The sequence below is a fragment of the Homalodisca vitripennis genome, chromosome 2, assembly GCF_021130785.1.
Source record: "Homalodisca vitripennis isolate AUS2020 chromosome 2, UT_GWSS_2.1, whole genome shotgun sequence".
NCBI classification, from domain to species: domain Eukaryota; kingdom Metazoa; phylum Arthropoda; class Insecta; order Hemiptera; family Cicadellidae; genus Homalodisca; species Homalodisca vitripennis.
Window position 1 is genome coordinate 108540209 of NC_060208.1, and position 57842 is coordinate 108598050.

General features: G+C 32.7%; 1 protein-coding gene across 1 annotated transcript; it reads left to right on the top strand.

Moving 5' to 3' along the window:
• Positions 1-347: 347 nt before the first annotated feature.
• On the top strand, positions 348-49269 carry LOC124354553 (monocyte to macrophage differentiation factor). Its single transcript, XM_046805100.1, has 6 exons — positions 348-845; positions 3589-3678; positions 5935-6092; positions 32134-32269; positions 37247-37372; positions 40401-49269. The coding sequence occupies exons 2-6, from the start codon at positions 3595-3597 to the stop codon at positions 40584-40586; spliced, it is 690 nt and encodes a 229-aa protein (XP_046661056.1). The 5' UTR covers positions 348-845; positions 3589-3594; the 3' UTR covers positions 40587-49269.
• The last annotated feature ends 8573 nt before the right edge of the window (positions 49270-57842 follow it).

Consider the following 57842-nt stretch of genomic DNA (forward strand, 5'->3'; position numbering starts at 1 on the left):
CTCTCCCTTATTTTGACGGTCCTTCAGCTCTCTTCGCAGATCTGGTGTAATACCTCGCACTCATTACAACAGGTGTAATGCCTGTAATATATTAAATGCAATATCAGCGTTTCTTTTTATTCGTTCGTTACAACAAAGTTTTAAGTCACGAAATATATTTGTATTGGATGAAATATATTCGCTTCATATATAACAAACATACTCAAATATAGTATATTGAAATCATTATTTATAACAAAGTTACTCATCCAAAGACAGCTACAGCCACAGTGTAGCCAGTGTCTTCATTAATGATACTTTCCGGGGTCTGTTTAGTTCTGTTATATGACGTTTAGATTCAAGCCTTTCAGATACGTCGTCTGCATTGTTTCGTCTGTTCCCTCCCTAGTTAGTTACTGTTAGTAGGCAGTAGCTAAAGGTGTGAAGTAACATCGTCCCAATGGTAATTTGATTCACTAAAACCTATTTATTTAAAATCTTAATTTAACAGTAAATTAGTCTAACGTTTTGTTGTGTCGGGTTTTGATTCTAACAACTTACGATGGATTCGGTTCCCATTGATTAATACACTTCCTGGGCCGAGCTTGTTCAGTAACCTTGAATCAATGAAGTAGTCCATATCCTCCATTGAGAGGTTTCACTCACAATGCTAAATCGAATAAGTCGGTGAATAGCTTAACGTAACGTCTGGTTGTTAAAGTGATTACGTGATGGAGCGATCGATTCCTTATTTAAAATAGAGTTCAGGCTTTTTCTTCTGCCAAAGAGAGGATGACAATCTTCAACCTGCTTCCATCCTGGACCTCAGAACCATTCAAGCATCTAGGCTGGCTGTGGCCTAAAGGGTAGGTAATTTATAAAATAAGAACATATCTGTTGGGAAATTTACATCTCAATCATACCAAGATTTTTACCAGATTAGTCCTGTTTCAGTTATCAGATTTAAGTGGGCTATAGTGTTGATTAATTTGAAGACAAAGTTTGTAATTTGGTGTGGGCTGCAATATAATAAGGCGAAAACCACCACAATTGAATCATCAATATCTATGATTGGTATCAATTTACAAAATCGTGACCATGGAAAGGTATGTTAATTTTTTTTTCCTGAAAACTACAATTTTTCCTGAAAACAATAGTGAAGAAAAAATTCGTCGGCAACGAAAATCAAAGGAGTTACAATTTTTTGAAATCCTCTGAAAACTCTGTTTTTGACAGTACCTCTGGCAATTTTACTGAAATGATGACGTTAATCCTGTCAACGATGCCTGCCCGCTGCGCAGTGCTTCGCACTGCTTGCTCTTTTAGAAAAAAAAATTAACTCGAGCTTGCAAAAGTCGAATCCCAGATCACGTGATGCCCCTGATCCTTAACCCTCCAAGTGTTGTTCGACAAAATTTTGTCGGTTATTTACCATCCTTAATGCAATAATGGCCGAAAGGCATCAATATAATACAATGATATACTTTCCCCCCAGTTTATATGCACCTGTGATAATAATACTTGGCTATAAATGCCCAACCCATGAAAAAAAGTCCATTTTTCATGGTCACGGTATTGTAAATAAATACCCTATGATTATCTAAACTACCAGAAACAAAATGTTGGAGCAAAATTACGTATTCGGGATTTCAAATATTAATATAGTTCAGACGTTTTAAATCTAAATAATAGCCTAGTTTAATGATGAATAAAAAACTATCCTATCCTTCGTGCATTTGTTAAATATAATAAAATAACTTATCAATTAGTTACTTTTTACTATTTTGAAACATGTCTGACAGCTTGTGTGGCACAAATAACACATGTTCATTGCCATTGTACTTGTGGCCAACACTCAACTACCAAGCTGCAGTATAATAAGCGGCCACCACTACAGTCCAATGAGGGAACCTCATTATGGATAAGAAATATATAAATTAGCGAGTAGAAAAAGATTATAATTATAGTTATTTACAATTTTAATTATTACCATGGCTTTTTAATGTAGGATGTTGAGTAACAATATTGTCAAAAAATAATTTAAAGTAAAATCATTTGTATGGTATGGTCACAAGTATGATTGCTGTGAATATGCTTTATTTGTTTCACTAGCTGACAGACATATTTAGTTTTCAAAATAGTAAACATTAACTAAATGTTACAGTGCGTTTTTTATTATATTTAATCCAAATACATAGCCTAATTAGTTTTTATTCATCATTAAATTATTTCTTTTTAGAATAGATATGAAAACAGCAGAACTATACTGGGTTATTGTGAACTTAACGGCCGGAGCGACAAAATACGAGTTTCGCCTTATTAACCTATTGCTATCATCCTGAACAAAACAATACAATGTTTCAATTGGTGGAAATGACAAATAACAGAACATTAAAAGTGGAACTACATCTTTAGCGAAGTAATATTTCATTGTTTTGTGGGAATCACATAGTCTCATTATGATTGTAAGTCAAAATCCTATTGGTTGCTGCTGACATCAGCTGTTACACTATCTTTGGATATGTAAAATAACAATAATGCTGAAATCAGGGGAATTTGTCCAAAATAAAAAAACATTTTTGTTAATTTAGACCTTTGAAAATAAAAGTTTATATCAGCCTGATACAAGTACCTCTGGCCATCAGCACAGGGCAGTACTGATGGCGGTATACGGAAAAAAATCCCTCAAGTGCCTATCAGTACAAAATAAAATTTTAAATGGTCTGATAATGAATGCCTCTGGCCATTACTGCTTTATAGGAAACGCAACTTGAAAAATGAATAAATATTGTAAATTTACCTAACCGCAACTTCCTACTATCTAGCAAGAAAAGTAGTTCCACTTTAAATGTTCTAAAATTCATTATTTGTCATTTTTATACTTTAAAATCTAATATTTGTTAGTTCAGAAAGACAATAGCAATTTGTAATAACATGAATCTCGTTTCCGGTAGTAATTCTTTTACTCTTGTTATATGATATACAGGGTGACAATTAAGTCTGGAACCTCTTTTTTAATTTTTGAACCACAATAGAAAGAAATACCAAAGTTCACACGTGCTTACTGGTGATAGTAAAGCACACATCTGCCCAATTACCGACCAGATAATCCCTTTGGGGGACGGTCCACAAGGAGTCAGACAAAATTCTTAATTAGCAGCATAGGTCAAGTTTGGAATCAAATTAAAGGTCTTACTTAGCAGAGTACAATGCCGCAAACCAGAATTCAAAAGGTGGATTCATTCAGTAGTTATAGCTATTTGAATTTTAAAACAATTGAACAATGTAAATTATTAAGTATTACAAGTAAACACCAATTTTTAAGTACCGGTGATCAAAGTAAGTGTTTGATCACACCAGTAAGCACGTGTGAACTTTGGTATTTCTTTCTATTGTAGTTCAAAAATTAAAAAAGAGGTTCCAGACTTAATTGTCACCCTGTATAGTTGTATGTAGCAAGACATAAAGTTGAAAGTTGCAGTCACATTTCATTTGAGAATCAACATCTTTGTGTTGTTCCAGCTCTGCACAGTCCTAGAATACCCAAAAGAGCTTGGTCAATGTAGTTTTGATTATTGCATTATACTGATGTGTGATTGGATGTTTCAGAGTGAAATGGAAAAAAACGAGCGAGCCAGCCCAAACAGGGCTTATGTGCCCACAACAGTGGAGCATATTGCCAACATCATCACTCATGGCGTGAGTTTACATTAGACTTTACGTAACTTTTATTTACCTCTGATTTCTGAAAATGAGAAATAGACAAACTGAAATGATATTATATTTAAACGAACTTGATTAACTGAAATGATTGGAACTGTTAGTGGCATGTCAAAAACCTTAAAAATCTTAATATTGATGTTAACCCTCCAAGTGATACTATCGCACTGTGCAATATGTTCGAACCACTTTAAAGTGCTACTATTGCACTGTGCGATATATTAATTTTTGTTAAAAAGCCGTAAAATGGTTTATTTAATTATTCCGTGATTTTCATAGTACAATGTAGGAGAGATTTCTCAACATACTGGCTCTACTTTGTAAGCCTTTGAGTAGGATGAAAAATAACAGTCAGCTAATTTTGTCAGTTGTTGCCGCGCTCACCGTGCAGTACTTTGTTGTAGTTTTCGTCTAGGTTAGTTATCGTTTGGCCGTGACGTATTGTTTTTATTTGTGTTATTATTCACTGTGCGATAGATTCTTGCTTCTTGTGTGTGTATTTTCTATTTTATTATGAGTTGCTATAGCGCTTTAGAGCACTTCAGGAGGCCCATAGGGGGAGGCAGAAGAAAGAGTGTAGCGCAGCAATCAGAATCTGACTCTGAATAAGTTTCTTTAGTCAAATGTATATAATAATATAAATATATATATATAAACAAAAGGACCATAATAGGATTTATTTTACTATTTATAATTATTATAACAGACATTTAGCTTTTATGAGGTTATATGCATATCCAAACCAATATTGTTTGAGAAGTGTTTACTTTTAAAGTGTCCATTGTGCAAATTTTGGTGTGAGGAACATTTTTTTAGTTTTTATATATTGTGTATGTAGTTTTTGTTCAAAAGGCTTTGAAGTAACATTGTTATTGAAACAATTAGTATATTATGAAATATTTATAACCATGTTTTAAAATACATTTACAACCTCACCATCTAAAAAAACAAAAAGAAATTTTTTTTACTATTCATCAAGACTTTTTTTAGAGAAAAGTGGTAATTGTTTTGAATTATCTTTATTTCCTTAAGCATGTTTTTCTGAAAAGAATGATATATAACACATGATCTTTGAATGTATATTTGTATCTAAAAAGTGGCTTTTAAGAAAATATGTATTTTGCTTCAAAACAGCCCAGCACTTTAAAGTGATTTCATTACCACTTGGAGGGTTAAGGATTGCTTTAATTTTTGTGTTTTTTTTTGTGAATTGATAAAGTTAAAAATTGGATTCACATAGAAAATGTATAAGAAAGTTTAATTTGTCTAAATCCTTGTCTCTTTGAGTCATGACAATTTTTATAACATTTCATCAGCGAATTACAACAAATTTGATATACTTGTAAGTTACATTCCATTAGGATAACCTGAAATAAAATATATGTGAGATGTATCTTATAACAGTTGGCCATGAGATTGTGTGTTACATACAACTGGGACCACCTAGAATCACATATAGAGAGTTGTGTATTTTTATAGTCGGGCACACCATTGCATGTCATGTAAGATTGGAACCACATAGAATCATATGCAAATAGGTGAGTATAATCAGTACTCGGTTTGAGGTGAAACGATGTTCTAATACCACTTTCTCTGTAAAAGTTTGCACTTTTTGTGTTGTAACTTTTACTATACCTCAGACATGTACAAATACACAGCTTTTAGTCATATTTTAAATATTTTTCGATTACCACTATTTCTGGGAGGTATTCAAGCACTAGAGACTCCTGGGAGGTTTCAGTTCTGGCACTTCAAATTCTAGAAATTGAGCACTGTGTATGTTTATAGTCGGCAATGGCATTGTGTATCATGGAAAATTGGGACCATGTAGAATCGTATACAGACAGATGAGTGTATCGTTGCAGTAGGCTATGACATTGTGTGTCACATAACATTGAGACCACGTAGAATCACATCCAAAAAGGTGTTACTGTTAGCCTTGAGATAGTGTGTCACATATCATTGGAACTCCTTAGAATTACGTAGAGAGAAGTGTAAATAATTACTGATAGCCACAAAGTTGTGTAAATATTATTGGGAGAATCAGCACTATATTTGCTAAGAAATAGTTGATCTTGGCTAGCTACGATTTGAGGCGGAACGTCCCATTTTCTTCCTCTGGTTTTAATCTTTGGTCTGTATTTACCTATCTGGTATCTCAAGTTGATTATTTGCTACATAAATTCATTAATATTAAAAATATAATATTATTAAGACCTCAGAATTTGCTTTTAGATCTGGATACCTCCCAGTGTGTATGCCGGGACAGTCCTGCTACATCGCTCCACCACGAGGCTGCAGTACTGTTCCGCTGTTGTTTACGGCAGTGCACTTGTCCTCTGCTTCACTGTTTCTACCGTCTTCCATTCCATCTTCTATTGTGGCCACAACCAGTGAGTTAAAAATTTCTAATATAATAAGATAATGTAATAAACTTAATTGTAAACTAAGAATACAGCCAAACTCTGCATCACCATTAGCTATGACAGTTTAACATTTAGTGGAATTAACATATTTTTGTGTGATCATCACTGCTATTCCATTATGATTTGATTGCTTAAAAAGTATCAGGTTCTGATTTTGTTTTCACCATTATCATTTGGATTAAAAATATTGTGAGTATCTAGATTTACTGTACTTTATTTAATTTTATGAACAGCGATTGTTGGTTACATTTGATGTCTAAAATGTTACATGAACTTATATCACACATTTTTTATTATTTGATATATTTAATAGAAAAGACATTTAACAATAATACATTTTTAAGTTTATATTTGTGTAACAATGATTTTAAAATAAATCTACCTCTTTAAGGTAATTTCATACAAATCACAACTTCAAATTAAACTTGATCTGTGGATAATATAGTATTTTTCTTTTGGATTAAATTGATTTGTCAGTTTTAGCATTAATCCTGCTAAAATTGGGTTTAAATAATTCCTATAAAACACAGGAAAAAGATTATTTTTGTACATTACACATTAAAAAGTGTAATTATTTTCTTAAAGCAGTAATATAATTTTGTTTATACGAGGTCCAATCAAAAAGTATCCGACCTTGGCGGCTTCTGCTGCCAATAATGAGATAAGATTTGTTGCGACAATAGTTCCTACTATGATAAGGAAAGGTACAAAGTCTTATCTTGATCCCCCGACTGGTTCGCCGGAGACGGGTCAGTATGTATTGATAAGTCAAGTGCGCGTATCAGTTTTCTCTAACTGTGAAGATGACGGAAAAAGTGGAACAACGTTATTGCATTAAATTTTGCGTGAAACTCGGAGAAAAACAAAGTGAGACCATTCGGAAAATTCAGCTAGCATTCGAAAATGAGGCAATGAGTGTTACGCAGATTAAAGAGTGGTATAACCGTTTCAAAAGTGGTCGAACCTCGGCAGAAAGTGACGCGCGTTCGGGCCGACCAAAAACAAGTCGAACTCCGGAAATCATCGAGAAAGCAAAAGTTTTGATCTGTGAAAATCGTCGAATGACTGTGGAGGAAGTAAGTACTGAGTTAGATGTCAGTTTCGGATCAGCTGAAGCAATTTTAACGGATGACTTGGGATTGCGCCGGGTAGCTGCAAAATTTGTGCCAAAATTGCTGACAGACGAGCAGAAGCAACGGCGATTGGATGTTGCCGAGGACATGCTGCAATGTTGTGAGGATGATGCGGACTTTTTGACATCGATAATAACTGGAGACGAAAGTTGGGTCTATGGATATGACCCTGAGACCAAATTTCAGTCATCACAATGGCAGTCTCCCCAGGATCCTCGGCCAAAAAAAGCAAGGCAAGTTCGAAGCAATGTCAAAGTGATGCTTACTGTTTTTTTCGACCACCGTGGAGTTGTGCACCATGAATATGCCCCTGAGGGTCAAACTGTGAATGCACAGTACTATTTAAGTGTCCAACGTCGTCTCCGAGATGCGATTCGCCGCAAAAGACCTGACTTGTGGGCGTCTCAAAATTGGCGGCTACACCACGACAATGCGCCAGCTCATTCAAACTTTTTTGGCGAAACACAGCACTCCGCAAGTTCCTCAGCCTCCGTACTCTCCAGATATGGCTCCATGCGATTTTTGGCTCTTCCCCCACCTCAAAAAACCATTGAAAGGCACCAGATTTGAAAGTCGAGAAGCAATTATGAAAAAAACGACGGCTGATCTCATGGCGATGCCGAAAAGTGATTTTCAAGACTGCTTCCAGAAGTGGAAACGTTGCTGGAATCGTTGTGTTGCTTCTCAGGGTGCTTATTTTGAAGAAAATTAACGCCAGCTTTTTTCAGGTAACTTCAGTTTTACATTGCACCAAAAGGTAGGATACTTTTTGATTGGACCTCGTATGTAAAAGGTGTAAAATGTTTTAGACATTTAAAGTAGTTAAAAACAGTTTAAAAAATAAGTTGTAGTTTGTTATATTCTCAGCGTAATGTTTAATTTGTAAAACAATGGAAATATTCTTAACCCTATAAGTGGCAAGCGCCATCTGAGATGTATGATTCACGCCGCCGCAAAGTGGCAAGCGCCGTCACAGCCATCGCTTCACATTTTAGGCTGTTGCTCCGCAACCGTCCATTATTTTTAGGCCTAGTTTGAACTATCGTATTCTCCATGAAATTTCCTATATATATATCATATAGTATAGTGTTTATTCATGTTACTAATGTTTGCTGGCTTAAATGAACAGTTTTCGTTTGACCTGGCGGCAGACGAGAGAACAGCTGTCTACTTGTCTCGTCACTGTTTTGTTTGGCGACTTTGCGTACTGTTATTGTCAGTATATTATTGTTTATCGCGTTGTTTGTGTTAACGGTAAATGTTTAGGTTATTCATTCGTCATGAAAAATGTTGGGGTACTTTGGGATTATACCGACCACACCAGTATGAGGAACACAAACATGTAAATTTATAGAAAAAACATTATAGAACGACAAAGCAACTCTTCAATTACAAAATGACGATTATTAATTGTTTATGGGTTTCCTGTAACGCCCAGAATGCAACAATATTAAGGACTAGTGAGTGTAGTGGATTTCCGCCTTCAGCCGCAACTGCTGACCGCCACGCATATTTCAGGCAACTAGTCATGATCTTGTAAAAAACGAATGGCCCCCTCTTCACTCCTGGGTAAATCCCAAATTCTCATAATGTCACCCATCACTAATCTATTACACACACAGTAAAACACGGAAGTACTACAAAACGACGCACTCTACAGACACTTCGGCACGAAAGTACAAGAATGTGGCGCACCAGCTGAACGGGCGGCGAGATTCTGTAGTCACGTTATCTACTAGATCGCTCGACTTTGACTTCTGTCTGAGGATGGGGAGGGGTTTTCGATAAGACAATTCCTGTTTTATATTTACGAAATATACTGTGCTATGACAAACTAAGCCACTATTATAGGCCCTACACTACTGGGAGGAAAAGACAAGCCCCTTCTAGTGACTCGGAGTAAAAAAAAACCAGTTTGTACATAGATTTAGTTTTTCCCATCTAACTTTTTTGTTCTTGTAAATTGAAAAAAATGTATAGGAAGTAATTTGTTTAGAATAAAATTGTGTATATTCTGTGAATTTGACATTATTTTGTAGCTCCAGTAGTTTCAAAGTGACGGACAGTAGAACTTAAAAATTATTTTTTCTAAAAGAAAATCTTTACACATCACAATGATATTCATCTGAAAATAAATGTAAGGAACCAAATATTATATTTATTCTTATTCTATAGTTCATAAGGAAAACAAAAATGTATAATGTTGCTAGGTTATCACTTAGACAATATTTTCTAAAAATAAGTTTAACGATGACACAAATGACCGCCACTTATAGGGTTAATATTCTAAAACAATATAATTATATAATTACTAAACATTTTTAATTCGGTCTGTAATAACTTCAGATGTCCATCTTCACATTTTACCTTTAATGACTTCAATTGACAAATTGAAATGAAAAATGCTTTTCAGTAGCACTAATTGGTGATATTACTAACAAAAATTGGTTTATTAACCATTTGATTGTAAGTTGTTTTTCATAATAATTATTTACTTGTCTTTACTTTTGTTTTTGTCTAAAATATCAATTTACATTGTTTTCACAGCTGTTATTTTGAGTGAACCTTATCTGCAGTGGTTCTTGTTTGTGAAACAATTGGGTATTTTGTTGTCACAATTGAAATGAAATGAAATGAAATGAAATGAAATGAAATGAAATGAAATGAAATGAAATGAAATGAAATGAAATGAAATGAAATATGTTTATTGTCCTTAATCAACAGTAGTTGCAATAGACATAGTCAAATGTACACAGCCTTAGTGTAATCTTAGATATTAAAGGTTACATGTCAAATTATATAGGTCAAATAGAATAGATTTGTAGTCAACAAAAGTGAATAAGATATGGTAAATCTACATTTAAAATGTATAACAATACGTGTAATAAGTTAAAAACATATAAATGAATAAAACCTATAAATAAATTAAACACACAAATAAATACAAAGATTCAAGTAAAAAACACATATTTACATAATATCTTGGATTACAATTTTATGGAATAGAAATTCCCATTTTCAAATTCAGCTGCACTATAAAATACTTGACTAATCAGCCAATTTTTTCGGGTCAAATAAAATACATCTAGTCGACAAAAAGTGAATAAGATAAGGTAAATCTGCATTTAAAATGTATAACATTAAGTGTTAATAAGTTAAAAACATATAAATGAATAAAACCTATAAATAAATTAAAAAACACACAAATAAATACAAAGATTCAAGTAAAAAACACATATTTACATAATATCTTGGATTAAAATTTTATAGAATAGAAATTCCCATTTTCAAATTCAGCTACACTATAAAATGCTTGACTAATCAGCCAATTTTTAATTTTTGTTTTTAAAAGCGTTAATTGGAAGATTTTCTAATGTTCAAGGGCAATTTATTAAAAAGTTTTATACAAATAAAGCTAAAAGACTTTTGGGTTTTACTCAGTCTAGCATATCTTACATCCAATAGATCTTGACCTCTGGTATTGTAATAGTGGATTGAACCTCTTGAAACAAAACTATTTAAGTTTTCCTTGACATGGGTGAGGACTGTAGAAGATAAATAGACTAGGTAATGTGAGTATTTTAAGCTCAGGAAATATAGTTCGACATGAATCTCTATCCCCCAGACCTTTTTATACACCTGACCACTTTTTTTTTTGCCACATGAAAACTTCTTGAGCTCCACTGGAATTACCCCAAAGAGTAATACCATAAAGTAAACGTGAATGAAAAAAATGCATAATAAAGCTTGGGTCACTAAATCTAAATGAGTACACATTTTTAATTTACGGATCAGAAATAAAACTCTAGAAAGGCAAGTACATAAATGCTTTGTATGAATGTCCCACATCAATTTAGAATCCAAATTAATTCCAAGAAGTTTAAACTGTCTTATGATGAGTAGATTTACTTAAACTAAAGATGATTTCTTCAGTTTTATCATTATTTAAGATAAGATTATTGGATGAAAACCAAAGATCACAACGCTCCTTCATGTAATCAATGACCAATTCATTACGTTCTCGATCAGGACTAGATGTATAAAGTGTGGTGTCATCAGCATAAAGAAGGCACTTTTCTGCGAAGAAAATTAGGTAAGTCATTTACAAAAATTATGAAAAGAAAGGGACCAAGGACAGAGCCCTGTGGAACCCCCCTCGTCACCATCCTCAGGTCCGATCTTTGGTCTCCAAGTTTTACAAATTGTGACCTGTATACCAAATAAGATTTCATAAAAGATAATTCAACATTCTCCAAGCCATAGAAATTAAGCTTTTCTAGAAGTTCTTTATGTGGAACAAGGTCAAAAGCTTTACTAAGGTCTAAAAGTAATGTTCTAGTTTCTTCGTTGTGTTCAAAACCCTCCATAACATTGAAAACCAGATTTTCAACCGCCTTAATGGTAGATAATCCTCTTCTAAATCCAAACTGAGCAGAAGTAAGAAAATGGTTTGTTTCAAAGTAGGTTTCTAACTGATCCTTAACAATGGACTCTATCAGCTTGGATATTACTGGCAACAAGAGCAATCGGACGGTAATTATTTTACACTGAGCCTATCACCTTTTTTGAAAATGGGACTTACAGCTGTTACCTTTAAACAGTTGGGGAAAACTCCCTCTGAAAAACTCCAGTTGATTAGAATCGTTAAAGGACATGAGCAAAACTAAACCTAACTTCTTGAGAAACATAATTTGAAAGCCCATAAACATCTTCTGCCTTTGAATTACTTAGACTACTTATACATTTATTCACAGTAACACAATCTACAAAGTTAAATTTAAAATACAGTTTAGGATCCTTTACAGGTTTAACAGACTGTAAAATTTCAAGTGGGGTTGCAATTTTATCAATAGGAAAAACCTTGTTGGTTGTTATTACCAACATTAACAAAATAATTGTTAAACTCAGTAGCACTAATGGGTAAATTTGGAGTGCTTTGTTTAATTAAACGACCAGTTTCCTTATTGATTATCTTCCAGGGCTGCTTTACATTTATTTTGAGATTTCAGAATGAAATCTGCATTAGATTGTTTCTTGGCTTTTACTATTTCTGATCTGTACAATTTTTTTAGCCTAGAATAATATTCCTTATATTTAGAACATGGTCTAGCTTTGTATTTTTCATGACATATTACAAGAAAAAGATTTAATTTTTCCTAAGTACGGAGTGTACCAGTTTTTTTGGGCTACTGAGGGTTTTTTTCCTTATTTTTACAATTTTTTTTCCTTAAAGGACAACAGTTATTAAACCTGACCACTAAAATCGTTAATAAAAAGTTTCAAATGCTTCATTTGGTATTCTTACAGTATGAGAAAAATGTTTCCCAATCAGAACTACCCAGACCATTAAATAGGGCAGATACAGCTTTTTCATTGAGCACCCTATAAGTATAGCTAATATCTGATGTGGTAGCATCAGTAAAATTTGGAAGGTCAGTAATTAAAGACAATTTGTTTAAGTCAACATTTAAAATAAGACCAGAGTGGTCAGACAAATGGTGGTGATCAACCTGACAAACTACTGCATTATTTCCAATATTAGAGATAAAATTATCTATACAAGAGCTAAATCTAGTTGCTCTAAATTTAAACAGTAACAGTCATATGACCTAAGCATGTTTAAAAAATTGACAGTCTTACGGTCAGAGTGTCTAGGATCAAGATTCAGATCACTAGAAATTATTATCTTGCAATTCACCATTTTAGACAAACTAGAGATACTATCCAACACCTGAGACATTTTATCAGTGAAAACATCTATTGAAGAGTCAGGGGTCCGGTAAATTGATAGTAAAACTAAATTTAAACTTAGAAAATTTGATTGCAGACACCTCAAATTGTTTTTCTTCACAAAATCTACTAATATCCAATTATTTCAAAATTGAACTTAGCATTTTTATTTATGTAAATAGACACACCACCATGAGAAAAACAATTTCCTACAATAAACCAATTGCTAATAAGAAACCACTTGGCACATAAAGGTCGAGTTCCTCGTGAGCACACCAGTGTTCATTAAGACACAGTATATCAAAGTAATTCGTATTGTACCAGATTTCTTTTCATTATATATGTTTCACCACTTACATATAAGGTGCACTTTCAATTAAAAATCATAAAAAATTACGATTTAAGTTACCTTAATGAAAAATTAGATGTAATTATATTTTATTATTTTTAAATATTAAAAAATAAATATTAATTCAGGCAATTATATTTCCATTTTTGTACTTTCCCATATTGTAATAATACAAGTAAAAAGTTGGCTTGAAACCTTATAGCATAATATTTATTTCTGTATTCATTACAAAATTTTTTATAATTGGGCTATTTTGTATTTGAATGAATTCACACATATCTGTAAGTGACAATCAGTTGACAAAATATATATTTACAGTGAAAAGTCCCCACAAAGACTATATGATCTGTGAGTAGGGTTGAGTACCTTCATCAGTCGGATGGTATCTTAATTATCCACGAATAACTAATTGTAAAGTAGTATTACACAAATAACAACTTAATCTATTACAAACTTATTTGGTAATTTGATTAACGGTAGTCAATGTGAATGGATTACTACATTGTTTCACTTTCTAATTAATTGTTTAAAGTAGTCAGCTTCTTTATAATTGTCATTAATATGGTTGGTTTAATCCATAATACTAAATCAAATTATAAACTAACTATTTAACGATTTTTATTTTTATTGACTATTTTCTCTGGTTAAATAATTAATTATTTATACTAATAAACTGATGATTCTGATACCTTTCTTATATAAAATTTTAGAATCTCAAACCTATAAAGAATGCAAGTGATTGTAGTAGCATCAGCAGAATAATATATTTAAAATGTCTATAAGAGCCAGTATTTAAGAAAGATAATTGAGTTTAAGAAAATATAATAGAGGTTTGGAGGGTTAACCCATTGTCAAACTATGAATGATGATAGTGAATTGTTGGTAAAAGCAGGGGCCATAATCGTACAGTGATGAGATTTAACGGCATTTAACTTTGACTACATTGTTATACTACTAATCTATTATATAGTACCACAAACAGGCTGTGAACTCTTCCTAACCTTGTCCATCATATATTTTATGTTTTAAATTGACTTAGCTATAAAAAATATTACGTCTTTTTGTATCCAGCTGGCATTTGTTGTTGTGGTGATCATAGGTGTGACGCTGGATATATTTAGTGTGGTGAAAAGTGGCAGTAGGCCCTCTTGTAAATGATAATAACTTTTTCTTGAATGACAACAGTGATTACAATAAACCTGATATTGGTGATGTGAATATTAGTGATGAATTACTAGAAAATGACAGGAGAGGTTTTCTGAGGATGTTCAGATTGTGGAACGGAAAGGCATCTGAACATCCTAAACAGTTTATGTTCAGTCATTCACATGTTTGTTACAAGAAAAAGACCATTTTAAGTAAGCTAATCTGCTCAGACCCTCGGCGTTAAAATAACATATATTTAAAAGAGAGCCAATATTTAAAAAATCAGTATTTGTTTCTCTAAACTGGCTCAGTAATTTGGATTTAGCTTTGTGACGGGAGATTTTAATATTATTTTTAATTTATGACTCAAGAACTTTGTTCTTACGTACTTTTTAATAATTGTAATTTTTAATTTATTTATTTATGGATAGCTGCCTTTGTCCCCCATACGATATATATATATATATATATATATATATAGTAAGCTAATTTTGCACGAGAGATCCTAAAAATACAGTTGGGGGAGGTGGGACTAAGCTTTGTTTGTATAAACAAAGAACATGATTGTGTTATCCATTGTTAACTTATAATTGACATGATTATTTAGAACTGTGAAAGTATAGCCTAAGTGGAAATCAGAAACAATGATGAATTATATTCAAGTAAAATAACTTTAAAACTAAACTTAATTCTTTTCTATGTTTTATTTTCTAATAAAAATATTAATGGATTATGAAAAGTATCATTTGTAACTTGAACATAAGCCTAAGTGGAAATCAGAAACAATGATGAATTATATTCAAGTAAAATAACTTTAAAACTAAACTTAATTCTTTTCTATGTTTTATTTTCTAATAAAAATATTAATGGATCATGAAAAGTATCATTTGTAACTTGAACATAAGGTTTCTCTTTAGTGTTTAATCAGATTTATGGCTTAGGCTTTTTGTTAGCCATTAAACATTGTCACAGTTTGGTCCTAGTAACAACCACTATTAACAATACTGTTTAGTTTTATAACTCTATTTAATCAAAGTTCAAAAGGACAGTTACAAAAATTGGCATTTTTAATTGTATTTAAACATACCCGATTTAAGGATAGGGGATATTTTACTTAATTATAATTCTTTAAAACAAGCTAGTGTGAAGCAAATTTGTAAACGATTAAAGTTTTATTTAATTTTTTTTTCAAGAAATTATTTCAATTTTGCAGGTACTTATTTGTATTTTATATTAAAGATTGAAACAGTATCAAGTTGATAAATTGTATATACTTTCGTTTGGTGCTTTAAACTTCTGTAAGAGATTTTATTACTAAAAACGGAACTGTTTGGTTTTCCCACCAGTGGATAGATTATTACAATGAACCGATCGGAAACAATGGGATGACCTCAGAGCTCAATTGACCTCCGCACAGTTCAAGTCAATAGGCAGAGACAAACATCAACTTCACTTGATATCTAAACTAGACTATTTTTGTTTATTTTTAGTTCTTGTCTTCTTTCCTAGCAATGGGTTTTTATGAATAAATAAATTAGTTTATTTTCATAATAACAAAATTTGTTATGCATAAGTAAAATAAAAATAAAATACAAAAGGTTATTTATACTTGGGCATTAACTGTGTTTTATAGAAAATAAGATCCACAAATTTAAAGCTGCTTTAAAAAGTCCTTAAAACATATAGAAGAAACAGGAAAACACTGATAAATTAAGAGTTAACAAAAATAAAAAGAAACACAGCAGTGACATTAAAACATAAAATGACAAAAACTTTTTATAAATGAGGGATTGACAAGCTCTGCAAGGTTTTTGATGATAGCTTGGAAACTACATCAAAAACCTTTGTAAATTAAGATGTAAATTAAGATAACTCTGTCTTATAAGTACTGTTACAGTATATAACTACTGTTACAGAGTTAGAACACATCTGTGTAATTCTAAAGTGGAAAGGAGTGCGGGTTGGGCTTTGTGAAGTGTACAGACCTTCTTATTGTGAGATCCTCCAGCCTTGAGGAACTATTTCACTCGCTGTTTGTGGGAACTGGCAGTACAAGTCAACACTGTGATTTATTTAGGAGACACAAACATTGACCTTCTCTCTGCCACAAGCAACGATGCACAAGTATCTCCGCCGTCTCCTGAAGGACTCAAATGCAGTTCAGATGGTTAACGAGCCTACAAGAGTTTACAGGGACTTCAACCACATTAATCGACCATTTTATCGTGGACAAGTCGACTGAAGTCAAGAGAACCGGTTGTATGTAGTAGACACTGCAAGCATTAAAGATCATCGTGGGCAGGTTATGACAGATCACAAACTTTGTTTTTTTGTGAGATTTTTGTGCCCTAAAGTAAGGCCAAGCTCAAAACTGATCACATACCGAGATTACTCCAAAATTTGACCCCGAAAAGGCAGTAGAAACTACTTCAAATGTTAATTGGAATATTGCTCTAGGCATGGAAGGAGTGAATGAAATTGAGCAGTTTATTACTAGTAATATTAAGAAAATATTTGATGAACATGCACCAGTTGTCTGCAAACGGGTAACAAAGAAGAAAGCCCTTGGAGAAGTGATCAACTCAAAGAACTCACTAAGGACTAAGAATAAACTTAGAAATCAATATTGGAGAATAGAACCAGACAGAGAAGTGACTGGAAATCAATACAGAAATTGTTAGAAACAGGTTAAAACCAGTTAATTTGGAAAGCTAAAAAAAAGACTATTTCTCTGATAACCTTACTTGTACTAAGTCTTCTAAGGAATTCTGGAGATGCCTTCGAAAGTGTGTGATATTGTTCCTGATAAAACGAATAAAACTCTTCAAAACAGCTTAGAGGTTAATGAAATGAATAAATATTTTGTTGAGATGGGCTCAGGGTTGGAGGTAGATAAGGATTTAGTTAGATTCTTGGAAGCTAATAGAAGGGGTAATGGAAGAGAAACATTTAAATTCAAGACTATTACCGATGATAACGTCAGATGGGCTATTGACGCAATAAAATCTCACGCTACTGGAACGGACGAGATCTCCATCAAAATGATAAAAGCTGTTAGCCCATATGCAATTAAAGCAATCACCCATCTTTTGAATGAAAGCTTTTAGATCAGGTACTTTTCCCAATGCTTGGAAATTTAGTGTTATTCAACCATTGCCCAAAAATACCAACCCCTACATCTGTACAACACGTGAGGCCAATTTCTATCTTGCCAGCAATGTCAAAGGTGTTAGAAAAAATAGTTATCGCTCAAATGAATGAATACATTGCAGATAATAAGTTGCTTCCTAAAATTGCAGTCAGGGTTTCGCAAAAACTACAGTACCTGTTCAGCGCTGACAAATTTGTTCAGTGACATGTTTCAAGCCAAAGATCGTGGACTGCAAAACTCACTTGTACTTCCTAGACTACTCCCAGGCCTTTGACTCGATCAACCATGAGATGATGCTGGCCAAAATGTGCTATATGGGCTTCGACGATAATACTGTGAGATGGGTCAAATCATACTTGGGTAGTAGGCAACAAGTCACTTAAGCTGGGAGAGTGACACTTCTTCGCCACTCTTCAAGCAGCGAGGTGTCCCTCAAGGATCCTGTCTGGGTCCACTTCTCTTCAATCTGTACACTTCCGATATGACAGACAGTATACAAAGCTGCACGGCTTCATTTATATGCAGATGACTGTCAACTGCACTTGGCTTACGAACCAGCAGGATATATTTAGCTGTCAACAACATAAACACTGACCTTCAGCAAATCTCCGTATGGTCAGCGAAAAAAAATGGGTTGAAGCTGAACGTAGGCAAGTGTAATGTCCTGCATTGTGGGCACCACAAACTGTTACTGACATGATGGATGACCAAGGTTTAGTTGTCAGGCTTAACGGAGAAAGCCTGGCTGTATGTAACACTGTAAAGACCCTGGGTGTTGTGCTAGGACAGTGAGCTCACCTTTAACCATCATGTCACTTACGCCATTCAACGAGCGCTTGGTCGTTTAAGAGGTTTATATAGGTTCAGAGATCTTTTACCTGAGCCTACAAAACTTCGTCTCATGCAGTCGTTGGTTTTGTCAGTATTTCAGTACTGCTAATCCTGCATACGGTAATAGTATTTCAAGGGAAAAATGTCACTAGAATACAAAAGATGCAAAACACTGCAATCCGCTTCATTTTCCAACTGAAAGCGTCGTGATCAACGTGACCCCTTTCAGAACTGCTATTAACATGCTCCCCATGGAGGACGTGTGCGGGATACTCACCGGCTGCATGATACACAAAACTCTGAAGCTCAAAGAACCGGAGTACCTCTGCGAAAAGCTCAGTTTACCGGGATGAGGTCTCTCAGCGTGCAAACTCGACAAAACAGGACCCTCCACCTGCCTAGGGTTGAGGCTTGAAGTAGGGAGGAGAGGATATTTTCGTACTTCGGTACCGAAGTTGTACAATGGTCTCCCCGGTAACGTCAATGCTTTAAAACTCAGTTACCAGTTTTTTAAAAAACGACTAAAGAGCTCTTTCTGTGATTTGTAAATTCATGTTTTTTTTTTTTTTTGTAAATTATGTTCTATGTGCACGTAAGTTATTGTCAGTATAAGTTATCTATTTAATTAGCTTAGGACATATTTATTGTACTTGACTTGAGTTGTACTGAAAAACAGTGTAAACTGAGTATCGCTTGTAATAAAGGCATTTTTATTTATTTATTTATTTATTTATACATAGTGTCTATAATGGAGGAATTTAGTTTTTAATTGTGTTCATGCTGTACTATAGGTTAGAACCATGTATAATTTTGACTCAATAAATAATCTTTCATTTCATCTAAGTATTCTGTTTTATCTTTTCTGACTAGCTAAGGATAATAAGGGGTTATGATTACCATTACTTCAAAGTTCATTAAAGACTTTGAACTGAAGTTCACAAATAAAGTTTTTTTTATAACTGAGAGGAGTGTAATAGACTCTCAACTCTTTTTAGTTTCCTCATTTTACTAACTTGTTAACTTTAGAACTAGCAATGGTATCACTCTGTACTGGAGGCTCTATTTCAACAGCCACACAGATGTTTTTTATAATGTAACCCATTTCATAACTGTCAGTCCAAATGTAAAGAAATATGTGTTAATTTATTCACAGGTATTTAGAAAATATAACAATAACTTATTGTTAGTTTCTATCTAAATAATTTTGTAAAATTAAAAACATTTCTTTAAATATTCCGCTGTGCAACTGTTGATCAATAAGTTCTACATCTAAACTGTGTAAATGTATAACTTATTCTAAATTTTATACTAATTCCAAAAACATCCTAACTTTTATGTCAAAACGTATTTGTTACATAGCTTTGTATAAAAAAGCACGCAGTTACTGTTTTTTTTTTTTTTTTGGAAATAGGTTAATCTCTAAAGAAATAATATCTGTCATGGGTAAACATAATCTTTTGATTGCATTTACTGTATACTTATGTAAGTATGACAGTTAAAACAAAAGTAATAAAATGAAATACTAAATTTGAATCCTTCCTTATTTACATAATATGTACAATATATACCAAGTCTCATGTTTCACTCAGAGTCACTGGATCCCACTCTGCGTTTTCAGTCTCCGTGTCGAACTTGTCTGGTACAGTGTTCAAGATGGTAGGACTTACGATGAACTCCACAATTACATTCAGGGCAAAAGAAATTGGTTTTCTTTTTCAACTTTTTACACTCACATACAGCACATAAGCGACAGTTCGTGCTGGGGAGTTTGGTGAGTTTAAGGAGGACATCACCAGGTGCATAAGAACTTCTTTATCTGATTCACACAATTGTGAGAGAACACTTACTAGGAAATTGTCTACTACGTGTTCTGTTAGAATAAACTTCGTCCAATAAAATAAAAATAGGATGATCCAAAACGAGCTCACTGAGATCACATAAATTCTAAATTCTAGTCTAATTGTTTCACCTATAATGAACAACGAAAACTATAACCTAAGAAAACTAAACCAAAGTAATAACAACACTAAAACACTGTAAAATAAATTTTGTCACAAATACTATTGGATTCGTAACTCCAAACACAAAATTCGGCACTTGTTTACAGTTTTACAACAATAACATGGCTGATGCAACAACATAGCTGACGCATATTACGTTTATGTCAACTGTTCATTGAGAACGATGTTCAATGTTGTACAATAATTGAAGTAAGAACAATAAATCGGTACTATTGTTGATGCTCTGCCAGAATATATCAAATATATAAATAATTTGTATGATCTTAAATGCCTAAAATGTTAATAACTGTACATGTCTAATTTGGCGATGAGTATTCGTTGGTGACAAATCAGACGGACCTTTGGCGATGAAAATTCTTTTCATACCAGCTCCAGGGTTAAAAAAATAGTCGTTATATACCAAATCTGTCATACCTTAGAGGTGGAACGTAAAAAATCTATACTATTGAATAGAAATCTAATGGTGTCTCTGTGTGTTTTTGTGTGTGTTACTCAGTCACGTAAACACTACTGGACTGATGGTATTAAAATTTACAAGGACATTCTTAAGGTCCCCAGTTAACATATAGGCCTATTTCTATTTCAATAGTCTCTCCGAGGAACGTCCCACTGGTCTTGAAAATTTCATTTTGGCTTAATCAGCAGTAGTAATTGTGTTTTTAATCTTTACTTTTGCTCCCTTTACTTAGGATCCCCTTAGGATTTCTCCACACTGGCCTAAAATAGTACAATTGTTACTGAAATTGTTATATGAGCTATTAAAAAAAAATAATCATAACATTTTGCAGTGAAATTCGAGAAATTTCAGAGGAGTGTCATTCTCCGACTTCAGTGAACTATTTTTAAACTTCCATCTAAAATCGATCACTAAATTGTAGTATCTTTGTGATTATCATGTATCTCAGGATTGTCTGGAATGCCATTTAAAAAGAATAAACCATTTTAACACCATTTTGTCATCATGATGTTCCTGTTTTTCAAACTATAATGTAACTCTAAATATTGTAGTATCTTTGTGATTATCATGTATCTCAGGATTGTCTGGAATGCCATTTAAAAAGAATAAACCATTTTAACACCATTTTGTCATCATGATGTTCCTGTTTTTCAAACTGAAATGGCATGTGCAGTAGAGGGTAACTGCTAGTGTTTATTAAATTTAATTAATGTTTTCTTACTTTTTCTCGAGATAATGTACAGTAGTTAAATTAATTCCTCTTTTTAAAAGTTCAAAAATTAAAGTTAGATAAAATATATACTTTATTTTGAGTATTTCCCTTTTAAATGTGTAAGTATCATTATTTTAGAAATTAAAAGGCAATAAGCCAACCCAGCAAATGATGCCTCAGGCCAATGCTGTAAAGGTTTATCACAGGTTTACAGTGTGGACCTATTTTTGTAACTTAATTTGATTTGGTCAAAGACATTTCTTTCTTGTTATTCATTACCAGGGAGACTAATTTTAAATATTGAATCATTCTTCCTTACAAACTTCTAAAATATACAAGGTAGCAATACACCATACCACTTGTTGTGAATAGGCTTTGTTGAGGTTGTATGCAGAATTCTAAGTCTGTTGGTTATTTCATTTTCAAAATATCCTATGGACAGATAAACAAACAAGACTATTATACAGAAAAAGAAATTTCACTTTTGTACAAAATATGAATTGTATCAGCCAGGGCGATAGGCTTCAATGATGCTCAGCCAAATTCCTTGGTTGAACATGCACCATCATTGAACTTCAAATTCAAATTCAAATTCAAAATTCCTTTATTCTTTTTATACATAATGTACATGAATTGTACCTTTACTACAATATAAAACATAAGACTCAGGTTAGAGTATTCATACTTTATATTTAATACAGTATAATAATACATATAATATTTTAAATATTTATGTCCATAGTGTTAATATGTTTTGTAATGGTAGGCAAATACAAACAAAATTACTTTCAAGTCACAGTGTAAAAAACTCTTCAAGAGAGTAGAATGAATGATCTGTACAAAATTGTTTCAACATTTTCTTAAAATTATTAAAAGAATTCTCATTCTTAATACAGCCTGGAAGGTCATTTATAAATTTTATTCCTATGTATGTCGGACACTGTTTATATTTTTCTTTATTATGTTTCTTTACTACAAAATTTTCTCTATTTCTTGTATTATAATTATGATAATCTTGTTGCCTTGGTATAGACTCTGCATTTGTCTTGACATGTAATATAGTTTTATAAATATATAAACTATATACTGTCATTATTCTTAGGTTAATAAAGTGGTCTTTACAACTATCATTATTTTTAAGGTGTAGAATATGTCTTATTGCCACTTTTTGTAAATGTAATATTTTGTTTAAGTTATTTGCACTGGTTCCACCATAAATTTCAATGCCATATGAAATGTGTGGATGTATCAAGGCATAGTAAACAGATTTCAGTGCATTTATTTCTAGGAAGAAGGATAACCGCCTGATTGCAAATATTCCAGAACTCATTTTATGACAAATTTGTTCTACTTGTTTTGTCCAACTTAATGTATTACTTAGAGCCAGACCCAAGAATTTTGTATCTTTTACAAATTTATTTCCAATTGTATTTATCTCATTTGATTGTTTACATTTAAATTTAATTAGAATTGTTTTATCAGAATTTAGTAATAAATTTCTATCATTCAAGTAACATTTTAGTTGTGACATTGAATATTCTGTTGTATTTATTACACTTTGTAAATCTTTTCCAGAAACTGACATACTTATATCATCTGCAAACAAACATAAATGATTTTTATTTGATAAATTTGTTAAAATCTGTGGCATACCTCCCAAGTAGCATAAGAACAAAAATGGGCCCAATACTGAACCTTGTGGTACAGAATATTGTATTTTTTCTATTCTTGAATTAATATTTCTTATTTCATTATTACCTAGATATTTAATACTAACATACTGCTGTCGCCCTTCCAGATATGACTGATGCCAGCTTAATTCTTTATCCTCAATACCATATGATTCTAATTTTTCTAGCAAGGTTTTATGGCAGACACTATCAAATGCCTTTGTCAGATCCAGAAAGGCTCCAACAGTATGATTCCCTTCATCCAAATTTTCTAGCACATTCTCAATATAATCAATTAATGCTGTTACCGTTGATCTATTTTTTCTATAGCCATGCTGCTCCAAATCCAGCAATTTACCCTTCTCAAAATAGTCTACTAATTGAATCATCATAGTCTTTTCAAATATTTTTGATAAAGCAGGTTGTATTGCCAATGGTCTATAATTTAGAGGATTTTTGCTGTCTCCTTTTTTTAACACAGGAACAACTTTTGATATTTTTAATTGAGTTGGGAAGTTTCCTGTTATTATAGAAACATTCACCACATGTGAAAGAGGATTTAAAAGTGCATGTTTTGCCTCTTTAATAATCTTTATAGGTATGTCATCATACCCTGCCGACCATTTTGGCTTAATAGAATCAATTATTTTAATTAGTTGATCACAGTCAATAGTGTTGCATTTAAATTTACTTTTATAATTTGAATTTCGATTAATAGAAATTGACTTTTTGTTTAAATTTGGAGCAACATGCTTTTTTACCATTTCGACAAAACTTAAGTTTAATAAATCAGCTACACAAACAGGGTCACAGATTATTTTACCACCATCGTTAAGCTCTATATTTTTAAATGACATTTCCTTACTGTTTCTAATTTCATTATTTACCACTTGCCATATAGTTTTATTGATATTTGTTGTATTCACCACTTTATTATTAATGTAATCTCTTTTCTTTTTTTGAATCAATTTTTTATATTTATTTTTTTGTTCCTTCAAAGAAAGTTTTATTTGTTTGTTATTTTTACTCTTCCTATATAAATTATGTTTATTTATAAGTTCTTTTTGTTTGCAAGTTACTTCATAATCTATCCATTGGTTTTTATTGTGTTTAATAAAGAAGCGTTTTAAGGGAAAATTTATATCAAAATAATATTTTAGAATGTTGTAAAAATATGTAAACTTATCATCTACTGGTGCCATATAAAGTTTAGTCCAGTCTTCCTTAGATATGTCTTTCTTAAAGTTTTCTATATTTCTTTCACTAAAAATTCTTCCAATTCTACTTATTTTTAATTTAACATTTTTATTTTTCTTTATTTTGAACATTTGAGCATCATGATCAGAGAGTGATGTTATTATACATTCTACATCAAATAAAGTAGCTTTCATGTTGGTGAGAAAATTATCTATTGCAGTTTCACTGTTGTCTGTTACCCTGGTTGGAATTTTAACTGTATAATAAAAACCATGCATATTCAATGTATTGACAAAGTCTTTTTTTTTCTATCCTCCCTCAAAACATCAACATTAATATCACCACCAATAACAATGTTATCACAAATTTTGGATAAAATCTCTAAAAACATGTCTAGTTTTTGTAAAAAACTTGCAGTATTTTCAGATGGACTCCTGTAAATCCCTCCAACTAAGAATTTTACTGAATTGATTTTAATCTGAATAACACAAGATTCAAATATTTTGTCTTCATTCAGTAGATCCAAATTAACATCAACAATTGTTTTGTAATTTATTAAATGCTCCGATACCAATATTAATACCCCACCTCCCTCATAATTTTTTATGACATACCCTTTTGCTAATACAAAACTCGTTCTTGTTGATGCAAAAATCAAGTTTCTTGCAAAATTTAAAGTCTTCAAATGAAATTTTTCAAAAGATATCTTGCCACATGATGAATTCACATTTTTTCCATTGATTTAGGTTTTATAACTGTGTTTAGATTACCTAAACACAGATCCTGTGATGTAGGGAGAGTATTACAAAGCAAGTGCACTAAAACCATATTTTGGTACTGACTTTTGACATTGATTTAGGTTTTATAACTGTGTTTAGATTACCTAAACACAGATCCTGTGATGTAGGGAGAGTATTACAAAGCAAGTGCACTAAAACCATATTTTGGTACTGACTTTTGACATTGATTTCCTCTCTATTTTTAATTTGTACTTTATGTATAATCTATATGTGTTAATATGTCACATTTAAAAGTCTCATATGTTTGTATTCAGCTTGTTTACAAATTTATTTATTCCTCTATTTTCTCGTTGCCAGTATGGTTAACCTTAAGAACAAAAGAAAAATATTTGCATCTGGTCAACCAAATCCCATGGAATGAGATGCACCACCATCAAACTCCAAGTTGCCTATTTAGAAATGAATCTTCATGTAAAATTTGATCTATATAGGTCAGTTTGTCTTCAAGATGTCATACAAATAGACAGACAGACAAAAGTGAAAATTTTCCAGCCCCTTGAGTGATTGGCTTAGTTAATGCCCAGCCAACAAAGCAGGAATTATTGTTAAAATGTCTATTTAACACCTTCACTGCTGGTCTATACTGAGTGTTGATAACTATTCTCATAAGGCAGCGAGCATGTGTTGTGTGTATCAAGATTGTATAGTGTTCATGTATAGATATGCCTAGAGAACAATTGGGCCAAAATAACTAATCAGGAGCTCACTAATTTGACCTCTCCTTGACTCTGGTGGCTGATTGTGTTGTACAAGCTGTTTTACATCTGGTCGAGTGACCAATGTTTTCTGGAGCCGACATCAATACAATGGATGGCATTTGATTAGCCACTAATGAATCAATATGGATGCTCTAATTGTCTTAACTTTGGTTTTATAATGCTTTGTTTCACACGTGGAGTATCTGATCAATGGCCCTTGTAAAGTTTTCATCGTATATGTGTGTCTAGCAGAGAATATAAAAAATCCAACTTGGGAAAATTAGCCTGAATTAAAATTTATATTTAACTCTAGGCACAAAATTTCAACAGTCGTTGAAAATTATTTACTTTTAAGGTATTGAGTAAAAGAATTAGGAAAGGATTAAATTTCTTCTTAAATTCAAATAAAATAGAATTAAACTTCTACACAAATTTTTAAAAATTTCAATAAAATATAAAAATCTCCTCTCAGACATGTAAGTTAGATTTTCAACTTTGCTTGAAAAAAATTAAAAAAAAAGAATATATATATATATATATATATATATATATATTCAATATATACATATATCATATTGGGCATGAAAAATTCATCAAACAGTATTAAAATTGAAATATATGGTTAGAATCAAACTTTTTAATATGAGGAATAGAAATAATATAACAGTGGAGCATTATAATTTTTTGTAAAAAAACCAAAGTATATGGGTTTAAATGTTTTAACATGCTGTCAAATCATAAAATCATTTAAAAAGAAACCTCAAAAGCTATTTGATTAAATTTCTAAATTAAAACCAATATTCATGTATTATTATTAACTGCTGATACAACGTAATGTTATAGAATACTTGTGTTGTAGAAAACAGATGATATAATACGCCAGATGAATCAGTGCCTTCACTAAAATTTTAAGATCTGAATGAACTGGAGGGAGTTCTAAAAGTTATGATGGGAACACACTTTCCGGACTGTATCATTTACGACAAGGACCAACTACTCAGCTGTGGAGGGAAACCTGCAGGGCGGACCACTCACTCACAATGGAGTTTGGTGTGTCGAGTAAATACCTTCAGAAGGATTGAATGGGTGAATAACTCGTTTACTCCAAAAAAGCTCCTAGGGAAGATGGAGTGAGACCGGTTTGCTTACAGCGGGGGTTGGATATTCTCCTTCCCCTGCTGTGCAGACTGTTTAGGGCCTCTGTGGCCCTTATTTACATTCCTCTGTCCTGGAGGGTATTCAGGGTAGTGTTTATACCGAAGTAGGGGAGATCTAGCCTGGATTGATCTCTTAGGCCAATATGTCTGTCCTCCTTTCTTCTCAAAACCATGTTTACTAGGTTTTGTTCAGAGGAATCCCTTTTAGAGCTCCAAATCAGTATCCTTACACTCCAGGAAAATCATACGACTAAGTCCTGAATCAACTGGTATGCAGGATTAAGAAGGTGCTGGCAGGGAAGGAAGTAGCCATAGGTGTCTTTCTGTACATCAAAGGAGCTTTTGACAATACAGGTACTCAGGCCATTGTCAATGTGGTCTCGAGACGTGGTGTTGATGGTCAAATATATGACTGGATAAAGGCCTTACTCACAGACACCATTCCACTCTTATGGGAGCAAGCATCAGTGCAGGGACTGCTGTCCTGAGCTGTCGAGAGGTTGTCCTCAGGGTGACGTTCTTTCTTCTCTTCTGCGGAACCTAGTTGCGGATGACCTGCTCTTGTCTTTGAACAGCAGTGGTGTCTTTGCACCGCGGTATGCAGATAACATTGTGACTCTTGTGAAGGGCAAGTTCAACACAAGGGTCACTTATCTGACCAATACTATTTTGAACATGGTAAGGAACTGGTGTGATGGAATGGGCCTTAATGTGAATCCCACCAAGGCTGCAGTGGTGGGAGGGGGAGGGAGAGAGAGAGTGATGTGAAGAGGGAGAAGAAGTGAGGATTCACTTCCCCCTTCACATTCCTTACCAACCACTCCTCAGTCGGCACTTTACCACTTGTAGGATGTGTGCTGTTAACAATAAACATTTGTTAAAATACTTCTTAATTATACTAACATATTAAATAGATGCAATGGACTATTCTTAACATAAATAATATTATTTAATAATAATATTTTTATTCCATAACAACGAGAATAAGAAAACATAACATGATGCTCCAAAACACCAATGCAGGAAAGCAAAGTACTTGGTTCCCACTTGTGTCTTGTAAAGAAAATAGATCGAGCAGTGAAAGAGGTAGGTGGTGGAGGTAGGCATGGTTGAGCTGCTGCTCCTCTCTCTCCCCATGCGCAAGAAATTTCCGTGCTGGTCACGTTCAAAGCGGCTCATCTATAGTAACAGTTTTCATTGAAATTGCGTTCAAAATCAAAGTTTATAGCACATTTCGTTCTCAAGATGTTCTATACATAGATAGATAATTAGGTAGGAAAAAAATTTTTACAGCCCCCTGGCAGACAGGAAGTAAATGTTGCTGATATCTTGTGGATAGTTACACTATGCAAACGCTCAGCCAGTTCCTTAGAGGGACATGTTCATCATCAAATATGACGTTTTCTATGTTGAAATGAAGTTATATATAATATCTCAGGGTCGTAGTTCAATTAATTCTTGAGATACCCAGTAGAAACTAACACACACGCACGCACGCACGCACGCACGCACGCACGCACGCACGCACGCACGCACGCACGCACGCACGCACGCACGCACGCACACACGCACACACACACACACACACACCACACACACACACACACACACACACGCACGCACACCACACACACACGCACCCACGCACGCACGCACGCACGCACGCACGCACGCACGCACCCACGCACGCACGCACGCACGCACGCACACACGCACACAGACAGACAGACAGACAGACAGACAAAAGTGATTTTCTATGCTATAACATTTAGTGTTAGCAAAATATACAACTTTTCAAGTTTATAGCTTTATTCATTTTGAGATATCATCATGAGTTACAGACGGTGTACAGGTAAATCTTATGGAAGGACATGCACAATCATCGAACTCTACTTTTATCTTCTGTACAAATAAACCAATACAACATTATAATACATTGAAGAACGTAATAAAGGCTTTAACAATTAATTCAGCAAAGTAACATCCATTACATGTGTAAGTATGTGATTTTTAAAATGTTACATGATTTTACGGGGTTTATCTACAAACCTGTTTCTCCTGCAATTTTCTCATTGCTAACATGGTTACCCATAAGAGCAATGTCAAAATTTGTGCCAACACTCAACTGTCATCATAAAATGATAAAACAATATTGTACAAGTATCTATTGTTAATGTAATTGCTTAGCTACGTAACATATTCTACAACCATTACTATGCATATTAGAACAAACTATATAATTTTGTTGGATATTTATAATATAGCTAATTACATAGGTGTTTACTTCAAAATAAATCTACAAAAATGGTCATATTTTCCAAGAATTTATTCCAAACTGCCATTAACTAAAACCCAAAAGTGGTTAAACAACACAGAAACAAAGCCGTTTATGAGAAAAATACTTTTCACACAGATCTTATTGATAAGCTGAGACGAAACATCATCTCCCAACTTGAACAGTCAGTCTTATTTTACCTTCTACTTTACAGTGAATAAATTATTAATAATTATTCATTTTCTAAGGAGCAGTAATTTCTTGATGGTGCGGCTAATGTTTTTTTGAGTTGATTTTACTGTCTATTATTATTTATTATAACTACATGAAATATTTAAATTCTGTCATGCTTTCAAATACCAAATCATCAATCTTCAGATTTTATGCTCATTAGACATAGTTCTTGTCTACTTTCAAAGTTTGTTTTATAATAATTATCATCTAAGTTTTCCATTTAATACTGTGTTAAAAACATGCTTTTTTTTTTTTTTTTTTTTTTTTTTTTTTTTTTTTTTTTTTTTTTTTTTCCTTGGGGCGGCCTACTGCCATGCACTTAAGCCTCAAGGGCCTTTTGCGCACACACCCGAAAAACACCATGTGAGGACTACCAGTCTACAACAACTTCAGCAGTTCAACAAACCGCCGAAAAACAACCTATCAAGTCCTCCTTGGGAAAACTCGCCACCCTGTTCAAGCTACCAAAGATGGCATACCGCTCTCTTGCTATTGCTGGGCAATCAAAGAGCAGGTGCTCAGCAGTCTCCTCCTGCTCATTACACCTTCCACAGAGCGGATCCTCCTGAAGGATACCAACTCTGTGTAGATGCTTCTTCAGGTGACCATGCCCCGTAATGAGACCAATGACCTTGGAAAGACATTGATCTGTTTAATGAGAGAAGGTCCGAGGGCCACCTTGGAGGAAGGTGACTGTAATACCATTCTACTCACTCTCAAACCCGGATGCAACCTCCACCTTCTACCATGCTCCGCGCGAATCCATTTCGAGACAAACCCTAGAGGATTCACACCTTTGGAACACCGCAGAATGGTTGAGGGCCCGTCATAATTGTTGCTGAGCCCTGGTTGGCCAGGGCATCAGCTCTTTCGTTCCCAGAAATCCCCTTATGACCAGGAACCCAACAAACGGTTACATTGTTGATTCTGGCAAGGGAGGAAAACGGTCTGATAGCAATCCCAAAACCAGTTTGGATTTGATTGCGCAAGAATCCAGCGCCATCAGCGCTGCCTGACTGTCCGTGAAAAATGTTAATCGTCTTGCCCCTATATCGCAGACGAAGATTCTCACGAGCACATTCCATAATGGCTGCGACCTCCGCTTGAAAGACTGTCGGATACGGACCCATAGGAACCACCAGCTCCCTACATGGTCTCACTCCAGAATTCCAGCACCTGTGCCGCTTTTTTTGTTTTAGAGCCGTCTGTGTACCATTCGAGCTCCGCTGGTGGAAGAGGTTGCTTCCCCTCTGACCAATCATCCCTTGAGGGCAAAAATAATCCTAAAGGGTTTGTCAAAGGAAAAACTTTTGTGGCATCTGATCAGAGATCATATGCAAAACATCCTCCTGTATCAGAGTGCTAATTCTGCAGTGCCCACCGCTGCAGCAGCCCGACCAGAATCCCGTCTGCTGCAGACAGTAGGCACTCTTCCTGGCCATAGCTCGAATGACAATGTCCAGGGGGGCGAGATTAAGACAACAGTCCAGAGCCGCGCCTGGCGCACTAGGAAAGGCCCCTGTGGATAGCGAGGCAGGCCATCCTTTGGATACCTGCCAAACGTGGCTACCACCGTTTTGGCTTCCATTTTTGGCCACCATACGACAGCTCCGTACATTAGTGCAGGTCTGACCACGGAAACATAAAGCCAGTACAAGAGCCTCGGCTTCAGTCCCAGGGGCCCACCTATCACACGTCTGCATTGCATTATAAAAAAAAAAAAAAAAAAAAAAAAAAAAAAAAAAAAATCTTCAAAATAAATCTACAAAAATGGTCATATTTTCCAAGAATTTATTCCAAACTGCCATTAACTAAAACCCAAAAGTGGTTAAACAACACAGAAACAAAGCCGTTTATGAGAAAAATACTTTTCACACAGATCTTATTGATAAGCTGAGACGAAACATCATCTCCCAACTTGAACAGTCAGTCTTATTTTACCTTCTACTTTACAGTGAATAAATTATTAATAATTATTCATTTTCTAAGGAGCAGTAATTTCTTGATGGTGCGGCTAATGTTTTTTTGAGTTGATTTTACTGTCTATTATTATTTATTATAACTACATGAAATATTTAAATTCTGTCATGCTTTCAAATACCAAATCATCAATCTTCAGATTTTATGCTCATTAGACATAGTTCTTGTCTACTTTCAAAGTTTGTTTTATAATAATTATCATCTAAGTTTTCCATTTAATACTGTGTTAAAACATGCTTACACGATTAAGTTTTAAAAATATATTCAACTCATGGTGGAGTGGACATTATCTACAAAGTAACAGTTGAACCTATAACCACTAAGGTTCTGATTTAACTAATTAAAATTTCTCTGAAGGGAAATTGAAAAACGTAGAAGTAATAAAATGCAGAAGGTCTTAATCATGTTAGAAGACTTTCAAATATTTAATTTTCAAGTGTGGCAATACACAGAGTAAATTGTTACAGACAGCTGAAGGACTTGCTGCACCGAGGTGACAGAGCGATGATTTACGTATTCATTGCTGCCTCTTACTTCCCATGGGTGATGCTGCGGCCACTGCCTCAGGACAGCTTGGCTGCAGAGCTGTGGTGGCTTGTCTGGGTAATATAACTTAACCTGTACTGTATTATGAAATACTGATGTTATCAAGTCAACGTATATCTTATTAGATCATTTTCTTAAACAATCAGTGGTAACATCTTTTCCAAATGGTTTTATTTTGCATGCTTTTCTGTAAAGTAAACCTGATTTGAGGAGGAACATTAAAATTTGTCCACAATAATTTTCATGCAAGGCCTCTTGATGTTACAGAATTTTGTATAGAACTTAATTTTGAAGTAACCACTATATAATTACGTAAATTCAAATTAATCATTGTTTCATTATACCATTCGACTGATGGTGACCATAATATTTTCCTCAATAAACTTCAAAATCTTTTATTATATTTAATTCAATGGACCAGCTATACGATAGTTATTGGAGGCGATTTGAACATTAAATTTGATATTACAAAGAACAAAAAAAGCCATCCATTAAATATTTTAAAAATATATTAAGAGAGTACAGTTTTTATTGTTTGAACCAATCTCCTACACGAGGTGCAAATTGCCTTGACAATATTTTTGTCAATGTTGAATAGAATAGGGTTAACTCTTGTAACATTTTTCTTTTTTCCTTTTCTGATCACAATGGTGTAATGGCTGACCTTAATGTACTCAAGCTTTTGTTCCACCAAATGGTAAAAATGGTTTTATTGGGAAAGACATGTACTTACAAATGGTTTTGCCTACACAAGAAATATGCAATTTATCAAGTTTGAGTGCTTATGACTGGGAACACTTAATTAATGAAATTAAGTTCACTGATGCTGAACAATCTTTCCAGTCCTTTTTCTAATCCTTTTAAATAATATAAATTATTACTCAGTTGTTAAGAAAAGAACTTATAGCTAAAAGCAATTTTAAATATTAATGGTACACTAGTGAATTAAGGAATATGAAAGAAAAGTTGTTATGTTTTGGTTCTTTAATCAGAAGTTCTAGTGAGTCTTTGAATGAGCTTCTCCGAATTTTTAACCACCAAAGAAAAGAGTATAAATTATCCATAAAAAACGCCTAACTTAATCACAACACCAATTATATTAAAAACAGCATTAATACAAATAAAGCAGCTTGGGAAATAATTAAAATCAACAGTACAAGTACACCCCATAGGCTTTAAACTGATATTACTTCAGAAGACTTACATATTTTTTTTTACTGACTCAATAAAAAAAATATTAAAGTGAACACTGGTACAGTTATTAATAGTAGTTTAAATTCATTAAAAGTTAATACAATTCATCATTGTTATCGTTTAAATCAATCAAGCCATCTGACACAATTGAGGCAGCTAAAAGACTAAACAATTCAGATAGTAATAAGATCTAAAATATATCTAATAATCTTTTAAAGAGATTGGTTTATACTTTTGTTGACCCACTGACACTTTGCTTCAATATGTTTTTGAGTCAGGGCATTTTACCGGGGCAACCGAAAGTGTCCAGAATTTGTACAGTCTTTCATAAAGGCCCCAATAATGATCCAAGTAGTTACCGCCCCACTCCGGTCATCCCAATCTTGTCTAAATTACTAGAACTACTAATCTATGACCAAATAAGTGACTATTTAGAAGAAAATAAAATTTTAAGTTCATCACAATTTGGTTTCAGAAGAGGTAAATCCACTATTGATGCCACTGACAAGTTAATACAAAATATACTGTCAACTTCTGAAAATAAGGCCTTTGCTCAGGTCACTTTGATTGTGTACAACAGGGATCTCCAACCCTTTTTACTGAAGGGCCACATTGTAAATCTTTTGAGGAAAGGTGGGCCAGCAATATTTTAGGGCAGAAAGTCTAGCACCCCTCCACCCCCCCCCTCTTATCCCATAAAGGTTATTCTAATTAAGAAGTCAGTGTTGGTTCTTGAGATTTTCTTGATTGATTTTTTAAGTTGCTATATTGCCTTATAAGTGTCTTTGTTGTTGGCTAACTAAAATTCTTTATGTGATTCTATAAAAAGGCTGCAGTAGAAAAGAATCTTGTAAGTAAACAAATGTTTTTTTTGAGTTCATAAATAATGTGTATGACATGTTTATAGGAGGCACAAAAAGGCAAAAGGTCTTCCCACCTTTTTGGCAGGGCAATCCCAAGTAACCAAGAAACAATGGGTTACGGGAAGGAAGTAATACAAGTCTAGACTTGTCTAGAAATACTCAATGCAGATAAAGTATTTGAATACTTAAGGGTGCTTCTGAATATACTGTATTCGATTCTCCCATCATTACAACTGACAAGACTGATGCGATGAGGTTATTTGGTTCTGCCTCAGGTACAGTTGGGGTAGAGTACACCAGTGCCGAGCTTTCTGCCCACTTACTATCTACCGCTTAGTGGTTGATCGCTACTTGTTTATATATAGTTCAACTGTTATTGAGAAAAGAAGTATCAAGTAAGAGATGAGTACTGGTATGAATGAGAATGAGCTAATGGTAAAAATGTTTAGAAGAAAATATAATATCAATTAAAAATATTTTTTCACTGTGCTAACTTTCTGTGGGCTGGAAAAAATCTGTTCACGGGCTGTAGGTTCGAGACTTCTGGTGTAGAACACAGTACTCTTTTAGCCAAATTGAAGCACTATGGAGTTCAAGGATATTATAAAATCATATTTCGTTAATAGAAGACAAAAAGTATCTATCAAAGGTCACAGGAAGTAAAAATAGAGTATGGTGTCCCTCATGGATTAGTACTTGGAGATCTTTTGTTATCATATTTCAATGACATGACATTGGCTGTTGATGCTAATATGCTTCTCTACGCTGACAACACGATTTTTTTCAATAATAGTAATAACCTGAATGAACTAAAGAAATTAACTGACACCATAATAAAAAAAGCATCAATATGGTTTAAGGAAAGCAGGTTCTTAATGAATGGAACTAAAACTAAAAACATATTGTTTACTTTAAAATCAATTCCTGAATATGGTTTTAATCTTGAATCAAGTAGTGTAATCAAAATTTTAGGAATTCATATTGATAATAATCTTTTATGGGGACCTCACATTAATTATCTGTCTACTAAATTATCTAGAATTATTGTTTTATTGAAATGTCTATCTTGCTGCATAAGTGAAAATTATGTTCGAACTGCATATTTTGGCTATTCTGTCAATTGTGAGTTATACTGTGGGGAAATAGTGCTAGGGTTCAGGAAATACTGGTGCTTCAAAAAAAGCTGTTAGAATTGTTGGTAAAGCTGTATATCTCGATCATTGTAAACCTATTTTCATTAACCAAGGAATTCTTACAATAGTTAATTTATATTTGTTTGATTTATCTGTGTACATCTTAAATAATGAGGACAATAAACCATACATAAACACATAACTACAACACAAGAAACAGAAATAAAATTTTAATTGACTATTGGCAACTGAGTAAATCTTTGAAAAGTCATGTTGTAGTTGGCTTAAAAGTGCATAACAAATTGACTGGACAATTAATGTCTTATATTATTATTTTTGTATTATACTTATTCAGTATTATTTAGAGACAATGCTATTTAGTCTGTAGCTGAATTAGACTTTGTCAATGCATGTTTTATGAGAAATAAAAAAAATTATTATTTTATTATTATTATAAAAAATTATGGTTGCCTGTAAAGTCGGTTTTACGGGCGAAGATTTTACGTGACAACGTCTTTTTCTCGGTAGAATATTTATTGATATGAATATTATTAAATTGCACAATAGGAACAAGGAATTGAATGAAAATAAGAATTGCACAAATTTTAACTATAGAAATATATTTTGTTTACTAAAACATTGTACATAATTTGAAATTAATTAAAATTTGTTATTGTAAATGGTAAAGTTGAATAAAACATTTACTAAAATTGGAATTTGAAATTCTTGCTAAACACAGTTAAATTCTAACTCCGCGCGTGGTGATTGGTCGGTTTAGTTCGTTTGTTGGGTCGCACTGTTATGACAGGTTAGAGGTTATAATTTGTTATTTTAATTGTTTGACTAGCAATACGCGCTGTTTCTTCTCAATCGACTGAATTACGATTGATTGCAGAGTGATTTAAACTAATAATTTACTTAACACTATCAACATTTGTCAATAGTATGACATAACCTATAAACTCAGTTTCTCAACTTTTGTGTCAATCTAACAATTAATCAATCAATCATAGTTTACGATAATGAAATATCAGTGTACAATTATTTACCTTTATTGTTGTAGTTGTTGTAAATGACGAATCTAAGCACTCCACATTTCACGAATAAACATAGTTATCTGCTTTATCCCGTGCGGCGGACCCACGGTTATCTGCTTTATCCCGTGCGGATCCCGTGCGGCGGACCCACTGGACGGGCATCGTAACGTTACCGGGCGTTACACTTTTTCATGAGTGACTCCGAGCCGCAACCTAATTTAAGACGTTGTCACGTCAAAATGTACATAGTACCATAGATACAGGATATTTATTTATAGCACTGTTAGCTACCCATTTCAAAATGTTTTCAATAATTGTAGTTTCTGGCAGAATAATTGTATTTTTGCCATATCACTGCATAGTTCGGTGTAGATAGCTTAAATTTCTACCTGAGACAAATCTGTTGCTTTCTGGAACCATATAACTGGAATATTTGTTGTATTGTCTGATGTGATATCTGTTGGAAAGTAACAACAAACAGAAGTATGTACATGACAATTTTACATTATAATTCAGTTGATATTGATCGACTACTACAAAATTAATAATGCATTATGTTGAAGTTGAGAAAATAGCTAACAGATTTATTATCCTTTGAAGATTTAGTCTAGATTGACAGAATTTTTCCAGTTCACTATAAATTACATAAAACATGACACACCCCACTTGTTTAGTTTTAAAAATCAAATCTTGTGGTGCGCATACTCAATATGTAAATTTTTAACAACTTCTTTAAAAATAGTTTTAATTTGAATTAAACAAGATTTCTTCTTTTGATCGTAATATTGATGAATTTGTTGGTGACAGGTGTTGGCGGCAGCAGGCATACTTTACCAGCAGATGTTCCACGAACGATACAAGACACTGGAGACTTGCTTCTACATTTTCCTAGGAGCCGCACCATCCCTGGCCGTACTGGCTCACATAGAACACGTAAGTGTGATATTCAGTCTCTAATAATAAGTGATACATCACCAATCGCATTTGTCAGTTCTGTAGATATTAAAAAATCAGTAAAATTGGTAATAGGTTTTATTTTAAGCAATACTGTAATTCCTCCATATCAAACTCAAATTCAAATCTTTCATTACTGTAAACAATATACATTATATGGTAAAAGTATATTACAGTAGTACAGTAAAGTACATTATAAAATGCCATTGACGCTAAAAAGTGTTTAAGACGGGTGCATTTGTAATGGAAGCTGGCAATCTGTTGATAAAATGGACACCTGCTTGCGAAGGCAAGTGTTCATAAAACCCCGTTCTGTGTTTTCCAGAACGGTAGTTGTCTCTGCCTCTTGTCTCATATCCATGCACGCCATGACCGCTCATCAGGGTACATTTAGACATACAGAATGAAACTGTTTCCAGAATGTATAGACAGGGCAGAGTCAACAATTGCCAGAGCCAACAATGAAGTTTAAAGGCTCTCAAAAATTGATTGCTCTAGAGCCCCACAACCACAATCCGTAGGTAAGAAGTGGGTAAATTAGGCCGTAATATGCCGTCATCAATACCTGACGGGCAGTATTTGGCTAAAGACCTCATAAAATAAATGCCTGAAGCTAATTTGGTACAAACTGAGTTGGTGTGAGCACTCCATGTCAACCCTTGATCAAGGTGTATTCCAAGGAATTTAGTGGATTCCGTTTCTTCTAGAACGGAATCTGCCAACATTATGGCAGGCCCACAGCCAGAATCTTCACTTCGCAAAGAAAAGTTATAAAATTGGATTTTGAGGTGTTTGTTGTGAGATTGAGACTTTGGAAGTGTTGGACTCAATTATTCAGGTCAACAAAAGCCTGTTGTTTTAACACTTCCTTTGATTTTCAATTGAAACAGAGAAGTTGTGTCATCAGCATACTGCATGAGTCTCCCGTGCAATAGTGATGACTCTATATCATTGCCATAGATCAGGAAAAGAATTGGACTGAGGATGGAGCCCTGAGGAACTCCATACTTAATTTATTTTGGTGTTGAAAGTTGATTTGATATTTGAACCACTTGGGTTCTGTGGCTTATGAAAGAGGCACTCCTCGAATGCCATGTGATTCCAGTTTGTCAAGCAGTGTATTATGGTCAACACAGTCAAATGCTTTGGATAAGTCGAGAAACATACTTAAGGTGGGGTTTCTACTTTCTAATCCCTCTACAACTCTTTCGACTAGACTCATAACTGCGTCTACCATCGATTTGCCCTTTCTGAAGCCCCATCGGTCATCACAGAGCTGGTTGTGACTATTAAGAAATCCAAGCATTCTTACCAAAAAGAGTTTTTTAAACAATTTACTCAGAACTGGCAAAGTGGAGACAGGCCAATAATTATTGATGGAATATGGATAATCTTTTTTTAAAGTAGGAGTTACTTTAGCCATTTTCAGGAGTGAGGGAAAAACTCCTGTTTGAAAAGACAAATTCACTAATTGAGTTAGGGGACTCACAATGTGTTGAAAACTTCTTTATGAGCCACATGGACATCAAATTGAGATCGGTTGATTTTTTAGCTGGGAGCTATTGGATAATTTCGGTTGGCTCTTTCTCAAGAACTGGCGGCAACACCATAGATGCTGCAGGGCATTAATATTCACAGGTCCAGCTTCTGCGGGTTTTGGTTATCCGTGAATTCTTCTGTGAGCATAACAACTCAAAATAAAAAAAAGTAAAATAATTACATTATTAACTCAACCACTTATGATCCATCAAGTTAACATTTGTTAAACTGCACTGCACAAAAGACGCTATATTATTATAGCTATTTCTGTGAACTGCTTGAAAGTGCTGCTGTCGAATGGCTCACTCCTCCTTCCATTGTCCCCCTACCCAACATGCTCCATTATCACTCCAAATGTAGCATGCACTCCTCACTGCGTCAGTCTGTTAGATCATTTATCAGATTTTACATACAGTTCTTTGGCTTAATTGTGTGTTTTATTATAAGTGCGAGTTATTAACATGAAAGCTTTCATAGCATTAATCAACTAAGATATCTCAGATCGAGAAGGGGAAGTGTGTTGTGTTGTCTTTAGTTGAAAAATTAGAAATTCTTGATATGCTAAAAGTTAATAAGGTTACTTTAATCACTAGGAAAATCCCAATAATCCTGAATTGAAGTCAAGATAAAAAAAAAAAAAAAAAAAAAAAAAAAAACAACACATAGACAAAATCTTCTGCATTGCAATGCAGTTTGCAAATCATGTATTGGAGACAGATCCCCTCATAGAAAGGGCCCTTCATTTCAAAAGAGTACTCCAGGATCTGGTGCTCCCACATGAAGTAGCTTGCAAGGAGTTCGAAAAAAAGAAGAATCAAACAGATAATTAAGTATTTTAAAACTTCATAAATTTTGCTTTCATGTACTGTACAATGTTCATACAATTGATAAATACGCACTTAAAACAAGTACACTGTACTGTATTAACATTTTAAAATGAATGAATTGATATATTTCCCAAATATATGTACAATATTACAATACAATCTGTACAATTAACTTCTAAATTTTTACAATACCGAACGAAGTTTAAAATTTGAACAAAGAATAAGAAATAATCATCATAGAATAAACATCATAAAAATAACATCATGTATAAAAACATTGTCCTCGGAAAATGAGCCTGCATGGGCTATGATGCCTGTGCGCAGACTCGAGTTGCTCACAATTATCTCCAAGAACCTTACCCCCCAACTTTTATAAGGTAATGTTATCCACGGTTTCACAACCTGTGGCTAACCTCCAGGATGTAGGGTTATTGTATTTTGGTAACTCACACAGCTACACCTGGAACCTACGGGACTTGAAATAGTTAGTTGTCAATGCAATAACTAGAAGTTTTGTTTTAGATTTTGGCAATTTTTAGAGTCTTGAACTGGAATTCAGGTGGCAATTTCACCAATTTGTATGCCGAATTTGATACATGTTAGTAGTTATTGAAGCTATTGAACTCATCTGTTTTTGCCAGGCGGAGTTCGCTGGAATCCAGGAGTTGATGTTGGGTGGTGCACTCTATGCCATCGGTGTCTGTTTCTTCAAATCAGATGGTGTGGTGCCATGCGCTCATGCCATCTGGCACATGTTTGTCGGCACAGCTGCAACGGTACACTACTATGCCATCCTGCACCATTTGTACACTACGCCAAGCGTATAGCTGTGATAAACAGAAGGAAGAGAAATAGATCTGTAGTTGCAGTCATCAGGTTGATAGCTAATTTTTGCCACTGCAGCTGATGTACAGGTGAAAAGTTGCAAAACAAGTCAAATCCAATTTGCTTGCAAGCTTTTAAGATAATCTGAAATTCCTCTCCAGCATAATGTTTTATAACAACTAAAACAGATTTTGAATCTAAAGAAATAATTTTTGGCTTAGTAATTTGGCCAAATAAGTTGTATTGATCTAATACTTGTCTGAGATATTTGTATCACTAGAAGTCGAAGAGATCTCTCAATGTTTTGTAATCACATAATGATTATAAGATTCACTTTTCTACAACAATTTAATAGAATTCATAGTTTTGAAAAAATAACAATATCCTTGTTGGTAGATCTCATAGAAATCTGTTTATTAAATAATAATGGAATTTCCTGAAGATATTTTACACTTTTACTTAAAATAGCCCCTAAAACACAAAACCACCTTAATCCAAATGTTTTTCAAGTAAAATGAATAAAAATTGACAGAAATGCTTAAAATACGTTCTTTATTCTATAATGAATGAAATATTTAAATACCAATACCCTGTAGAAAGAAGAACAATTATTGTTGCAAGAAGCCATTATTCCAGTTAAATACTATATTGCCAGTTTTTTATGATGTTGTTTTCAGTCTTAGCCCAATTCGAACAAACGAAATTTCTCTTATTACAAAGGGAAAGTTAAAGTTTATTTTATTGCTTATGTTTTCATAATACGAAATTTAAATCATGAGTTGTTAACATTTCTAATAGTTATTGAGTTATTATGTAAATAAAAAACCTTCAGCATGAGTTTAAAACGTGATACAATTTTAAAGGCTTGATAAATTCGGTTATAAATAATTATTTCCTTGAAATAATATTATCTTATGTTTTCTTTTATAATATCACGACCAATAATTCCAGTCACAAATACTCATAATAATGAATTATTGTATTAATATCTATTATATAATTATAATTCCATCAAAAATGGACAAGTAAAAACACTGTTAACCAAAGTACATTCAAGCGAGCATTCCATAACTGTATTTACTATTTAGTTTTATGGTCTAATTATAATGATTGTACACTGTCTAAAACGTATAGTTTTCAGTTCGTTATTGTTAGGAGCTACTTTTTCTAAGAACTAATTCTGGTGGCTGAATAGTTAAAATATAAAATTTACCACTGATACTCATTGCAGTTAATTGGCATTAGCAACATGTTAGTCTACTGGTCAGATTTTTTTTGATAGTAACAAAAAAAAATAAAATCGTTGTACCAAGAAAAGATAATAGGATTTCGTACATTTGGCATTGTTATATATTACAAATAGTGTATTTTTGTTATGTATAGTCATGACAAATGTCAAAAATATTCAAATCCTTTCAAATTATCTATCGTTAATAACAAACAAGAATAAAAGGTGCCTTTTATGAAATCTTTGTCTTTATGTCTATTGTACACATACGTGTTTTTCATAAGTGAAAATGAAACCAATTTAAGTTATTGGTGATGCATTTGGATCAAGTTTGTAATCTTAATTCTAGGCACATGTTTAAAATAATGAGAACATTTTTTAGAATTAGTCTATTGAATTCAGAGTAGAGAATAGGGATCACAATTCTTTTGGCGTCAGTATCGGAATCAGAGTTGAATTCTTTTGATATTAGCCCATCTGTATAAATTATTCATCACAGTACGAAATTAAAAAAAAATAGTTCAAAAGTTCTATATTTTGGTATAAAACCGTAATCACGTAATAAATAACTATATATTATATTTATAAATAAGTTTATTAGGCAATATCAACCAATGTAAAGTTTCAAGATGGTGGTCATTAGTATTGGGGAATTCATATTTCAACTGTTCCACATAAACAAATAATTAAGCGAGTTTTGTAACAAAGCAAGTTCATACAACATATTCATACAGGTTTTGATAATTTTTTGAGGTTTTAATATGGCTGCTGTTCAATGTTTCAAAAGGTTAAGTTATTTTTTGGCCAAGAAAAGGAAAAGAGTTTTACAATTTTGAAGTAGTTTATTACCAAGTTTGCTGTTACAAGTGTTCTATTATTGTGTAATGTTTCAAGATAGCAGGTGTACAATCTTTTGAAAATCAAATTGTAAAATAACATTGTAGCAATACTAGTGAACATGTTAACTGTAATCATTTCAAACTATACTTGGTAAGGGAATAGTTCTTATACATACCTTTGATAAGTTTGTTTGTCATTATCATTCAATCTGGGTGTTCTTATTTGTGCAAAATGTTTAGTTGACTATTCTACACTATAAATCACAAATAGAACATGTTTACAACTTTGAACATTTTCAAACAACTTTTATACCTGCATATTTTAACTATTTTTAATGTTTAAAGATGACGATGATGGCTGCTACAATTTCAAAAAAGGAATGGTTATCTTAGCTGCTAAGACTTCATAGAACAAATTAGAAACGCGCCTTAGATATCTCAGGTAATTTACAACTGTTCCCAAAGTTTTTATTCTATCGAAAGGTTTTCAGATAGTTGCCTTATAAAGTTTTCGAATTAACTATACAATAATATTGAAGCAATACAAGTGAATACAATGTAAATGTCATTTACAAATTTAATATAATTTTAACTGATAGTGACCAAATCAAGTACACATTTTTAGAAACCACGTATTTACTTATAACTATTTCAGTCTTTAAAGTTTTGAGATGGTAGAGTAACACAAATTTTGAAAGTATTAACACGACAACTTGTAGAGTTGTCATACCATCAGTGTCCTACAAATTAACCTTCAACACTAATAATGTATCTTCAATTTGATATTTTAAGATGACTATGAAATTCATACATAGTATCTACCTTTTCAAGTATCAACCGTTTAAAGTTAAGATATTGAATTAACACAAACAAATAAATCTGTCGCATTAATCAGAATTGGTATATAAAGTTGTTGTTTAACCAAACTGTTTTTTTCACTTTCAATAAAATGGTCAAAATGGTTTTAACTTGTTTTGCACAATATTTGACAATGTTGTTGAACACATGGACCATAAAGACATTACCGTAGGAAATGCTCCAACAACGGGTGCATAACAAATCATTCAGTTGGAGGGTTTTAAATAATTTTAAATTTTGCTATTAATTATTTTCTAATGTTTCAATCAAAACTAACAATCCCCCTGTTCTGTTTAACTAAACGTTGAGATACAATGATATGTAAGAATGTTCAGTTCAAATTTATCTCTTAGACTACCTGATGTAGGAACATTATGAGTTTTAACTAAACGTTGAGATACAATGATACTCGTACATCAGAATTTTCAGTTCAATTCACCTCTTTAGACTACCAGATGTAGAAACGTTATGGTTCTGGCCTAAAATTATCCATTAAAGAATTTTTTAGTATTTGTAGACTGAAAATAATTTATTTGTGGGCTTAAGTAAGAAATTGGTAAATAGCTTAAAAATTGTATTGTATAGTTACTAATTACTAGTATTGAGTCTGTTACTTACTTGTAAAGGGGGAAAATACAAATAATACCCATATATTAAAGACAAAGTCCCTGACATTTGTTTGAGATATGATTAAAAATTTAATGATTAGCAAAATATCATGTTTATGATTTTTGTGAAAGAATGTAAATGTTAGTTAATAAATGTTAAACATGTGATGCAAGTTATGAAAACAACCTGGTCCTAAGACTTTCTTCATATCTTGAATACTTATCAAAGACTGACCATATTGACTTGACTTCAATCCATAGACCAAACGTTTGTCTATTTTGTCTATTGGCCCATACATACCAAGCATTTGCCTAACCTAGAGTTATCCTAATAGCCTTCCATATCTTGTAATTGTGGAAGACTTCAATCTATGAAAGTGTTCAAATGGAAGACCAAGATCTTTTCCTTATTACATTGTTACATTTACTATGGAAAGTGTACCACACAGGAATCGACTGCTGGTAAATTGAGCAAACCTTACTAAGTCTGGCATTTAAGTCCACCATACCTTGTTCTGGGTTATTACCACTCTATACTCCTTGCTGCCATCATAACTGTAGTTTTTTGAACTTTCATAAAATAATCTATTTTTCATTAATGTTGTTCTTCTCTTTGCTGAATTTTTCCTGCATTTTGCTGTTACCCGGGAGTAATACATAAACGTTTTGTACATAATTCTTTCGACAATATGATATTTATTTCAACAAAATCAACTGTTTTCTGGGGTACCATTAGAGCAAAGCAGTATAAATGAAGGTTAGCATACAATTGTAATTTCTACCTTTACATACCAAATTAATTTTTGTAATGGAAGTAAAAATTATTATTTAATTTTCTTTAACATTCCACATTTCCACAATTATAAGATTAATACCACTAGCGAATTACAACACATATTCCGATAATTAATTTAATTTAGCAAGTCCTTTCAGAATCAAGGATTCCATTGTCAGTCAACTTCACAAAATCATTGCATGATTACTAAATTTTTAAATACCCTGACACAATAACGAATTTAATTAGCTTTACATTAAATGTATGACATGTAACAGTTTTGTTTGAATTAAATAATTGTTAAATTAGTAAATTGTGAGTGTTTTCTCCTGTGGTTGTGTAGCTGGATTAATCCAGCCTAGTAGTGCTATATGTTGTGGCAATTCAATTGTGAAATGTGTATAATTCTTAGTATATTCAGGGGGTATTTTAATATTTAGTTTAAAAATGCTTAAATGTATAGATCTGCTGGTAATAAGTTGTATTTAGTTTATAGCATACTGCTCTCTAGGTAATAACATCATTGCATTGTGATTTCATATAAACGTTCCTCTGAGTTTATATTAGTATATATTCAATTGAAGCACATTCTATAAAAAGTTCTTAGAATAATAATAATAATCTCTTAAGAGTAAATGACGGGTAAATTTGTAACGCCTTTCTTTAGAGTTTCCAATTTTCATTCCATTAATATCTATTCTATTCAAGGTGCACTTTTGTGAATTTTGTTAAAATAAGTACTGAAATGTGGATTGCCATTAAACTGACTTTTGAAAGAGAGAGAATGCTGAAAATATTTTAAGAAATAACTAAAACTTTTAACATGAAAATTATTTGTATTTTGAACAGTATCAATAAAACCTAACAATCCCCCTGTTTTTAACTGATGTAGTAAAAATATAAAATGTATTACAAAAATTATATTTTAATAATTAGTTAATTATTATGTTACAAAATCAATTAAAACCATTTCAACTGTTCAAGTATTTTAATATGTAGTTTTTATAAATAATTGCTCTAATATCAATAGAAGGAATCTCTCACAATATATTAAAATACAACAGGTCTGTATATAAGCTTAGAATATGTCAGTAACAATATTTTTATGATTTATAGTGAACTTTTAATTTCAAGTGATTTGTTATTGACATTCTTATTCCATTGCCATATTGATCTCAATTTTCTACTGTGCTATTTTCTCCTAGTATCCTTATGATTGTTACTTTGTTCTGTGTATGTTGTACTTTTATATACTAAATACATATAATTTACCATTATTTATATGTGAAAATTTTATACATATTTTTATTTTTGGTTATTTTTGTGTAGAAGTATATTTTTGAAACTCTGAATTGTATTATAAAATAATTGTTTTATAAGTTTTACGCTTACACAAATTTAACTACATTGTAGTTATTTTAATCTTATTTAATTAATGTTGTTCCATTCATTTGACAGACATTCCAAAACGATTGTTATTGTTTACTATTTATTTTTTATTGAGTGTACTCTTTACAGTTCTTTATTTTATTGTTTTTTTAGTTTAGTTGATAAGGATATCAGTGTTTGAATTGTTTATATTTTGTTGTTTTGTGTTTCAATTTGTTAACCATTGTTTGTTCCTGCTGAGAATTGTAAATTTTACTATTGAGTTCTTTCAGTTGTCATATTTTTACCCATGTAAAGCTAATAATTAAGATATTATTGCTCAACTTTAAAAGTGCCATATTTTTTCCCACCGTCTTTTTGTGTTTTCTTTACACTGTCTTCTAATTTGTCAACTGTCCTACCCATATGAGTATTCTTCGAAGAACCCAGTATTGCTGTAGAATATTCTGAAAAGAATAATTTAAAATATTTTATTAAATGATGTAACATATTTTGAATGCCTAAGTAGTATATCGTAGCTACACAGTATACTGTAGATCTCCTCATAGTACATATATATATACTGCTAGATATTCACCACATTCAATATAGTATTAACAGAACAATAATAACACTGTTCTTTAAATATACATATAATTAAGGATGTGCCGATGCTGATTTTGAGTTCATAATTAATCAACTGATTCTCAATCTCTGTTTGATTCTGCAAACTGTAAACAATTGTGCATATTATTGATGTAAGAGCATGATAATCAGATAGAATTTAGCTTTATTTGTTTTTACTGTTGTTTCCAAGACCCCTTCATTTTGTATGTCTGAACTGGGCACTAAGATCAATAGTCAATAGTACTGACTTGTTTTGTCAAATAGATAGGTCTGCCTTTTTTGCAAATCATATAGGGTTTATGAAAACTCTCATCAACAAAATGAAAATGTTCTTCAACGTTGATCCAGTCAACAACGATATAGCTGCTATAATAGGATCATATCACATATTGTTGGGTTGGTCAATTTGAGTTGTAGAGAATATACCACTACGTTTGTCATGGATCACAAAATAGTTTTAGAAAATAGGAAATTGTGGGCTATTCATGTGGTCCAGTGGAGTCATAGGGAATAGGCTAATGCTTAAGTTTGTGACCCGAACTAGAAGATTGGGGTACATTTTTGAGGACAATTTCAGTTGAAGGAAGAGGCTAATAGCAAAGGTTGTGACCTATACTAGGAAATGTTGGGTTATTTATTTGGTCCAGTTGAGTTTTAGGGAATATGCTAATGTCAATGTTTGTGATCTGAAGTAGAAGATTGGGGAACATTCGTGTGGTCCGTTTGAGTTGTAGGCAATAGGCTAATGACAAAGATTGTGGTCTAAACTAGAAGATTGGGGAACATTTGTATGTTCTGTTTGAGTTGTAGGAAGAATAGGCTGTGGCAACGTTTGTGACTGAAAATAGAAAATTGTCGGCTACACATAGTCCATTTCACTTGTAAGGATTGACCTTATACAACTACAATGTTTTGTTTTAACCCTATGCACTCGATGGCAGTATATATAATTTGCCCTTGGTGCTCATATGGCCAGCACTACTGGCTGCCGCCATTTTGATGGAAGCACAGATTAATTTTTGCCGTAATGTTATCTCAGCTCCCGTGTCAAGCTATACTGTTCAAGATATAATACGTCCATAACTCGTAAGGCCAGCGTCACATAGCAGTTATTTTCTAATATTCTCTTTGTATTATAAGGAATGGTGAGTGCTGAAATCTATTGAGCAGATTTATTTTAAAGTAATTTTTAAGTAAAGCAATACATTTTAAATTAGCCTACAATTCTTCTCTTAACATTGTCTGTGCAAATAAACCGAATGATGCGTAGTGGGCCTAAACACTAAAGCGATAGAAGGGATAAAAACGTAGAAGATTTTACTAGAAAATGTGTGCTAACTATTCTGGACTATAAATAGATGTATTTTTAAAAGTTATATTCCGTAAAAAATGTAACGACTGAGAAAAATAGTTCACGTCTGAGTATAACATTACAGTAAAAGGCCTACTCTATAACATTATATCTTTGTTAAAAATATACGTATAAGAGTTACATTTCCCAAATGTATGTTTATCCTTGTATTAGAAAGATTAATTAAAAATGAATTTTTAATTATTTTTCACTTCTTTAAAAATTTTAAATTACTATGCAAATAACGTATAGGAAATTGAAAAATAATTCCAATCTGGGAAGGCAAACAACAAATGTAGCCTCCGAGCTGTCAGTGAAAGTATCACGACCATCTGCACTGGCCATAAGAGTTGTGACGGCAAACTATGGCAAAACTAACGTGAGCTGTCTGCAACCTTAGTGAGGCCAGTGCTGCTGGCCTTTCGAGCACAAAGGGTTAGTATTTGTACTTTATAATAGCACTTGGTGAACCTCATCACAAACATCGAATTGACCTGAGACATGTTTATCAACTTATTTAACTTTTTAGCTTTATATACTGTCTGATATCAGCTTTGAAATTTTGTAAAGAATACTGAAATATAAAAAAAATGTAATTTCAGAATTTGCAATCGGAATCGGCCATTCTCTCTAAAAAATATTCATTCCCATTTTGGAATCGAAAAACTTCCCTTAAGTTACATTCTGAAATACTATATTTTCTACTTAATAAAGATATTTTCATAAGTATGAGTATTTAACTGTTTTGCTCATTTACGGAAGCTTTTCGTAAATATTATAACATACTGTAATAGCCAATAGTTAGGTTAGGTCACAACATATCTTCTATCACTTTTGTCAATTCACAGAGATACAAAGAATAGGAATAATTGCAACGGTTTGATTTTTGTTGTAGGTTTTTTAAGTTCAATGAGTAGCTAACAATATTTTAGATTAGCTAGATTGTTTTGTTTTGTACATTTTTTAATTTTTGTTAAACTATTGATAATATATTGTTAATGTTTTTCTAATAAAGAACAAACAAAACTGAATTATCTGTTTCTTATTTTCCTGCATTATCCATCATACAGTGCATTTCATAGATAATTATTTCTGTAAATGATAATTTTACAGGATGTTTAAATTAGTTAAATAATTCGAAATTATATTTTTTGGCCATGGATTCGCTAATGTATTTGTATTGACAAAATAACAATGACACCAAACTATAGTTTCAAGATGCCCTAAGGGCCAAAATTGGTCGCTGTCTCAAAATATAATGGGATTGATAACGTAAGCCATAATTCAAATTAAGTTAACAATGTTAGTATTTTAGTTTCACTATAACTACATTTTGTTAGGGGATTATAAAATTGCTTATATGTTTATTGTTTGTGAAATATTAAGTAATATTGAAATGCACTTTTGAGGAATTTTAGTAACTGTTATAGAATCCTTTGTTATCTGTCCACACAACCATAATCTTTTTTTGAAGAGTAAGAAAGAAGTTTAAACTTAAGTAATCAGTAAATTGGACCTTGTTGAATATTAAGTATTCAAGTTACAGTTTTAGCAAGTAACAATGGTCAATCATTAGTGGTGTTTACAGCAGTCAGTGGCTTACATCAGGTTAGAATTGTTTTAATATAACATACCATAATGTATCCCCGACTTTTATATGAAATAAATCTAGCTATGTAGAGAGGTATCTCATTTTAAAATTGGAAGTATCAGCAAAGGAAAGTAATTAAAATAAAATGAGATAAGTAAAAAACAAACAAGATCACATCACTTTTATAACATCATCACTTTTTTTGTAGTATCATGGCCAACAAATTAACTTAGAAAATAATGTGCACAAATATAACACACGCCATAAGAATGAAATCATCAGTGATCATCATAGACTTGAAATGTACACGAACAAAAACAATGTATATCGGGAAAAGATTTCTGAAAAATATTCCTCAAAGCATAAAGATGGAAAATAATATTAACAAATTTAAAAGAAAACTAAAAAACTATTTGATTGATTTAGTTTTGTATTCAATAGAGGAGCTTGAGTATGTTTAGTACTTTTATATATATAAGTAATGTATGACACTATTCGATGTACCGTATTGTACAACTAATGAATAAAGAATTAGTGATTGATTGATTGATTGGTATCATGTTCATGACAATGGTAATTAAATTTGAATCTATCTTGGAGTTTTAAGATATTCATACTTAGATCAAATAAGTATAGATCAAATAAGTATAGATTATAGATAGCTATATAAATTACAGTTTGTATTTATAACTGTAGAAAAAGTGGTCCCTTGGACCAGCCATAGTCATGACTTTAATCATTTTTTTTGCAGAATCAAAATGTCCTTAGTTCTGTTACAGTTCCCCCACAGAATCAAACCATATAAAAAAATAGACTAGAAAAAGAAAGTATGCTGTCCTGGCATAGTTTTGGAGAACTACATCTTCAAACGTCTAATGAGATATATAATTTGGGACAATCTATAACTTAAGAAAATGACTACATTCCAAAATACTTTCCTGATTTACAATAATTATTGTTAATTGAAGAAAGTGGTTTTTGTTTTAAATTCAATTATATATTTTGTTGTGTTTTATTTGTTCAATAAAGTACATTCAAACTGAACCAGGTCCCCAATGCCTTATTATCTAACTTCTCAAGTTCATGACTTTCCAATATTAAAAAAGATTGTCATCTGCATAAAACATGGGTTTACATTTAACTGCTAATGGTAAATCATTTATAAAAATTATAAATTCTAGAGGACTCTGTACTGAGCATTGTGGAACACTCCATTTTACAATAACCTCATCTGACAGTTGAAATATAAACAACTAAAAAAAAAATTTAGAACACAATATTTAATGTTGTTACCACTCATATACACCATTTGTCTATAATTTTCAAGGTAAGATTTTTTTTTTAATGTAGACATGAGTCATGGTAGGTAACCATAATTTTTTAATGAGATTATTGCTGTTAACACAGTCAAAGGCTTTGCTCAGGTCACATAGAGTAGTCTGAGCATATACTTTATCTTCGAAAGTTAGATAAATTTGCCTGACTAATTGATGTAGTGCACAAACATGATTCTTCTTTTCTAAAGCCATACTGAGTTGGACTCAAGAGATTATTTAATTCCAAAAATTTAATAATTTGTTTATATATTGTGTTGATTATATTAGTTCATCTAACAAGAGAGTTATTGAAATACTTTATGGTTGGTTTTTATGGCTATTTTTAGACTGGATATACTCAAGACACTTAAGGAACATCTGGAAAATTGCCTTTATTTAGTAAACTGACTATTATTACATTTTGTAATAGAATTAGCCAATCATGGGACTATGCTTTTCACTGGTTTGGTGACCATTCTTATCTCCAAAGAATTGCTGGAGACTTGTAATATCAAAGATTTTTGAAAGTTTTTATGATTTTTACACCTTTAAAAGATAAACCTTATAAAATGTAGCATTTAAAAAAACTACACAATTTTACACAACATTTTCACACAGGACCACGTAAAAACAATAAGTATCATTGGTTCTCTCAAAAAGCATGACTGCAATTTGCCAGTTCTTTGAAAATAAAAACCACAGGTTGACAATGTTTTATTGCTGGAGAAGGTCGTAAACGAAACATGAACTCTCATAAACTTGAGAGAAAGCTGCCTGAATCATTACGATTGTGATTGTTGAGATTCAATGAATAGTTCAGTTATAAACAATGATTCATAAACAATTTCAGCTGCAGTAGCCTTGATGTCATCTTTGAAATCAGTTTGAATCCCATGAAGAAAAAAGAAGGTAAAGTATGAACCCAATAAGTCTCAGAGTGAGCCATGATTGCAGCTTTTAATTAATGACACAAACACTCAATCAAACCATTAGAAGCTGGATTCCAAAATTCTTCGTAAAATTTTTGAAAAGGTGAGCAGTGAATTGAGCTCCTTAATCAGATATGAGAGTCTCAGGAATGCCAAAATGAGAAATCCAACAATCCAAAATACAGATTCCGCAGTGATGAATTGTATTGGATAAACTTCAAATCACTGAGTGAAACAGTCTATGACAGTTAAGCAATATCAGAAAGAACATGCAGGTGGAAGAGGACCAATCAAGTCAATATAAATGTGAGAAAACCTCTGAGTCGGAGTTTCAAACGACCCCAAAAGAGCATGAGTGTGATGCGAGATTTTCGATCTTTTACATTCGTTACAAGTATAAGCACAATACTGACCATCCTTTTAATATAAAGAGCCAAACAAAATGGTCGCTGACTAGCTTAAGAGAAGTATTAAAACCTGGATGACTAAGATTATTAAAACTTTTGAAAACAACGACGAAATTGGTGTGTGATGAAAGGTTGAAGTTGAAGTTTCCCAGTTGATGAATAAAAAAATACAGATAATAAAGTACCTGGAATCGAAAGACATTTCATTTTGAGCGAAGAACCATCTTGAATGAGTTTCAAGAAAAAAAGATTTTTCAAAATTCAACTAGTTTTTCAGATTCAACGTGTTTTGGGTAATCAAGAGGCGTAGAAATAGCTTCCATTTGAGAAAGAGTATCAGCTACAACATTATCAACATCTTTGACATGTCGAATATCTGTAGAAAATTCAAAGATGAAAGAGAGGTGGTTTAGCTGGGTAGGTGGAAGTCTTTCTTGATTTTGCTTAAAAGCATTTATAAAAGGTGTTTGGTCAGTGTAAATCACGTCGGGGTTACCAATATAAGAAAAGGTTGGGTTGATTCCTATTAAATAATAAAACTTGTATATACAGGTTAACAAGATGTGTGTTTATTGAGTAAATTTGATAGACTGTTCAAAATATTACAAAGCAAAGAAACAAACTGTAGTAATTATAAAAATCTTCATTACCAGGCACCGAACCATGTGGAACTACTGCCAAAAATTTTAGACTCTCACAAACATTGAGAATTTAGTCTATCGCTACAGGGTCAAGAGAAAGAAATTAGTTTTTCTTTGTTTTAATAATTTGGAATATTCAACTCCAATAAACACACAATTTTAAAGTGTAAAATATTTATATACCTTTACTGCACCACTCTTAAAATGGATAAATTGGCAGATAACCTAGAGAGTTTGCAAATAACACAGGCCAACGATGAAAAAAAAACTTTTTTACTAAAAATACTTATTCTAATGTTTTTTTAGGTCGCTGATCCCAAATTATGATGCTTTAAAAAGCTGTTATCACCCACATTTCTTCACATTTTGATGAAGTAACATTTTTTTTAACTAAGCGCTTTCTTACAGAGTTTTTTTAAATTATAATCAAAAAGAGTAGAGGTACATGGACTAAATTGTGTTGGTAAGCACTGCTGAAAACACACTAAAAAGATCAAAAAAGGTAGATTCCATTTGAGACGTTAACAGCTGTTGTTGTTTTACTGACAATCTAACCTCAATTTCACGGATTTTTGTTACTACATGCTGCTCAAAACCACATGTCTCACGCGGTTGTAAAAACTTTGTTGACAGTTTTTGTTATATCTTGTGGTGAGTTTGTGATTAATAAAACACCAAAGAAACAATTACGGACTTTGTTGAAAAAAGGTTTATCGATCATACTTTGGAACTTTACTTGGAGATCAGATAAATATTTGCGGCGCGCATAAGGTATGTTATGTATGTGTTGAAGATCTAAGAATTGGTCAAAAAAGGAGAAACAAAATCCTTCAAATTTGCTGTTACTATGGATATGAGAGGAGTGGCCAAGAAATCCTTCTGATGATTGTTACTTTTGCAGTAGTTGTTGTAACCTGTCCCACCAACTCAAAAAATAAGTAAGGTAATAAGCTACCGAACCCTTATGTCTTGCATCCGACCAGTGGAAAAACGGTCCAAAGATTTGGCCGGTCCCTGAACTACAGATGTTTTGGATTCCATTCAAAATGAACCATCTTATGATGTAGATCTGAGTTAGATGAACAAAGATGATGGAAGAAGAATTTCGATGTATTACAGAAAATGTAGAGCCTAAATGTTTTACTCGATTGAACTTAATGGACTTGGTTAGGGATCTAGGCTTAACTAAAGAAAAAAGCTGAATGCTTGTGCCTAGACTAAAAGGAAAAAGGCAAAGAAAGGACAATCACCGAAAAAAAAAAAAGGGAAAGAACTATGGAACACAAAAACAAACAAATACAGAAAAAAAAAAATGATATTAAAGGCAGTCATATATGAAGAAATAAGCATCAACAAAAAAAAGAGGAGCAAATAACTATACATAAAATCAAAATAACCAAGTAAGTAAAACACAAGAAGATAAAAGGGAAATTACAATAAGGTAAGAAAAAACTAGCGAAAACGAAAAATCTAAAAACGAAACAAGATAACACGAGGTAAGAAAATCAAAAATAATGAAAAAAAAAATAAAAAAAAAGAAAATCAATAAAATAAAAAAAAAACTGATCAAAAAGAATTCAAAAAAACAAAAAATCAAATCAACGCGGTGAAAAAAATCAAGGGGTAGAAAACAAAAAAGAATTGAATAATTCAAAAAAAACTAAAAACGCACAGACTATAATTATGTATAGCAAAAAAAAGTTTAAAAATTACTGCAGACAAAGCCAAAATCAAAGAATAAAGGATAGGAAAATCACAAGCATAAAATACAAAAAAAAAAAAAACTTTGTTGGGTGATGGAACCAGCTATTTATGTTGTATATAAAGAGAGAGCAACAATTTTCAAAGTTTTTTGAACAAGATGGTGATTTGGTGTACTGTACAGACATTCCAGGTCTGATGAATGAATTTTGAGTGTTGAGTCAAAAGGAGATGGAGGCTGTCATTGACTCATTCCAAAAAGAAAGTTTAAAGGCTGTCTTTATTTTAACACATGGAAACCAGTAGGCATCTATACCTGTTGGTCAGTCTGTAACACATCGAAAGAAAGCTATGAAACCTAGAAATAGTGCTGATAAAATTAGGGCTATTGTGATCATGAGTTGGATGACTATGTGGTGATTTAAAGTAACATGTTTTTGCACTTGGTCAACAAGGTGGTGTTTTACCAAGTTTCTTGTTTCTTGTGTGAATGGGACAGTAAGGGGGCTAGAGCTCAACATTGGTGCCAAAAAAGAAAAAAAAAAAAAAAAAAAAAAGGGGTGGAAAAACATTTGGGGGGGCCTGTAGGGAATCTTTTAAAACCAGGGTGAAAAGAACATTTTCGCAAAAAACTCGTAGATCAAAAAAAAGTTGCTCCTACCACACTCTACACATAATAGTCCTAGGGCTCCTCCATGAAACAGTTTGTCAAGGCTTTGCTAAGTGGCCATGTTTTATAGTATATCTGCCTAAAGTTTCCACACAACTTTCAGGATGAAACTGTAGAGGCGGTCTTCTGTCCGGACCAGGACATTAGAAAAATGATGTTAGACTTTAACTTTGAATCGACAATGACTCAATGAGAATGAGCTATGGTGTAATTCAAAGCAAGTGGTTTACAAGTTCTTGGGGAATAAAAAAGATCCAGATATAGGTTTGCTATTGTTGCTATACATTGTAAAGAACTTTAAAAAAGTTAGGATGTTTGATTGAGCCTGAAAGTTCACTTACTCTGTGTGAACAGTCATTGATTACTTCCCGTAAAACTTGGGCGATGTAAGTGAGGAGCAGAGAGAGCGTTTTCACCAGGACAGTAACACTGATGGAAAAACGCTATCAGGGCGTGGAACCATAACATTGATGGGTGGACTACTGTAGGTCACTTAACAGAGAAGTTCAAGACTGGCGACTCATCGTAGAAAAAGCTACAAAGAAGTGAAAGAAGTTTCAAGAAAAGAGGGAAAGAAAATACAAAACCAATCCAGATGACTAATGGAACCTGTATTATACCACATGTATAACTCTTCAACAGGTAACCTATTGGTATTAATATATTCATAACTTATGATTAGTAACATAGTTGTTTCCATTTAATTTAACCATTTTACCGTATTTATTACTACATAAGAAATACATAAAAATGTATATACTACATTAAAACCCAAATTGCAGAAAAATTTCTATGGGATGATACAAAAAAAAACTAAGGCCAGATTTGGATTCAGCACATAAACAATCTATAAAAATCAGACTATTAAAGTATAAAAAAGTTTTTCTACAAAAAAATTTTTCGTTGGCCTGTGTAATTATTCAATATACAATATGAGCTCTACACCCAACAATTATTTAATTTTTCCAAGGTGTTTTGTAAAACAACACTATATATAATAAATGCACATTTTATTAAGCTCCACTAAAATTGGTAATTGTGTAGTCAAGAAAAAGAGTAACCATTTTCTTTTAACTGTTTCTCTTTAATCAACCCCTTAATCATTTTGATTGAAGTTTCTAATTCCTTGTTTAGAGCGAAGTAAAATTTGAATGCCAGAAAGTAGTAAAAGTAGCTTATCACAATATCGCCTTTATTTTGAATTGTCCTGATGAACACATTGGTTCAAACATTTTAAAATTATTTTATACACACCAATATTTTGGTCATAAAGTGAGTCCATGAGCAATAATAGTATTGTAAGTACCTAAATAATATTTCTTGAATTGATAGTTTGTGTCACGTTTCCTAACAATGAAAAACTGTAAATTTTAATAGCTACTTGTAGCTAGTTACCTTGAAAAGGCCTATGTCATTTAATATGTTCAACTATTGACTGTGTCCACAACAAAGTGGAACTATCACATTTTATTGACAACATCTTAAAATTCCTACAGAAAACTAAAGCTAAAATCACTATTGTATCATACTCTAACAAGTTTTACAATTTATTAAAGAGAAGACTAACTTATGAAGTCTTTATAAGTGCTAAATATAATTATGCTTTGAAACATATTATTTACAAAAAATAAAAAATTGTGGCATTATCTATGTCTCTTGGGGAGGTTGGTTCAATGACATCTACAGATTTATGTAGTTGCTGCGGACGCAGAGATTGTGCCTTCACACCATCACCACAATCTGATGTTCAACCTATACCTGTGACATCAAATCAACCTGAAGGGTGATAGTGGTGCCGGGTAACCTCACATTTAGTGAGGTGCTAAAGCAGAGAAATAGTGTTAGTGTGGTGAATATTAGTAACAAAATTACAGCCTGTGACCAAGAAGCCAATTTTTCTAAGACTGACGGTGTGATTGCTGCTGATCTTTTCAGTGACAGCCAAATCCATTCCTCAGAATGTAGTAAAGATTTAAATTTTTTAGACCTAACGAAACATGCAAAAAAATTACGTAGAAAAAAAGCAAATCCAAAATGAAATATTTATAAATACTAGTAGTATAAAGGTGCTCTTCCTCAATGTTCAGGGCCTTACAAATAAGATATCAATCCTAGAGAGTTTCTTGACGGAATTACCAGGCACTGATGTTATTTGTGTATTAGGACACTGGCTAAATAGTAATAGTGTTATGTTCTCTTTTCCCACAGGATTCCACTGTGCCAGTTCTTTTAGTAGAACTAATAAAATTAGAGATGGCTCCTTGGTATTCGTACATAACTTGTGTATGAACCCACAAGTGCGTTATAGATAATTATTTCCTTGCTGAAATGAAAATCTGTCATGTCTGT

Bases quoted from the DNA above. Each gene is read 5' to 3' on its own strand.
- LOC124354553 (XM_046805100.1), top strand. From the start codon at position 3,595: ATGGAAAAAAACGAGCGAGCCAGCCCAAACAGGGCTTATGTGCCCACA. The intron at 6,093-32,133 runs GTGAGTTAAAAA...AAATTGTTACAG, and splicing joins TTCTATTGTGGCCACAACCA to ACAGCTGAAGGACTTGCTGC. The intron at 37,373-40,400 runs GTAAGTGTGATA...TGTTTTTGCCAG, and splicing joins TACTGGCTCACATAGAACAC to GCGGAGTTCGCTGGAATCCA.